General features: G+C 55.4%; 1 protein-coding gene across 5 annotated transcripts; it reads right to left on the bottom strand.

Annotated features, from left to right (window-relative positions):
• Positions 1 to 7616: 7616 nt before the first annotated feature.
• PRKCD (protein kinase C delta) lies at positions 7617 to 21642 on the bottom strand. 5 transcript variants are annotated; one of them, XM_049097809.1, is made up of 19 exons: positions 21515 to 21642; positions 20199 to 20398; positions 18890 to 18950; positions 18556 to 18718; positions 18435 to 18466; positions 17038 to 17123; positions 16655 to 16784; positions 15880 to 15980; positions 15144 to 15231; positions 14826 to 14923; positions 14492 to 14665; positions 14231 to 14322; positions 13616 to 13678; positions 12443 to 12581; positions 12094 to 12282; positions 11366 to 11494; positions 11158 to 11254; positions 8752 to 8877; positions 7617 to 8346 (listed from the first exon to the last, which is right to left on the bottom strand). In XM_049097809.1, exons 1-19 carry the CDS (start codon positions 21627 to 21629, stop codon positions 8324 to 8326), a joined length of 2106 nt encoding a protein of 701 aa, XP_048953766.1. In that variant the 5' UTR covers positions 21630 to 21642; the 3' UTR covers positions 7617 to 8323. The 5 variants fall into 5 exon arrangements, with proteins under 5 accessions (XP_048953766.1, XP_048953765.1, XP_025311957.1 ...); XM_049097808.1 differs by having other exon boundaries at positions 15138 to 15231; XM_025456172.3 differs by lacking the exon at positions 8752 to 8877 and having other exon boundaries at positions 15138 to 15231.
• Positions 21643 to 57491: the final 35849 nt, after the last annotated feature.

The raw sequence follows: 57491 nt of genomic DNA on the forward strand, positions 1-57491 counted from the left end.
TCCATCCACAGACCCTCCACTGAGTTCTAGGAACCTCTAAAGGTTTTCCCTACATGCTTCAGATTGTTTTAAGAGGCAGAACATTACAGCCCTTCAGGTACCCTCCAGCCCTTCCTCCCCCTCCCCCGCCCCCGGGGCAGCCAGCGTCCTGGCCCAACGACCCACCACTGGTCTGTGCACTTGCACTCCACGCAGAACCGCAGCCTGAGCCCCGGCTGCACCGTTCATCACTCCAGGCACCTGTCCTTCCTGCCCCGTTGTGCTTTGCCCTCCATGTGGGTTAAGATCGTACCAGTGTTGAAGCAGGTCGTGTTCTCCCACAGAGAAAGCGGATGAGCCCGTAGGACGCTGCCCGAATTCACCAGCGGCTCTTGATCTCGTGAGGACACTCAGGACACTCAGCCAGTGTTCAACTTAGTATTTCACAAACTACGAGCCAGCGAACATTCTTGCACCTATGGCTCTCAACGTCAGCCCCAAGACTCTCCAGCAGTGGAAACTCTGGGGCTCTAGTAATCCCAAAGGGTGCCAAATTGCCTTCCAGAGGAAGGGGGCCAATTTACAACCCTGCCCTTGCTCACAGGGATCCACTGCTTCTTCGTGCTTCATCAGGTATTGGACTGTAGGTGTTGCAGGGACCTACTCATTTTTTTTAAAGGTTTTATTTATTCATGAGACACACAAGAGAGAGAGAGAGAGAGAGAGAGAGAGAGAAGCAGGCTTCATGCAGGGAGCCCGATACAGGACTCGATCCCGGATCCCGGGATCACGACCTGAGCCGAAGGCAGGCACACAACCGCGGAGCCACCAGGCGTCCCGGGACCTACCCATTTTATAGATCTCCACGTTAGATGTCTCATCTCTTCTTCCGGAAGGCCTTTGCCAGTTCCTGCTGCTCTTCCAGGAAGAGCCAGCACATCCTCTGTGTACCCACAGCCCGGTGGGCGCCCCACAAGCCCTGGTCATTGTCTCCTTACACACCTGCCTCCCCCAGGAGACCACGAGGCCGGTTCCTTGTTTGTGCCAGCTCCCCAGCATCCTGCAGAGGCCCCCACATGTAGTCAGCGCCTTCTGAATGCTCACAGAATGAATTGAGTCCAGCCTGCATCGCAGAGTCAGGACCACAAATGTATCAGAAAAGCCACCAGCGCAGGAGCTGACCTTAAAAGCTATGCAAGAAACATCAGCGTGGGGATCCCTGGGTGGCGCAGTGGTTTAGCGCCGCCTGCAGCCCAGGCGTGATCCTGGAGACCCGGGATCAAGTCCCACGTTGGGCTCCCTGCATGGGGCCTGCTTCTCCCTCTGCCTCTCTCTCTCTCTCTCATGAGTAAATAAATAAAAATCTTTAAAAAAATAAATAAAAAGAATAAATAAATCCACCCGAGAGCCACTCGCCATTCATATCACTCTTAGACACTTCTTTTCCTGCTGTCGAGCTGGCTCATGGCCCAGAGCCCACGGCTGAGGGCAGAGGTGGAGGAAGGACCCTGCTGCCGGGTCTGGAACCCGCTCCCGACTCGAGGTCCCAGCTCTTTGTTCCCAGCTGGAAGGCTCTGTCCCCTCCCTGGACACTGTTCGCCTGGGCCCAGCCGTGCCTTGTACTTCAGAGCATTGTTACGAGACAAACAGGCCTGAAGTAAAATGTTCACAAGCTCAGAATAAGAACAATAGGCTTAGGTTTCCTGAGTGCTCACCGCGTGCCGAGCCGCACGGAGAGTTTTCCACGCCGCAGCTTCACACCCGTGTAAAGCAGGTCACAGCCACAGGTGAGGCTCAGAGAGGCCGAGTATCAGCTGGGGGTGGGGCAGGCCACGTAGACGCATGTCCCCCTCCACACCTGCGTCCTAGGTGTGGCCATCAGCACTGCCACCCGCTGGCGCCGCCAGGCTGCGTATGATTACGGTCCCACAAAAACAGGCCCATTTGACGTACAGCTATTGACAAACCGAAACCAGGATTTTTTTTTTTTTTTTCCGAAACCAGGATTTAAAGACAATCTTTTCTTTTTTTTTTAAACATAACATTGTTTCCAAAGGGAGCATTCGAGAACTTTTAAGCTTAACAAGATCCATTTTTAATTCAATGCAAGCCTTTTGTGAACTGCGTTATTTTTAACTTGTTATTGACGCAAAGTGTGCCTAATTCACTTAATTGTTTCTGAATCCATGATTTAAAACCCAGGAAGTTGCTTGGAGAGGCCTTGCCAGTATTAGTGATGGCAGGTTTGTGCTGGACGGTGGCCAGCCGCAGCTGCCTCGCTCTTGAACGGGGTCCCAGCCCTCAGCTGAGGCTTTGGGCCTCTGCCACCCACCAGCTGGTGGACATTGTCTTCTGAGGTCCCTGGACTTCGGTCACTGCCGCTGCTAAGGCCACAAAGCAGGACTGGCCGCCTCTCTTGCTTGTACCTACTTGTCACCCTCTGCCCCTCCCCACACCAGAGCAGGGCAGGGGGGCAGAGAGGAAGGTGCAGGGTGGTGCTGGGGGTCTAGCAAGTGCTCAGTGGATGCCTCGCGCTCACTCATGTTCATCCACGTTTACTGACTGCCCACTGTGTGCCAGGCTTGGGGTGGGCCTGCAGTAGGCAGGAAGGAGGAGCCACACGGCAGCCTTACAGGAGGGGGATGTTTGGGGACACACATGGCTCCTCCCTCTGAGAGTCTGTCTTTGTCCCAGCCTCTGCCTCCCTGTGGGACCCAGCCCAGCCCCTTCTCCAACATCAGGGCTTCATTGCAAACGCACGGGGATCCCCACTGAAGACCCTTGATCTCCAGGGTCCTTCCAGCATCAAGGCAGCCTGTCTGCGCCCCATCCTAGCTGTCCTCCACTGTCTCTGCCCTCTTCCTGGAGCCCTGAGGACCAGGACAGGGGAACCGAGTGCTCTCAGCTCCTGGGCAAGCCTGGAAGACTGCTTGTGTCTGCAGAAAGCGGCGCAGCAGAGCCTCCAGTCCAGAGCCACTGGGCAAATGGTCCTTAATCTCTCAGAGCCTCAGTTTGCTGATGTGTAAAATGGGGAGACTAACAGTTATTTCTTCATGGGGCTGTTGTGAGGATTTGCTACCTTCGATGATGCAGGGAAAGCATCAAGCGTGCTGCTGGGCCAGAGCGTCACCTTGACAAGCTCTTAAGACATGCACAGTGCGTGTTAGGTCAGCCCTGTTGAATGACAGCTCCAAATGATGCCTGTTGAGGTCCTGGCACAGAGCAGACACCTATTCTGTGATGGAATGCATGAATTTCGGAACAGGGCCCAAACCGCCACCCCACCCAGAGTGCGTGCATCTACCATCACAGGTGCAATTGATAGAAAGCTAAACCTGCCTCTCAGAAGATGAGAAAGGAAAATCTCTTCCCCAGAAGGCTTTGAGCTTTGCATGCTGCTTAATGTGGGCTAAGCCACAAATGTCAGGGCTTTAGAGTATTTCTCAGTAGAGAAAGAAAAGAAATTGAGGGTCTTCTAAGGCCATCGATAAAGCCTGGTTTGAAGACCAGTATTAAAGTTCCAAAGGTTTAAATTACCAAGGCTACAGCTGGCAAGGGTTGAATTCAATCATATGAGAGACCCGGGGAGTGGCCCAGTGCCCCCCAAACCTCATAGGTCTGGCCTCATCTGGGCTCTACTGACTCAGGCCTGGCTCCCACTTTTGGAGTCTGCCTTTGTCCCCTTCCCCTTCTTTGCTACCAGGTTCCATTTTTCAGTTGCATGCATCTCTCCTTTGCCAGCACTGAGGAGATAACAAGGTGTGTGTGGGAGGGTAGGCAGGACTCAGAGGAACCCAAACCGACTTTCTAGTGTCTAGCCTCACACAGGGCAGCCTGAGGTCACCTGCTGGACACATTCAGGGCGCAGGAGGGAGCCAGAAGGCCCATCCAGCTTAGAGGGGCCAAGGAGAAGGCAGGTGCACAGTGGGCTGCAGAGGTGCAAACCCGTCGCCAGCCTGCTGGTCAGGAGCATCGGGTGCATGTCCTGGAGCCCCCAGCCCCTCCCACTTTGGCAAATGCAGCACACCTCATTTCCTGCTATTAAAACCTGCAGAGAACAAGCACTCCTAGCTCATATCAGCTATGCACACCTTAATAAGGAATAAACTGAGGAAATGGGACTATAATGTTGGGATGAATGCCAGAGACTGGATTGGAGATATGGACGAGCCCCCGGACTCTCTTAAAGGTCAAGGTGGACGCCTAGATGTGTAACCTCTGCGCCCCTTAGTCTCTGCAAAATGGTCCTCCAGCACCTACTTGCTGGAACATTTTCGCAGGGACTAATGACACAGAGGCGGGCACCTGGGTGGCTCAGTTGGTTAAGCGTCTGCCTTTGGCTCAGATCACGATCCCAGAGTCCTGGGACCAAGCCCCCACATCTGCTCTTCAGGGGACCTGCTTCTCCCTCTCCCTCCCTGCTTGTGCGTGCGCTTGCTCTCTCGTCAACTACATTTTTTTAATCTTAAAAAAAAAGGATTGAACACTGGTGCAAAGCATGACCTCCCCAGCCTGAGCCAGCAGCAGTGCCCACCAGCCAGACGGCCACCAGAGGGCACCGTAGCCCAGCCAGTCGGGGCCTTCCGGGCCCGGGGATCTCTGGGACCAGGGGTCCAGGGGCTAAGAGCTGGTGACCTCGCCTTCCAGGGTGTGGCCTGTTCAGAGCAGCATTTCTTAACTTCGTTTGGATGACGGGGCAAAACACAGATTCCTGGCTGTCACCCAGCTGGCACCCGATCCCGATGCGGGTTGGACCCTCCAGGGATCTTTAAACATACTGATACCTGGTCCTCCTCCAGAGATCACCATTTTGCTAGACTAGAGGCAGCCGGGCATGGGGTTCCAAGGTGCTGCCAGCACTGAGGCCTGCTGCCTGGAACTCGGCATAGTGGCCATGTCTCGTCAGTACCCGCTGTACCCGAATCTGAGAGCCACTGCCTTGAAGGGACTTGTGTGGTCATTCACTCACTCATTCACCCGTCCCTGTGCTCCCAGACCTTTGGGTGCCTTCATAAGCTAGCACACGGAGCTACAGGGTGCAATCACTCTGAACCTTTCTAACTTGCTCATTTTGGCCTCTTGGCATTGTACCACTTCTTACATTGGGAAAGTACTCAACCCAACAGAAAGCCCAGCTCCCCAACTGCTGGGCTTTCTGTTTACTTCCCAGTTAATCCATGCAATGGCACGCATCCTGGGCCGGCCTCCTGGGGCCTGTGGGCGAGGTTCCTCTGCATAGCTCTGCCTAAGAAGGGGGATGGCTGGGACACAGGGCAGGTACCTCTGGGGTTTTCATTGAAACTGCCCAGTTGCCCCCCTGTAGTCCAGTGAGAAGCCCGGCTGGCAGGCCCTCAGTCTCGAGCACGTTTTATCCCGTTGAGGGGATGGAGTCCCAGTGGCTGCTATTTACGAAGCATATTTTTCTATTGTGAGTCCGTGGAGCACACTTAGAGACCTCATCCTCACCCGCACGCAGCAGCATGGTTATCCCCATTTGGCAGAAAAGGAAGCTGAAGCTCTGGGGGGTTGTCACTCACTGAGGTCACCAACTAGGGATACACAGGAGTTGAATCCAGAGGCATCTGATAGGCAGAGCCCAAGCTCTTGCCCCCTCACCCCCCCACCCCAGGCCCTCCTGCATCGATGCTACCCTGCCCAGCACTGAGTGCCAGGCCTGGCATGCAGTGGGGGCACAGTGTTCCATCTGGCCCTTGCAGCGTGGACCGACTTCTCTGCTGTTTGCACACCTACTTGGTAGGTGGAGGGGGGGGGGGAACCTGCCTGCTTCTAAGGACCCCCAGATTCCACTGAGAATGTGGCTCTGGGCCCAGCCATGAGAGGCATTTCCTGAGGCCGCCAGGTCAGGCTTGGCATGTACCCAGCTCTGAGAACAGGCCTGGAGGCACACAGCCTCCCAGGCAGTTTGGCAACATCCCACCAGCTGCTTCTCTGTCCCGGGCTGCTGTCCCCCTGCCTTCTCTTGGGCTTTGCCTGGCACCGTGGGGTACCAGCATCAGCCCTTAAGGGGCTCCCCAGAGCCACAAGCTCTTCAAAGCAGCAGGACTGTTCCATTTTTTAGATAGGGGATCTGAGTCCCAATGAAAAAATTTGTGGATGGCAGAGTGGAACTCAAAGTCCAGGCTCCTGACCCTCAGCACCATGTTCTTCCCACCACCCTCCACTGCCTCTGGCTGATAAACCACTCATCCCCCTTCCACATAGGAAGAAGCTGGGGCTCTCAGTGCAAGGCTGTGCCTTGGAGCTGGAGGACAATTGGGAGAGCCTTGGAATTCAAACACCAACCATATTTTTGTTCTAAAGCCACTCTGGACAGCCCCAGGGGAGCTCTTGGGGCCTGTGTGTACTGCAGCAGAGGTAGGGGTCACGGGTGCCCCAGCACAACCCATGCCACGCTGGCTCCCCCACTTGACATAAGCCCAAGGGACCAAGCTCACTTCTGGGGTTTTCACTTCACAGACAGCAGAGCAAGGATTCGAAAAGTATTTCCTGGAGGGGATGGCTGGTGGATGGAGAGGGGAGGGGGGACTTTAGTCTCTCTAGGGAGGCTGCTCCCCCCTCCCGCCCCCGCCCCGTCTCCACAGCCCCCTTCCCTGGCCAGCACCAGCCCCACCTCATCCCACCTCTCTCCAGCCTTGGAAACTTGTACCTCAGCCCAGAAAAACGAACTTGCTGGAAGTCAGCTGCCTGGCTGTCAGAGCCAGCCAATGAGGCACTGGGGCATTTTGCCCACCTCTGGGGAAGGAGGGCCAGGGGCTGGAGCAGAGGGGCAGCCTGTGCCCCCGGGAGCAGAGGAACAGAGAAAGGGAGGAGTAGGGAGGGAGGCTGAGGGGAAGACATGGGAAGCCAGAGAGTAGGAAACACTGAAGTGGTGGGAAAGGACAGCTGCCCATGCTGCAGGGACATTGGCCGCCACCTGTCCCTTGGAGCCACTGTCCTCACTGTGGGCACACTGGAGCATGTCGCTCAACCTCAACATAGCCACTCAGCATCTTCTCATCCTTCTCCCATCCTGCTCGCCTCCCCTTTCCTAGGTAGGTAAGGACTCTTGAGAAGCAGATCCTAGAACTCTAACACTTCTGTGGCAGGGACAGGGATAAAAAGCAAGGAGATATGGAGCTCCATCTAGCATCCCCTTTGCCTTGTCCCCATCTTACAGATGAGGAAACTGAGGCTTAAAATGACTGGCATACCCACGTCTCGTTTGGCTGCTCTGGGATTTGAATGCAGATGGGCCTGAGGCCTGCTGAGCTCTATTTCCTTCCTCCTCTCTGGCCTCCTCCCCAGTCTGGGCCAGCCTCCAAGCCTCTGCTCATGCCTCTCTGCTCTTCCAGAATGGCCTTAGCTCTCCTGACATGCTGTCAGCACCTGGTCCCACCTCCTCCCCTAGCATTGCTCTGCAGACACATTCAGGGATCCGTTCAGCCACCCAAAAAAGCCTTCTGCTTTAGGCCCAGGGCCTCAGAGCCACAGGAAATCCATAAATACAAACACATTTACATGAAAACCCAGGGGTCTGTGTCTGTAGCTAACAGCTCACCGAGCTTCCAGGACGGAGCTGCCAAAAGTGGGAGCAGCAGCCACCAGCTTCCTGGGACAAACGTGTCCCAACAGCCAAGTCAGTACCATTTGGTGTTTATTTAGACACACAGATAAAAGAACCTGGTGGTTCAAACAATTTGTGCTCCTTTTTTGTTTTTCTGGTCATATATATATATATATATCCTATATATATGTGTGTATGTATGTATACATATATTTAAAAAAATTAACACGTATATGTATACTCATACATTTCTTCTCTACTGAGCAATATATACAGCCTATTATATATATATATGTGTGTGTGTATATATATATAATATTTTTTCAATAGATAACTACATTCAAGTAATGAAACACAGGATTTACAATTTCCCTCTGATGGTAGAGGAAAAGCAAATTCACACACAGTTCACAGAAGTACCATGAGAGCCCAGCCAGACAGGAGCTGAGGCCCCTCTTGGGGACCAGGGAGCAGCAGCAGCAGAAATCAGACAATCACACTGTTGCTTATCATGGAGTGGGGGCAGGCAGGTGCCGATGATGGGGGATGTTGCCCAGCCTGCTCTGCCCAGGCTCGGTGGGCAGGCCATGCTGGCTGACCCAGGCTCCCCAGCTGGGGTGGATTGGGGGGGATGTCTGGAAACCTCACTTTTCCAGGAATCTCTCAAATTTGGGGTTCACAAAGGAGAAGCCAGCGAATGCTGTTTGGTCCATGGAGTCGATGAGGTTCTTATCGGTGTAGGAGAGGCGTGCCTTCTCGTTCAGGAACTCCTGGTCAAAGTTACTGTAGTCTCCAGGGGACTTCTGTGGGCAGAGAGCAGGGGCGAGTGAGTGGGACCTAAGGAGTGGCCCTCCAAAGTTCTCCGAGTTCCCGAGACTGCCTCCCAAACACCTCAGAATCCCTGTGGTGCTGGGCCAGGCCAGAGATGGTCTTAATAAGAAGAGAAAGAGAGGCAATCTATAAGAGACTTTTAACTCTAGAGAACAAACAGAGTTGCTGGAGGGAGGTGGTGAAGGGATGGGGTAGCTGGGTGATGGGCATTAAGGAGGGTACATGATGTAATGAGCACTGAGTGTTACATGCACCTGATAAATCACTAAACTCTACCCTGAAACTGATAATACACTATATGTTAACTAACTTGAAATAATAATAATAAAAAAAAAAGAACAGGGGATCCCTGGGTGGCTCAGCAGTTTAACACCTGCCTTTGGCCCAGGGTGCGATCCTGGAGTCCTGGGATCGAGTCCTACGTTGGGCTCCTGGCATGGAGCCTGCTTCTCCCTCTGTCTGTGTCTCTGCCTCTCTCTCTCTCTCTCTCTCTCTCTCTATGTCTATCATAAATAAATAAAATAAATAAATAAATAAGTAAATAAATAAATAAATCTTTTTAAAAAATAAAAAATAAAAATAAAATAAAATAAAAGAACAGAAAAGGGAGTCTCTCCCAACAGCCTGAGAGAAGCCCAGGTAGACAGACGGTGGATACTGTCTCCCCAGAGGGATGAAGGAAGCCAAGATAAGGAGAGGTGGGTATCATCCTGAAGAGGACTCTAGCAAATGAGAGCCAGGAGCAAACCCTGCTTACCACCTTGGTTTTATAGGTCCCAAGAGCTATAAGAATGGCTTTCACATTTTAAAGCTCAGGGAAAAATCAAAAGGAAATTAATATTTCATGACATGTAAAAAGTAAATGAAACCCAGATTCCAGTGTCTGTAAATAAAGTTTTATTTGTACAAAACTATACCCATTCATCGACATATTTTCTACGGCTGCTTTCAGGTCGCCTGGCCTGCAAAGCCTAAAATATTTACCATCAGACTTTCTAGGAAAAGTTTGCCAACTCTCTGTTTCTGAAGATACAAGGAAATGGTAACAGGAGTGATCTCAGTTTCTGTGGCCTTCAGGCCAAACAAGCAGGCAGGTACAGTCATTTAGACTGCCCCTGGGTATTAATGGGATTTGAGCCAATTATTTTTAAATTGGGCAATTTGACATAAAAATCCAGATTTCTGGTTTCTCCTGGAAACTGGCACAGCAAGCAGCCTTGGGCCTGTTTCCCGATGTGTCCATTCACAGTGCTGAAGCCCCCTTGGATAGCCTGCTATCGGCCCCTGACCATTTCCCACTGACAGGGGCTGCTGACCCACACTCTTGTCCTGTGTTTTTAATTTTTTTTTTAATTTTTTTTTAATTTTTTTATGATAGTCACAGAGAGAGAGAGAGAGAGGCAGAGACACAGGCAGAGGGAGAAGCAGGCTCCAAGCACCGGAAGTCCGACGTGGGATTCGATCCCGGGTCTACCAGGATCACGCCCTGGGCCAAAGGCAGGCGCCAAACCGCTGCGCCACCCAGGGATCCCTTGTCCTGTGTTTTTAATGCAGAGTAATAAATCTACCCTTTTTTTTTTTTTAAATCAAAAGCAAGAGACTGAAATCAGGCTGTGTGGTTTCCCTACATGCAGCCTGGCCTGGTAATAAGGTGCCCAGGAGGCCCCTGAGTTTGAGATCCCTGGAGCAGGGGAAGTATTCTCCAGCCTCTAGGCACAAACGTGGGGCACATGACATGAGCTGTCAGTGTGTCCTGACAGAGAGAAAGGGAGCAAGAGGGGAGAGCTGTGGTCAGAGAAGAGCCACAGAATCTAACTTCTTATCTAAGAATTCTGGCCCCGACCTGCCTCTGCTTCCCTGCTGTCTCCTGGGTGGCCTCTGCAGATCCCAGACCTTGGTGTGAACACCTCTCCTCTGTCTGGAACGCCTCCCAGCTGCCCTGAGCCTGGCCTAGTCCCCCAGCCCTGCCCATATCCCACTTCTTCTCAGACCCACTCTGTTCTCTGCATCCAGCTCCTGCTGACAGACTCGCCCAGTGACCACAGATCATGTGTGGTCTTGTGACAGCTCTCGTACTGTTGTCTCATATCATAAACGATCATCAGTGTGCAAGCTTCTTATCTCTCTGAGGAGCTAGAACTTCTCTGGCTCTGGGCCTCACACTTCACAGTGTAGCTAGCACAGTGCTCTGCACTCAACAGGCACTCAGCATTTCCAATATTTATTGGAAGATGGATGGATGGATGGATGGATGGGGAGAGGCCTTAACTCTGATTCCCAAAGAATAGTCCCCTGCGTACAGGGCTGTTAAAGCAGGTCTATTTTTTTTTAATTTTTTTTTTAAATTTTTATTTATTTATGATAGTCACAGAGAGAGAGAGAGAGGCGCAGAGACACAGGCAGAGGGAGAAGCAGGCTCCATGCACCGGGAGCCCGATGTGGGATTCAATCCCGGGTCTCCAGGATCGCGCCCTGGGCCAAAGGCAGGCGCCAAACCACTGCGCCACCCAGGGATCCCAAAGCAGGTCTATTGAAGGGTGGCTGGATGGGGCCACCTGGGTGGCTCAGTGGTTGAGCATCTGCCTTTGGCTCAGGTCATGATCTCAGGGTCCTGGGATCGAGTCCTGCATTGGGCTCCCTGGAGGGAGCCTGCTTATCCTTCTGCCTATGTCTCTCTCTCTTTCTCATGAATAAATGAATGAAATCTTAAAAAATAAAAATAAAAATGAGGGGTGGCTAGATCCACAGTTCCCACTGTTTGTTGACTGACTGACTTGACTCACTGCGGGGGTGGGTGAGAACACAAAGGCAGAGGCAGTGACAGAATGTGCTGGGGAGGCCGGGAAGCAGGTTTGCTGGAAGAATGGAGAGGAGGAAAGCCTGCAAATGAAGCGAGAGAGAGAGGCTGGGAAAGGAGATCCCCCACCCCACCTGGAAGGCAGTGGAGAGCAAGATCAAGTGGGTGGCCCCCACGGGTGTCAGATCACGTACCACTTTGGGCTTGAAGGGCGGCTCCACAGCCCGTTTCTCCAGCAGGGTCCAGTTAATGGTCTTGAAGAACGGGTGGATTTTGATGTTGCCCGTCACTCCCAGCCTCTTGGTTGTATCTCTTTCAAGCAGCTGCAAGCCAGCAGGGGCCCTAGTTAGCACCCAAGGACTTTGGGAAATCCAGGGCTTCAGCGAACCCAGGGGTGCCCAGGCAGGTCTAGCCCAGCCCAAGGGTGCAGCCCAGGGCCTCTGGAGCTGAGAGGGTCCTCTCTGGGCTGCTGCGCTCCTGGTCCCCCAGAGACAACAGGCCACGCAGTAGGGCCGCCAGGACTCTCTGCTGGTGGGACTGTGAGGACAAGCAATGGGGTTTACTGGGAATATACTACCTGCCTGGTGTAGACCTGAGCACCACACATTTATGATTTGTCTCCAAAACCGTGAGGCAAGTTCTCCCACAGCCTCCATTTTGCAGACAAGGAGACAGACTCAGAGTTTAGCTTCAGGTCTGTCTGTCTCCTCACCCTGAGCTGATAATCACGGTACCAGGCTGATTCAGTGTGATGGACTCAGGAGCTCCCAGGAACGTGGCGTGTGAGCAGTACCCACAGTGTGTTAGGACCAGAGCATCAGTGAGGCTGCCATTCCAGAGACGAGGGGCTTCTGGCCTTCCCATGACCCACATGTCTGTCTGCTGGCCCCTGCCCCAGCCAGCCTGGCCCAGAGCCTCCCACCTTCTCCAGGATGTCCTTGGACTCCTTGGTGATCCAGCGGGGATAATGTGGCGTGTCCACACGGATGGACTCGAAGAGTTCGTCCTCATCGTCACCGTGGAAGGGGGACTGACCAATGAGCATCTCGTAGAGAAGGACTCCAAAGGACCACCAGTCCACAGAGAAGGAGTACTTTAGGCCCTGCAGGATCTGGGGCAGGAGAAGGGGTACCAGAGCTGAGGGGGACTCCCAAGCATGAAGCCCAGCTAGGTTTCCTCATCCTCCTGGCTGTGGTTCGGACAGCACTGCCTCTCACCCTGCTGAGACAAGGTGTCTAATCGGGCCAGTTGCCGGGAGGGTACCCACTCACCTCGGGGGCAATATAGTCAGGGGTGCCACAGAAGGTGCTAGCCTGTTTCTCCCCAAATATGTTCTCCTTGCACATCCCAAAGTCAGCAATCTTGATGTGGCCATCCTGGTCCAGCATCACATTGTCCAGCTTGAGGTCCCTGAGTGTGGACAGAAAAGGGAGTCATGGGGGGGTGAGCAATCTTCCTCCTCTCTTTCCAGTACCCATGGCTCCACTGCCAACCCTGATCCTAGGACCTCCCCAAGGGGACAAAGGAATGAGGAAGAGAAAAGGAAGCAGGAGGAGAAAGCTGTGCTAAAAGCAGGTGTTTCCTGCAAAACACCTACTGGTGAGCCACATGCTGGATACACACCATCTGACTTCCTAAAGCTCACATGGAGGCTCAGAGAGGTAATGCCACCTGCCCAGGGTCACCTCACTGGGTCAGCAGTGCAGGTGGCCCCAGGCTCGGGTGTGTCTGACTGCACAAGAGCAGGGACCATGTCTTATATAATGAGGAGATATTTGAGGAGATAATTGATGCACATGGGATACCAAACAGCAGAGTCCATCTTCACTAACCTCATAACCAGGCCCGCCCCAGAATGATCCTAGGCATGGATGAGCACCCTACAATGCATGGCTCCCCCGCCTCCTTCTCAACCCCAGACTCTAATATTAGATACACACTGGTTGAGCAGTGGTTGAGCATCTGGAAATTTCCACCTGACAACATCATCTTCGCATTGTCTCACATCGGTGCAGAGAACTCAGCATCAGCCTTATCAATGGGCCCATACTATTCCACTACAGGGTAGGACTGTCATTTATTGGGCAAGAATTGATGGAGCCAGTTCCTACTGGTTGCTCAGATGGGGGTTCGGAGCATGACAGTAAGACTGATCACTCGCAGGAAGGGAGACACTGTCCCGGGCAAGGCTGTACTCCTGCTATTGGCGCCAAATATGGGCAACCAGCTCCCAAACCCTGGAGCTAGGCTGGCCTCAGTAGAGGGGCCATGGGAATCCTCACAATGGAGAAGGAAGCTTAGTTAGGGAGAGGCCCAACCAAAGCCTGACTTCAAGCGGGGATGGGGCCGTGGCTGGGCGGGGCCTCACTCAGGATTTGGGGAGATATGATGGGGTTTGAGCTTTCTTCCTAAAAGCCCCCCAACACACCACCCACCCCTTGTACCTGTAAATGATCCCTTTGTTGTGCAGAAACTGCAATCCACAGACTATCTCAGCTGCATAAAACCTGGATGACAGAGAGAGAAAAGTGTTCTGGGATTTCTATGATCAGCTCCTGCATCTCCCTGGGCCCCCCTCCTTGCCCCCAGGGTCGGGAAATGCTGTGCATAGCTCCGTGGACACCCTGAGCGTGATTAAGCACACGCTGTATCAGGCAAGAGGGGGCTGGCCACCAAGACTAAAAAAGAAATTTATGAAGGAAAAGCTCCAGATGAAACAATTCTCTGTCAGAAGAGTGTATATATTTATATAGATATACATATGTGTGTACACACACACACACACACACACACATGCACTTTGAGGGGGGTACATGCTAGTCTGAGGGCCATACACCAGGGTCCTGTGTTGTGCAGCATCACCATCTGCAAGGCTGCCCAGGCTGAGGCTCAGGGAGGGGACAGGACCCTGGCACATCTGTGCTGGGCTGCCAGCCAGGGCTCACTCACCATCCACAGCTTTCCATATGGTGGGGACAGCCCCAGCTCCCCCAGATTTCCCTCACAAGCCCAGCTCCAGACCAGCCGTGGGCTCCTCCCCCAACAGGGCCCTCACGTACGTGGCCCGATAGAGCTCGAAGCGGCCTTTGTCCTGGATGTGGTACATGAGGTCCCCACCATTGAGGAACTCCATCACGAAGAACAGGTGGTCCTAGGGTGGGGAGAGGGGTGAGCAGGGGCACAGTGAAGGGCAGAAACAGCCGGTGGGGGCAAGCCCCACAGGAGGTAGGGGACAACTCTGCCCTAGGGACATGGTCCTGTGGTGGGGGGGGGGGCATGCTGTGGCTTCAGACGCAAGAACGAGGCGGGGGGGCGGGCACCTTGGTCTGAAATGTGCAGAACAGGTGGGTGAGAAAGGGATTCTCCCAGGCGAGCGCCAGCACCCGCTTCTCCACCATGGTGCACTCCACGTCATCGTCGATCAGAACCACGTCCTTCTTAAGAGCCTTGATAGCAAAGAACTCCTTCTTGCCCTTCAGCTCTACAAGCAGCACCTGACGGGGAGGCAGGATGCTGAGAGAGGGAAGTCCAGGCCACCACGGTCCCCACCCCATCGGGAAGAAGCCAGGGAGGGGGGATACAGGTGCCCTTGGGCCCCTGGGCCCAAGTCCCTCGAGCTGCCCCCCCACCCCCCAGGGCCAAACAGCCACTTACCTTCCCAAAGCTGCCTTTGCCCAGGACCTTGTGGAAGATGAAGTTGTCAATGTTGCACCTGGTGCTGCCCTCCCAGATCTTGCCGTACGTCCCGTTGTCTGCCCAAGACATGGTGCTTTAGACTTAGGTCTTTATCTGCCGAGTCCCCTCCCTTGGGGCCTGGGGGTGGGAGGTGGGTGAGGGGCCTCAGAGAGGAAGGGGCTCCTTCTGTAGGGGTGGGGCCTCAGCTCAGGTCCTGGCAGTGGTGGGAGGCTGGGCCCCATCTCGGGTCCTAGTGGGGAGTGGGGACTTTCCTGGGGGAAATGAGCCCACCTTCACCTGGGGCAATGTCTCCAGAGACTCCTGGCTTTCTCTCAAAATTCTGGTAGATTCCAACAGACTCTGTTTCTGACTTCCGGGAGGATCTCTGGAGCAGCGGGAAGAGGATGGAGAGCCAGATAGTCATACCATGATCAGAGCTCCCAGCCCAGAGGATGGGACCATCCAGATGGTTGATCATCCAACCATCCAGAACTCCACTCTCAAAACCAATGGGGGAATAGCAGGGACAGAGCCCAAGACTTCTAGGTGGTGTACGCACACATGCACACACTTCCTGGGGTGCAGGGGTACCTTGATGGTCTAGAAGGCGCTGATTACAAGCAAGTTTTAGACACTGAGCCCCACTCTCTCCAACACTTACTCAATAGATTGTGTTGCCTTCACTTGTAATTGATCCTAGAATTTTACCTTGAAGTTTTATGGCATTCCTCAAGCCCCACCCAAACACACACACACACACACACACACACACAGGCTTTTAGTTCCAAGCATTCCAAACTTGTGGTCTTCTAGGTTCATCAAGTAAAGAACTGCTCACATAATTTCTTATAAGAACAAGCCCATCTCTCCCTGCTGTCTAATTCTTGGACTGGATCTTCCAGAAGTGGGGTCTTGGGTATAAATGCTGCCCCCCTCCTCACCCTGCCAGGGTCTCCCAGTGGCGGGCATGAGCCTTGACTGCTCCCCCCAGCCCTGCCATCCTCTGTCAAGGGTTCCCGTGGTACCTGCCCACCTGGGTCACTTGGTTCAATGCCTCAGCCAAGAGCTTCTGGTTAATGCCACAGAGGTTGGCCACTTTCTTCTGGCACTTATGGTGTACATTCATGCCACAGTCTGGGGTGAAGGAGACAGCGCCATCAGGGCTCCTGCCCAGACAGGACTGGACAGGCCACCAGCAGTCTCCAGGAGAACTCGCCCCCATCCCCCAAGCTCACCCAAGGGCAGGGAGGCAGGGAGGAGAGAGTAGAAGAAAGCAGGGCCTTGGTGGGGTCTGCTGGGTTTCCTGTCTTTAGAGAAAATACTCTGAAACCATCATGAGCACTTCAAATTTTTCATTATTTAGAGATGAAAAAGCAAAAGCAGGAGATATCAGACCTAATTCTAAACCCTTCAAAGAATGTCTAAGACAACTTAGACAAGTCATGTTTTCTTGGGGGGGGCGGGTGTCTCCTGTTCCTGCCTCACTAAAGCCTAGGGAGAGGGAGGGGGTCTGTGAAGCATGTTTGCTGAGCACCTGCTACTGCGTGTCAGGCCTTGGCTGAACACCTTCTGCTCTAACCCCTATCTTACACTTGAGGACACAGAGCTCAGAGGCATGAGGTCTCCTGGTCACACAGCAGGTAAATGGGAGAGTTAGTCGGGCCAGTGTGGAGGGGCCACCAAGGCCTCCCCCAGCAACAGGGAAAGGTGGTATCAGTTAGTTGGAGTTTATGAGGTCTGGGTGGGGAGGCACCAGCTGGGCGTGCCCTCCTGCCCTGCCCTAGCCCCCAGAGGTGGGTGGCACGCACCTTCACATTTTAATCCCTGCTTCACCAGCCCCCAGAGCAGACTGCCACAGTGGTCACAGAAGGTGGGGCTCATGTAGTTGTAAACCTTGAATCGGTGCGGCATGTCGATGTTGAAACGTTCTTTCTGGAACTGAGAAGGGGAGGTCACAGGTTGAGGGTCACAGGCCAGCTCGAGCTCCTTCCTCAACCCCTAGCTCTCCCCCAACCCCATGCATGGCAAGATGCCCCAAAGGGCCCCACTGGGGACTGGGCAATCTGGAAGTCTGAGGAGGGACCAGGATAAGTAGGGAGAAGGGTGAGCTCCATGGGGAAAGGCTGGGGAGAACCCGAATCCCTCCCAGCTGGCCAAGCCCCCCGGGTCCCCGCCCTGGGCCCGGCCTCACTATGGTGTCCCGGCTGTTGGCTGCGGTGCCCGTGCACCGGCCGATGATCTTGTCGATGCATTTCTTGTGGATGGCAGCGTTGCATTCTTGAGGAGGCACAGGCCGGGAGGGGGAAGGGGAGGCAGCAGGAGGGGCAGAGCTGTGAGCTGGCGCCGCCGGCCCAGTCCAGCCCTCTGTACAAAGCCACTGTTTTCCCCGATCGCCCACACCCTCACCCCACAGACGCCTGGGGCCCGCAGCTGGCTTTTTCTCTCCTCCTGCACGCCCTGGCAGGAGGGGCCTGGAAAGGATAGGGGTGGGGAGGACAGGCCAATCTGGAGGATCTCAGAGATTAGGGAAGGCCGGAGGGGTCCTAGTGGCCAGTGGGGGGGCAGCACGAGGGGCACGGAGTCTCACAGGGAGAGGAGTGCAAGCAGGGAGGCTCCCCCCACCCACTCCCGGCTATGCTCAAGACAACAAACAGCTCCTAAGCATTCTCTCATACACATGCACGTGCACGCACACACGCACGCACACACACACACCCCCCAACACAAAGACACTGGGACATACATACTGCTGTGTAATAATGACAATGGGCTCCCTATATAGAATGCTTACTTTGTACCAGTCACTCAAAATGCAGCTTTATATATTTTATCCCATTTTATCTTCAGAATGGTTATTATCCCTATTTTACTGAGGCACAGAGAGGTTAAGTCACTCTGCCTAAGGCCCTACAGGTAGGAAGTGGCAGAGGTGGGATTCGAACCCAGGCCATCTGGCTCCGGAGCCTGTGTTCAGAACCACCACCATGGGGGCACCTGGGTGGCTCAGTAGCTGAGCGCCTGCCTTTGGCTCAGGGCATAATCCTGGAGTCTCGGGATCGAGTCCCACATTGGGCTCCCTGCATGGAGCCTGCTTCTCCCTCTCCCTGCGTCTCTGCCTCTCTCTCTGTGTGTCTCATGAATAAATGAACAAAATCTTTTAAAAAGAAAAAAGAACCACTGCTACAGTGGAGGTGTCTCATATGTGTGTACCAAGACACACACATGCCCAAACAGAGTGCAGTGAGGGTATACTAGAAAAGATCTAATAGCCTCTCCGGGGGAAAAGAGCCATGATGTGTAGCATTGGTTGATTTCTGTATAAATACTACACCGAAGTGTGATGCTTCCAAACGTGAGGAGCTGGGAACTGGCTTTCATAAGCCAAAGCAAGCCTGCTTGTGCGTCCACTGAATGTGGCTCTCATACACGTACGCTCTGACATGGAAAATCTCACATGTACACACACAAGCACACAGAACCCCCCTGTCTAGGCACACAGTCCTCACACGGGGACACCGGCTTTCCTGAGCATGCATGTGGGCACTGGCAGACACGTGTGCACAGAAACCGGGTTAAAGAGACACTTACGCCTGCATTTGTAGCCTTGCTTGTTGAGACCCCTGAAAGACAAATCCCCAGGCGTTGTCAGTGCCAGCTATGAGGCCCTCCCTACCCCCGCCCCCTCTCAGCAGGCACAGCCAGCCCTCACCAAACAAAGTCTTTGCACACAGAACAGAAAGTAGGCTGTCCGAAGAAGGTGGCAATAAACTCGTGGTTCTTGATGTAGTGGATTTTGGCCTGTTTGATGGCTCCACGGCGGTTCATTGTTGGTAACTTGGCCTCGTCTTCACCATGCATAGACTGTCTGCAATCTGGGGACCATGGAGTCGCAAGGTCAGTCCCAGCCCCAAGAAGGAAAACATTCCTGTAGTCCCTCCCAGGGTGACCCTGGGTAGCCTGTTGATAGGGACTGCTTCCCTAAGCTTCCATCATGACTCTAGCTTCTGAACCTAAATCCCCAGCCCAGGGAAGGAGGAGCTTACCTATGTCTTCCAGAAAATACTGCACAGACATCAACACCTTGGCCTGGGGTTGCAGGTCCAGCTGCAGGGGGGAGGGTGGGGGGCGGGGGGGCGGTCAATGAGGGCGGGCTCCAGCCAAGCTGGACTTAGAACCCGCCCCCATGGTTGGTCCCCTAAGGCCCAGGGAGTCCTGGCAGCCTAGCCAGACACCTGTCTGTCCAGTTGTGGGCATGGCCCCGCCCTTGAGCCCCGCCCCCACCCCCAACCCAGGGGTATTATTACATTTGGGGAAGTGAAAGGATCCAGCCCACACCCAGCCCAGCCACATGGCCCAGGAACAGAGTGGGAAGGGAAACTCCCCACCCCCACCCCTGGCTGCCCCCTTAACAAGGATCTTAAAATGGAGGCCCTCCCCACCCCCAGCCTTTGCACATGCAGAGACACAGACACATGTGTGCTGACACACCCACGCTGGTTCTCTCTGCAGCAGGGACTCTGCATGCCTGGTCTCCTTACACATTTCTGAGGGTAGGACCTTCACCTCTCCCAGGACCCATGCCTGGTGACTGGCACTGTCCCTTGGTGGAGTGGACAGAGAGCACGGCAAGTACTCCACCTGACTGGCCAAGGGTTGGTACAGCGCTGGGTCAACTTCTCTCCTGGCCTGGCCCCTTCATGCCTCACTGGAGGCTGATCAGAGTCCCTGATGGTCAAAGGGTTTTTTCCCACGGGGACATCTTGGCTGCAGGAGCTCCCCTGTGACCCCAGAAGGCAAGGGATGCTCTGCCCGCCCTGACACCCTGTGGCCATGAGGGACATGTGACCACATGCACGTGTGGAGTTCAGGTTCTAGCAGGTGAGTGGTGGCCACCGGCCTTCCCCTTCCCCCACCTCCTCACTGCTGAGGAGACATAACTGTGCTCCCTCATGCCTGCCTGCACCTGTGAAGGTTCCAAGCAGAACTTGGAACAATGGGTGCCTCTGAGAAGGGGCCGGGTGCCTGGTGGTGGAGCCAGGACATACCCTTACATACATTTTGAAAAGTTTTGCCATGTGCCTATCCTGCTTTTACAAAATTAAAAGGGAAAAAAGTAGTCGCAGTGGTGAGGACGGCTCTCTTTAGCACCTACTACGTGCCCAGGGCTACAATAAGCCCTTGGCATCCAGTGGCTCACTTCCCCTGAACAGCTGACCCTGAGGTAGGGTCTTGTGCTAGCTTTTCCTTTTATGGATTCAGAAACAGGCTCAGAGGGGCTGGGATCTGCTCAGTCTCAGGGCCGGAATCAGGAGGCCAGACAGGGCCCACGTGCTGCAGCCCATGTGCCCTCACCCAGAACTCGGCCTTCCCGTTGTTCTTCTTGCAGCGCTCGGCCAGCACCGACACGCCCACCGTCACCTCGGACATCGGCTCTTCAGCTGCCCGCATCAGCACGATCTGGATGACTCGGCCCTCGTAGATGTGGGCGTCGAATGTGGACTTCCACTCAGGGTACATGGTGGGCTTCTTCTGCACCAGCGTCTTCCCGCGCTCTGCGACATGGCCAGGCAGGCAAGGTCTGGCTGGGGCCCGTCTGCCCGACCCTCCCCAGACTCCCCACAGCCTTCAGCCTGGCGAGAGTCTGTCTGGTTCTCCTTCTCTCCACCACCAGGCCCTCCCGAGGATATTTCCACTCCTCGGACTTCACAACTATGCTCTGCTCCCCTCTCCAGCCTCGTGTCATTTATAACACACTCCATAACACAGAACTCCCCACAGCTCTTCTAGGATGCCCTGCTTGGTCCCACCTCCAGGCCTCTGCTCTGGCCGCTGCCTCGTCCTGTGACCTCTTCTGTCAGCCCCACTTAGCTGTCACCCCCCTCACGCACTCACTCAGTGAACACACACCGAGGCCCCTCGTGCCAGCCATGACACTGAAGGTGAGGAACACGGAAGAAAGAGAAGTTAAAACCAGTGTCGGCCTGTCCCCCTAGATCCCAGTCCAGGACAGAGATACGAACCCATTAATCCCTCAAATAAATGTTAAATCACAGCTGTGATGAGACTGAAGAGGGCAGGGCCAGGGTTCTAGACCTGGTCTGGATCATGGACAGGTGGTATGTCCCAGGCTAAGGGTCAGGGAATGCTTCCTGGAAGAAGAGACAGCTCCGCTAAGACCTAAGGGATGAGCCAGGGATTCAGCAGGTGAGGGCAATAGCAAGAAGGAATGGTGTGAGATATTTGCCTCTTGCAGGAAGACCTCCCAGACCTCAGCCTGGGACAGTGCCTCCTATGGGCTTCCCTATCACAGGACTCATTGTCTGGCTCCCACATCTCACCGTGAGCCCCATGAGGACAGGGCCAAGTCAGCCCTGGAGCATGGCAGTGTCCTCAATGCCCAGCACAGGGTCTGACATGAGGAAATTGTTGGGAGAAACCACCAATGGGGGAGGAGCCAGAAACCCATTCCCCCACCCCCACCCCTGGTGATGGCTCCATGTAGTAAGTGCTAGAGGCCCTATGCGCACTCGGTGGCCTCTACGGTCCTGCATCCACAGCTGGGCTGGGCAGGGAGATGAGCGTGAGGAAGAGAAAGATCCCTCAGAAGTTCTAGGGGAACAAGGCACAGGTCCTCCAGGCCTCCCCCTGGGCCCTGATCCCAGTCCTACCTGTGCTGAGTGCCTCCTTCATCTTCACGGCACAGAAGGGCTGGCTGGCCTCATCGGCGGCCTGCAGGGAGCCCAGCTCATAGGAGGTGAAGGCGATGCGCAGGAACGGGGCCATGTCAGGGCCTGCAGTGGGGCTGTACAGACAGCAGAGGGGAAGCTGGGCAGTGAGGGACAGCCCTGGGAGGTGCTCGGGTGCCCCCGGGGGCTCTCACCACATTGAATTTGGCCCACATGATGTGCTGACGAGACACTAGTTCTAGCTGCCACTGTTAAACCTGAGAAATTCTACGAACGTCTGGATTTGTGGCATCTCTGGTGAAACTGCTGAATGTGACATCAAGCCCACTGGGTAGTAGCTGGCTGGTACTACCTCCTTTGTTGAGTACCTGCCAGTCTACGCCAGGCCAGGGGCCCCCTCTTCACTCCTCTCCAAAACCTACCTGGGCCCTGGAGGCATGTAACTCACTTATTTGGGGATTCTTTAAGGCCTCCTTTAACACCCCACGCTGGGTGCTTCCTACGGGCTGAGTACCTAGTCCGTGCTGGCCAAGAGAGGCAGGACAGTACCCCCGCCTCCCTGCACCCTGCTCCTTGCAGCTCTTCTTGGTTTGCAAAGTATGCTTTTTGCTTATAACTCCCCAAGCAAACAGGGCCAAGATGACCACCTCCACTTTTCTGACTGAGAAACAGAAACCCTGAGGCTGAGCCAGAACCTAAAGCTGAGATTGCACTAACTAAGCATCCACTCCATTCAGGGACCACCCACCTGCATCCCTGACCTTCTGAATCCAAGCGCCTTGGGTTCAGGTGCCTCTCACCTACAGAGGTTGCCTGCACCTTCAAACTAACTTTTTCCAAACATAAAACTATTTTAATGTTGACCATACACTGACTTTGTTTTTTAAACCACACAGGTCGGCCCTATATTCCCCTGTTCCTTGCTGTTCCTCGGGTCAAATCTCACTAGAGGATGTGACCCTGAGAGTCTTTCAGGTTGTCATTCCTTGCGCTCAACGCACGTGCACAGGGGTATGTACTCACTCCTTCCTGAACATAAGCCAGCACGGCGGCGGTGTCAGACATGCGTCTCACAGCCCCCCACACATATATGTGTACATGTAGCAGCCCCCCTCCCCGCCCCACCCCTGGGATGGGTCCCCAGGCAGCCAGAGTAACAGCCGGCTCTGTCGAGAGAGTTCCTAGCCCAGATGAGCTCACAGGAAACACTGACCTCAGCCTGCAGCCCAGCCCAGGGGCCCCACCAGTCCTTTGTGGCCTGAAGCCAGAGGAGAGGGGAGGAGCCAGGCCAAGCAGAACCCACCATGTCTCCTGCCCAGGCTTGGCTCCTCCTCAGAGGGAGTGAGAATGGGTATGTATGCTCACATCTGAGCCCAGGTCCCAAAGCCTTCAGCCAGAGACTAGCCAAGCCAGCCACCATGACCTCGTGGTAGACAGGGAGGAGAAGCCAGCTGTGGGTGGCAGCTGGCTCCTCCCTGAGCCAGAGCATGTGTAAGTGTGTGCGTTGGTGTGTATGAAGGTGTGTGAGTAGGTGGCACAGGGTGGGTGCTGAGCTAATGTGGGAGAGAAGAGCAAGCTATGGGGGTCTGGCTGGCTGGCTGCATGTGGGAGTCTGGGTGAGTGTCCCAAACTCTCATCGTGTCCCTCCTACCACCCTGCTGGGCCTGGGAGCCTAAGGTGGGGAGTACACACATGAGTTCTCCCTGGCGCATCCAGAAGGATCAGCAGGGCCCCCGCATAGCACACACTTGCCACAAGTCTGCATCCACAATCTCAGGACCTGACCCCAGTAGACATGGCTGGGCCTCATGCTTCCCAACAGGATAACCTTGAGACCCGGGACGGGAGGCACTGATGGGCTTTCTGAGGATCTCAGAGGATGAGGGCTGTGTGGGCAGGAAGGCAGGGGAGAAGGAGCGATAGTCTGTGCTGCAGGGGCCCGGGTTCCTGGGAGAGAGGACGTCAGGGGAGCCCAGGTGCCAAAACAACCTGGTCATTTTGGGCAAGTGGGCAAGCCACCTCCCCTCAGCCTCCCCCTGGGGCCCAGTACAGATGGCCCGTAGGCTCCATGACCCCTCCCACTTCTAGGGTGCCCAGCAAGAGCCATCTATGAGGACCACCCCAGGGCTACATGGAGGACACAGAACCTGATAAGCCCAGGGACTGTGAGGCAGAGCCCAGCCTTGCAGGCTGCCGATCAGACCAGCCCTCCAGCTTTCGGGGATCAGAGCCGCTGCTGCTCAGTTAGAAGCCACTGGAGGGAAACCACAACCACAGCAAGCCCCAGCTCTGGCCCCAAACCTGTACAGCCAGGCCGCAGTGCCATGAGGAGGGGGACCATGGGTTCCGTGGGCTGCCTTGGGGCTCCTCGGCAGTCACCCTAGGGTTAGGGCACCCAGCCCCAACTTTCTAGACCAAAACTAGAGCGTGGGCCCCTCCACCCCAACCACACTGCCCAGACCCTGGAGGGAGACAGACACTATTCTTCCGTCACCACGTGACCCTGAGACAGTCATGAGCCCGGCGCACCAAATCCCCCCTGCACAGTGGAGCCAGCATTGCCCATCTACCTCGCAGTCTCAACACTGGTGGGGAAACCAGGGAGTGAAGTAACTGGCACAAAAGCAAGGTGTGCCAATTATTTATAGCCCCCATGCAAATAGGCCCAGGCCCACAGGCCCCAAAGGAAGGCATGGCTCAGCCTCATACTGCTCTGCAGGGCCACAGAGGTGGCAAGGGCAGACTTTATGCAGGCCTCCCTGGGGACCAGCTTCTGGGTGCCCTCTGAGGCCAGCCCCATCCCAGCCAGCATTAGGCTCTTAATCTCTCCTCTCCTGATCCTTAAGCCCACCGCAGAGGCAGCCCTATGAAGCAGGGAGCACCAGAGTCAGAGGATCAGGCCGGGGAGGTGGGTGAGGAGTCTCAGCACCCCCACTTATAAGAAGGATCATCCTTCCCTGAAACCACCACATACCAGATTAACCTTGTAAATGGCATTAGCTCACTTCATCCCTGTGCTTGTTCTGGAAGTGGGTATTTGCAGGTTCAGAGAAGATAAGTGACTTGCCCAAGGTCACACAGCAAGGATTTGAATCCAGGCCTGCCTGATGCTGCAGCCGATGTTCTTTCTAGTATATTCCAGTATGCCACGTCAGGAAGAATTGATGAAGGGAAAGAGGGAGCAAAAGTGGAGGCAGATCAATATGCCAGGAGCAACACACACAAACACACTGAGGACAAAGGAACCAAGGAGAAGGGTATAGGGACCAGGAGACTGGTGCCCTGTGTTCAATCACAGTCTATTCACCCAACCCCTTTGGGATGATCCTAGGCCTGACCTTGCAGACCTCCTCCTCTGTATAAGAGTGGTACAGACCCTGAATGGCTACCTTCCAAACTGTCCCAACCCCTTGGGCCAGCCTCTGCTGCTCAAACCTGGGGAAGTCTTGGCCATACCTAGATTCCAGTCTCAGGGCATGAGGGCCCACTGCCTCTGCTCCCCATGCTGCCCTGGATCAGCCACCCAGAGATAAGGAAAGGTAGTGCTGGGCCAGACCAGAGTAAGCAGGTCACCTCTTCCAGGGCAATGGAAACCTGTTCCCAGCCAGCCTAGGGCAGGTTGGACATGGCCAACCTTGAGGTGACCAGAGTAACCGCCCTGGTTGGAGCTCCTGGGGCGCAGAGGACAAGTATGCACATTGTGTATCCACATATATGCATGTGAATGTGTTCCCGTAAAGGGGGTGGGGTGGGAGACATAGCCGGAGGGGTGCCATCAGGAACAGAAATGCATTTTCTAATTTTTCTACAGCAATCACATGTAACTTGTTTGATAGCAGTTTTGTTAACAGTGAAAAACAAAACCCATCGAGCCAAAATGTATCCAAGAGATGGTCCTTTAGAGACTAACATGTCCATCTCCCCTTTGTGTGTGGGGGAAACCGAGAGCAAGATCCTGCAGTGAGAGTCCCCAGCCCCCAGATCCGACCTGGTCCCCTCTACCCCAGCCCTTCCCTGGCTTTGGATTCTGTGCCACAGGGTGGGACAGAGGAGCAACATGGGGCCCTGAGAGACTTGGCCAGGCTCTGGGGGAATGTGTGCAAATATGGAGGGAGGCTCCCTCAGAAAGTCAGCCAGAGAAATAAGAGGGGACGGGCTGAGGTCAAGCGAAGCTGAGGCACCTGCTGGGTCTGCTCCTCCATGAATAGCCCCCCTGGGGGCGGGGGGAGAAAATGCGTCTGTCTTGTGCAACCCCTTCTCACACATACCTGCCCAAGGAAGGCACCGCCTGCTGGCAGTCAACGCTGGGTGGTAGTGGCAGCAAAGTGGAGGCAGTGTCAGCCCAGGCTCTCCTAGGGATACAGACCCTGCCTGGGGCGGTGGGCGGTGTGTGTGTGGGGGGAGGTTAGTTCAAGGTCCAGCCCACATGGACTTTGAAGGATGAATGAAGGAGGGAAGACACAAGAGGCCCAGAGAGGGGGAGGGAAGGAGAGTGAAAGGCAGTAGGAGGGAGCAGGGCTGCAATAGGGCAGGCTGGGCTTGGCAGGGAGGCTGGCCTCCCCAAAAGGTCTTCCCAGACGGAAGCAAGTGGAGGAGGCCACAGGGCTTTCACAACCCAGGAAATGGGCTCAGCAAGAAGAGTGGGGCGGGGGATGAGGGTGGGGGTGGGGGCTAGCAAGGTCCTTCTAATGCTCTTCCACCAGGGCCCCAGCCTCCCTATATCCAGCCCCATCCTAGGGGGGAGGACCAACTACGGTCTCGGGGCCACAGCCAAGTCCCAGAGCATGGGATGCTCCTGACACCTGCTCCTCCCCAGGATTAGCACCTCATCCTCTAGCTGTGCTCCTTCTTGCCCCCTCCCTCACATCACACCAACCTGCAGTAGACTCTCCTCCTTTTTCCCAGTGACACCTCCCAGTTACTATCAATCCTGGTCCCTCCCCAACCTATGGAACCTCCTGGGTTCCCACTGCCCTGGGAGAAAGTCCAGACCTCAGTCTAGCCCTGGCCTGCTCTCCACCTTGGACCTCACTTTTGGCTACTGTGAACTCCTATCTCACTGTTAGGCCCCCTCTTTTTGCATACACTGTTCCCTCAGCCAGACTGTCCTCCATAATTCCTAGATTTCCTTCCAGACAGTTCTAAAGGCCCACCCTAGAGAATTGCTCCTCCTTCCCCCAGGAAGCCAGCTGCTCCCCTACCTCATGTACTCCCACAGAAACCCTGTGCAGCTGTCTGGAACGCTCATGTTGAGGACCCAGGTCTGTTCTCTGGGCACTGTCTCTGTTCCTGGCTCAGGCTTTTCAACCCTGGCCACATATCTGAATTCAAAAATCCTACTACTGGGCTGACCCTGCCCACTGGGATTCAGTGGAATCACAGGTGAGGCCTGGGCAGCATGAATGAAGCCTTTGCAATTATAAAAAGGGCGGCGACACCCTGAAAACCAATGAAGGATGTGGGCCCTCTTCCCAAGAAAACATGCACTGGCAGGTGACCTAACTCTATACATGATGGCATGGGGAGCCGTAAGTTGCAAAGGCACACACAGCTCAGTTCTCCTGAGGCCCAGCCGGTAGGCACCACAGTGGCAAGATACATGGGGCCTCAGAACTCACAGCTTGTTGGGGACAGTCACATAAATATGTAAATATGCTGCTTAGGCAGTGAGAAGAGCTGGGGTACAGTGGGTATCAGGATGGGCTTCAATCTGAGAGATGTGCAGGGGTACAGCTGGCCCACCCGGCCAGAGGGGCTGGAGGGAGAGTCTGAAGGGCAGGACTTGGGACCCTAGCTGTCACTGGCTCACACCCACTCCTGCCAGCACACGGTAGGGGAGGGGTGAGGATAGGCCATCTTAGGGGCATAGGCCACACCAGGCACAGGCCTTGAGTCACTCAGCTAGTCCTAGGACTGGGGAAGCCAGAAGGAGAGCTCCAGGTACCCCCTAGGGAGGAACAAAGGCCCCTTCATGGCAGGACCGTAGACAAGGGGGCCTCAGTGAGGAGCCGGGGTGAGGGGTCCATCAGGGCCTCTCACAGAATAACCACACATGTATGCACATGCGGGCACACCCACCGACCCAAACACACAGTTCCACATGGGGAACCCTGCTTGCAGTTGGACATGCACGCAGACGGTTGTAACCACAGGCACACACACGCTCCTAGGATGACTCAGTGACACTAGGAACCCCCCACCCCAACTCACCGCTCTCATGTGTTGACACATGTCCACGCCCATGCGGACCACACAGGACATTGACACCCTGATGCATTTACCAGCACAGAGAGATTCAGGTGCACACAGGGTGCCACAAGCACAATGTGCACATGGGCAGAGCTACTCCAAACCGACACAGGGATAAACAGCCTAGAAGGACCCACACCTGTCTGACTAGGGTCTGGCGCCAGAAAGGTCCAAGTGTAGCTTTTTCTACCCCAGCCCCGGGGATAATGGCTAAGGAGGGAAGGGCAGCTGGGGGTCAGGCAGGCTGGGCCTCCCCAGTGAGGAAGGCAGAGAAAGTCCCTCCTGGCCCAGAGCAAAGTCCAAAGTGCACAAGGGAAGGAGTGGACCAGTCAGGCACACGGCTGGGCAGGCCACCCCGCCCCCCTGTCTGAGGGCACAGCAGAGGCTGAGGGCAAGGCTAGGGGTCACAGGAGGAGGGGAGGGCTCACACCTGTGCCCTGCCAGACACCCCACACACAACCTCCATTGAGCTCCAGACTCACTGGGCAGAACCCAACAGATAGAGATGGAGCAATTCACCCAAAACCACAAAGCTGGTGGGGCAGCCCCAGGGGGAGGCAGAGAGGGACCCTCCAGCTCTAACCCTGGAACGGCCACCTGGCCGCCTCTGGGGTGAGGACACGGGCAGGTGCTCAGGCGTGGGAACGGCTGCTCCGCCAGCCTCCACAGAGGTGGGCCCCAGGTCCACTCCTCTGCCTGTCCCTCTGTACACACAAAGGCCTCCTTCCAGATTCCCATGGTTCTCCCCTTTATGGACATTAACCTTTGCTTGGGGAAAGGTCTGCCCCGACATGGTGAGCAGGGCCCAGATCACCCCTCCCCACCCTAAGGGTGGGGAGAAGCTGGGAGAGAGGCAGGGCCATGATGTGCCATCTCAGGGCTCATGAGCATAGGAACCTAGGAGTGGGGGCCTGGGTGGGGCTGGACAGGTCCAGTTCAGACCTGGTCTGGCCCGAGTGCCCTGTGAGCTTGGCCAAGGTGCTCTGGTATCATCCATAAAAGCGAATGAGCTTGCCCTGCCTAGGAGGTTGTGTTGAGTGCAAGACCTGGCATCGTCATCCTTATCAGCACCGCCATCCTCACACCTGGCCCTCTCTCCATCTGCCCACTGCCCATTTCCAGCTGTCCTGTAACCGTAGGTACCCCCCGAAACTTCCTGGATCAGTGGGTAAAGGGGCTCTCTCAAGGCTCGCAGCCCTGCAGTGCCTGGCTCTGGACCACTGCTCTGGGAAGAGACTGGGCTGGGCCAAGGCAGCCTGAGACCCCCAGCAGACCCTAGGCTGGCTGCTGTCTCTCCTCAGGGCCTCCACCTCCGTCTTGACAATTGAGACCTCTAAGCTTTCTCCAGCCCTGATACTAGAAGCCCCCGTAATCCTCCTACCTCCCCCACCCCCGCCTGGCCCCCACAGCCCACACCATGCAGACATCTGACCCAACCGCTCCACTGTGCCTGTTTACCCAACAAGCCAGTGACATGATCCAAAGCTTCCGAGGCTGTTGTGAAAACAGTGGCTCAGCCACAACAAGCCTGCCCTCCTGAGCACCTTGCCAGGGACCTTCGAGGGACAGCCATCCCAGCCCCGTACCCAGGACCTCTTGAACTTCCCCACCAGAGGCCCGCCGAACCCCGTCCTCCCCCACCCAGGCTTGCCAGCTACCTCTCTCCTCTCAGGTCTTTCCTTTGGGCCCAGGACCCCTGAACTCCAGGCCTGCCTTCGGGCCCTCCGCCTCATCATGCTCTGGAGGCACTCAAACACATCCGAAGCAGGCCTCCTGGCGTTCTCCAAGCAGGCGCCCCCTCATCTCTTAGCAAGGCCAGCGCTTGGCCACACACCATGGAGGTAGGAGAGGGTGGAGCCCTCCCTCCCCACAGGGCATCGCTATCAGTTCTGTCCTGCAGTTCACACTGAAGTCGTCTCTTCTCTCCACCATCGTCCCCCGTCCTGCCCCATCACCTTCCCCAGGCTCCGCACCTGCCTGATGTCCATCCTCTGCTCTGGCCCCACAGTCCCTCTGCCCCAGGGACTAACACAGATCTCGTCACTCTGTGCCCAAGTCCCCACTGGTCGCCGTTTCCTTTCCTATAAGCCCAGATGCCTCTCCTGGGCCCAACCCACCCAACCTGCTCCCATCACCTCCCTGACTCCTCAGCTGCTGCCCTCCCCTCTCTCCTCTGCCCCCGCCACAGTGACCCCTTTCAGTTCCCTGAGCGGCCAAGTTCCTTCCTGCTTAGGAGCCTCTGCACTTGTTCCGTCTTCCTGCCTTGTCCCCTGAAACACATGCTGGCTCTTTATCATTCAGGTCTCAGATGGAAACTCCCTGATTCGTCCATTGCACAGGTGAGGCCACAGAGGCTCAAAGCAGTCCAGTTGCTGGTTCAGGAGTACACAGCCAGTAAATATCATGTGAGAATTTGAACCCAGGTCTGTCTAATGCCTGCTGAGGTCTTGCTCCTAAACCTCCAGGATGCCCTCACTCACACTCCCAGCCCAGGCCTCGCCAGTCTCCCGCCCTCCAGCCTCCTGGCCCTTGCCCACTATACCACTGTCATCACCACACCAATACCCAAGGCCCCCAGCCTCTTGGCCCTGGAGAGCAAAGGGTTTCCTTCTCCCTGGTCTTACCTTCTGCGTGTCCCTAGGACAGGCATGCCCCTGCTACCAGCTGCCAGGTGTCAAGGATGTATGTATAGATACATGTGTAGGGGAAACTTCTAGCTCCAGATATCCACCCCCGTTCCCAGTGCACAGGCTGACTCCAGGGGTCCGATGGGTAGGCAGGCTGGCAGCAGGGCTCATCATCCCCCCACCCCATCATCACCAGCCTCAGCATATCCAAGCTCAGCGGCCTGTGGGGGACCATCATGGGAGAAGGGGCCCAGGGGAGGCCTGAGGGGGCAGCAGGCAGCTGCCTTTCTCTTCCCTGCATCCATTTGTCATGAGATCTATTTTTCTCCCTTTGAAAGGGAATGAGGGGGCTGGGCTGCTGAGTGGGCACAGCTGCTCCACCCCAGAGCTCCTCTCCTCAGAGGACATGGCGAACGCTCCCTGCCCTGCAGGACTGCCACCAGGAGGGGGAATGAGGAGCCAGAGACCTGGCTTCTCAGGGGCCGGCTGTGTGGCCACCCGGTCCTGTGACACTGGCCAGGTGTTCAGGCCTTCAGACAACAACAACCCCATCGTCAGGACCATTTGCTGTTTTTTGAGATAGTTACCACAAACTGAGCGCTAAGTGCTTTACATAACTACAGTTTCCACTCCTTAAACACTAATAAAGTGCTAGGCACATGCTAGCTGCTTTGCATACATTATCTGTAGTTTCCGGCACCAGCCCATGAAGATGGATGCTACCATTGTCTCATTTGTCAGAGAAGAAAAACGAGGCACCAGGCACCAAAGCCACTTGCTCAGGTTCATTCATACAGCTGCTCGGAGCTGCCTAATCCCAGAGGCATGACCCAGCAGACGCCAATTCACACAAGGCAACTGTGCCTGCCAGAGTCAGTGCTCTGAGCCTCAGGATACAGCTCAGAGGGAAGGAGGAGCTGGGGTCCTGGGGGCTGCAGGGGACTTCGTGGCCTCAGCCCGACCCCTCTGCCTGGGCCTCTGTCAAGCCCTAGTCAGCTCTGGCAGTGGGAAGCCTGGTCAGTCAGCCTAACCCCACTGGCCAGGCCTGCTCCCCTCACAGGCAAGGCCAGGGCGGGGCAGCCCACAGACGGAGCGCTGGTCAGTCCCACTCTGAAACCACTTCCTGGGCAGCCCAGGGGAAGTGAGCCTCCGGAAACACCTCGGATGGATAGGCCTCTCCCTGGGCCCAAGCCTTGGAAAGTGCACAGACTGCCCTGGGAGAAGTACCATGCTTGCCTTGTAGCTGCCAGAGCCCAGCAACTCCACTTCCACCAGGCATGGATGCTACAGGGGGACAAACTGGACCCCCCCACCCACCCACACCTTGGCCCCGTGACCACAGGCACCCCACTTCCTCCCCTGTGGCAGCAGCCACAAACGGTGCCGGCCCACAGCTGACACGGTGCCTCCTCTCATCCCCAACTCCCCCACAGGGAGTCCTGGTCAGCCTGAGGCCTGGTCCAGGTGAGCTGGCCGGCTGGTGAATGCCTGGGCAGAGCCCACCTCCCAGTGTGGTTCGGCCCCCCGGAGCCCCTGTGGTCACAGCCACACCTCAAACCTCACCCTCAGTGCCAGACGCAGGCTGGGTTGTGACCCTGACCAAAGACCCCCCCCCTTCTGACCCGGAAAGTCAGTGGGCAGTGTGGTGTGTGTGGGCAGGCTTCTGTGTGCAAAATGACTGGGTGAGCATCTGTGTGCGTGTTTGAGCGTGCCTGTGGGTGAGTGCCTGTGAAAATCTGTGGACGTGTGTGTGCATGTGCGATGCGTGTGTGGGCACTCGAGGATTTGCGGGCACGGGCGCTGGGTACAGCTCAGTTTCTGTCATTCGAGCATGCACCGGCTGGGTGGATGATGTTTGAGCTTTGAGAGTGGGCAGGCTCCAAGACCAACTGGTCAGACTTCTTAGGGAATGAGGCTCAGTGCTGGGAGAGGGTGGCCCCTGACCTCGGGTAGCAGAGGCCCCCCGCCAGCCAAGGACACGGCACCTCCTTCCCCTCTAGGCTTAGTGGTAAGTTAAATAAACAGCAGACCCAGTGATGACCCTGCTCTTGTTCAGCCCCACTCCTATCCCAGGAGCTGGGACCCTGGCCTCCTGCTTCCCCTCCCACCCCGGAGTTAAGCTCTCAGAGCCCAGCCCCCACTGGTCCATTCACCCCCCCAAACTTGTTGGTGCCTGCCAGCTGAGTGCCAGTAGGGAGGGGAGTGGGGGTTGATCAGGGAGGCCTCCCAGAAGAAAGGCCACCTTTGCCGCCTCTCCCCACTGTCACTCCCTAGGTTCCAGGTGCCCTCAGCAATGCCCCCATCGCACCCCCAGAATCTTGTCCACTGGACTTTGGAGACTCAATGGGTTAACTCACAGGGCTATTTTCACTGCAATGGGGGCTGAAGGAGGCAAGTCTGGCCCCAAAGGAAGAAATCTAGTTTTATAAGGGGCCCCAGAGAGTACAGCCTTCCCCAGGATTCCACATCCTCCAGGATCTGGGAGCTGGGCAGGGAGATTTTGAGTCTCTCCTCCACCCCAGAGAGGCTGGGGAGATGAGGGAACCTGGGGTGTGGAAGAGAGTTCAGGGGAGCTCTTTCCATTCTCAGTTTGATACCCAGTCCACTGTGGGGCCCAGGGCAGACCTCAGTTCCCCTATATGATGATGAGGAGGACAGCCTGAGGCCAAGACAAAGGGCCACAGAAAGCTGATACATTCACCCTCAACCCTTGGCACCTTCACCATCTTCCTTCTAACTGACCAGCAAATATCACCACTCTTCACCCCAAACTGTGGGGGGGCGAGGCAGGGGCAGGCCTCTGAGCTCCAAGGCCATAGTCATCCTCAGGCCAGAAGCCCGTTCCAGGCAGGGCGTCCTCATAGGCAAGGTAAACTGCTGCCCCCTCGGCACACCCAGGCAGGCCCCATACCCAGCCCGAAGACTTTGTGGGACCCTCCCCCCTACCCGGCCCAGTTGCTGCTTCCAGCAGAAGGGGAGAAGGCCACCCCATGCACACTGTCCAGATGTCCATCTGTCTAGGCGGATCCAGTCTTACCTGGGGATCCTGGCTCCCCCTTCCCCTCAGTCCTGGCTCCTGCGGCGGCCACCACCAGAAGCAGGCCCGCCGCCCTCACCTGGGCCCGGTTCCAGGCAGACCTGCAGGAACAAAAGGAAACAGCTGAGGTGGGAGGCGCTGCCAAACAGGCTCTCCCCATCGGTCAGCCCGGTCTGGCCAGAGACCTTGGCCTCTTTGGACTTGGCTTTCTCTTTTGTGAAATGGGGTATTGGGCCCAACTTGTCCAAGGCATTGGCTATGTGTCCTCTCCATGCTAGGAATTGGATCACTATGTCTCAGCCCTCGGAGCATTTCCAGACTACAGACATAGCAAGAAAGTGATTCCTAATCTTCCTGTCTGCAAGAGAGTGTCCTGTGCCTTAGCAGACCTAGTGGCAGTGGGGGCCACTGCTTTGTGGTCTGGGGCAACTTGTCTGAGCCTCTGTTTGTTTTATCTTTAAAATGAGGAGACTACATCTCCCCAGGTCATTCTGGGGCCCCAGTGTTGTGGCATGACAGCTCCTGTGCTCGACTCACATTCGGAGTACCAAATGAATAGTGATACTTTCGTATCCTTGTTTTGCACCTTCTAGTCCAGGTGATTCTCATCTTAATGTTGCACCCATTATACAGCTGAAAAAAACTGAGACCCAGAGAGGTCCTAGAAGGAAGGAATGACAAAGGCAGCAAGGTGTCTCAGTTCTCCTGGCCAAAAGATGAGCACTTTTCCTGCAGGCCAAGCCTCCACAAAAGATTCCCCTCCCCAGATGGGAGCTCCTCCTCCAGCTGAAGACCCCCGTTACCATCCCTGGGGAATGAGGCACCCTCAGGCTTGTCTGTACTTTATTCCCAATTTTAAACTCCAATTAGCTGAGGCTCCTAAACCGTGTCACCGCCCTATAGCCAAGCTCCAAATCACCCCCAGCCCAATCTCCTAAGTCGGTGCTGCTGAGACCGGACAGGTGTCAAGTGGGCTGAACACGGTTGATGGGGTCTCTGCCAGGCATCTGCCCTCCTGCAAGCAGTCCGGCCAAGGGCATGGGAGGGGGCAACAGACACATCACAGATAGAAAACTGGGTTGGGGACTCTCTGGGCTTTTAATAGCCCAGCTCCCAGGAGAATGGGGACCATACTGTTTGGGGCGGGAGTAAGTGGTCACCAAATAAGACTTAGCATGTGCTGAGCTCTGCCTATGGGCCAAGCCTGTGCTAGAGGCCCACTGACACAGGACCCTGAGTCCTCACAGCGACTTTTTCTGTTCAGCAGATAAGGGGACTCAGCCTTAGAGAAGTCTAGCTTGTCTCTTGTCCATAAGAGGCACATCAAGTATTTGAGTCCATGTCTTCCCTGGGTCCAGAGCTCTAGGTCTTGGTCACAACACTATAAACCCAAAGACCTGCCCCCAGGTATCCCTCACCTCGGGGGAGCAGAGGCAGGTGAGAGACAGAGGCCTTCCCCAGCCTCCCCAGGAACCAGGGCTGGGCATGAGGTGCTCACAGCCTCCCACATGCTCACACACACTGGGGCTCCCACCTTTCCTCCCAGCACTGTCACCCTGGCGTGCAGGCACCATACTCAGTTCCCCACAATCACAGCGATTCCCTAGCACACAGACTGGCAGTTTCATAGTCAGACTATGAGTCTCCCACCAGTCACACACTCACCCCCGCCAGTCTCATCCCAGCCACAGTTCTGAACGCACCAGATCCCTTACACCACCCTATAGCCAGGTACAGCTGTCCAAACAGCTCTATATCGTAGCACACGCGCACACACGCAGACACACACACACACACACACACACAGAGCTGCCCTCTACCGGCCTGTCCACCACACCCCAACTCAAAGGAACGAGGAAACTCAAAGGACCAGCCCTCTCCCTCAGTGACCAGGTCAGCCTGGTCACAGCGGCTCAGTGGCAGCGAGAGAGGAAGCACAAGTGAGTGTACGTACATACCCACACTCATACAGACACCCATGTGAATGTGGTGGGCTGACACTAACACCACTGGCTCCCAAAATCAACAGCTCAAATGTATATGGCCAGTGGGTCACCATGACACAAAGCAGTGTGCAATACAGGACCCTCCGGACACACAAGGGACACACAGGCACACAAAGACACACACATACCAACACAGGGGGGAGTCTAGTGACAAAGAACACACCAAGACATAAAGACATAGTGCACGCATAGTTGCAAAGGGCACATGGAGCCTCAGGACACCCAGACATACACACGCACACACAGGTAAGTCACATCATGTAGAAAGGGACCACAGAGGTAAGTCCCAGGCACAGGGACAAAGAACACAAATAGAGACACAGACAGACAACATACCTACATGCCCAGATACAGGCGACTCAGCACAAGGAGTCAAGTCCAACCAGACAGGGCAGGACCAGAAAGGGGTGCCCCCACTCCACCAAATCCTGACCAGGTGTAAGTTGTGGCGGAGGGCTCAGGGGTTCTCCCGTCCCAGAGAGGACCAACGGGAGAGTCGGAGAAGTGGAACAGCGCGGACGGTGCCCACCTCCTGCCTCTTGACCCCGGCCCTCTTCCACCCCCTGCCCTCACCTGGCTGGGCCCCCACGGGGAGGCGGGAGGTGGCGTCCGGACTGGGGCTGCGGAGCGGCCGGGACAGATGGGACGTGGAAGGGGCCACCAGGGGAGGGGGCTCAGAGGGGAGTACGGGCGGGGCGGTAGGGGGGGGTGGAGACTAGAGCCACGCCCAGCCGGGAGACAGATGGAGAGAAATGCGGAGAGAGGCACCCGGACAGAAGGAAGGGAGAGCAAGGAGGAGGCGCCGGGCGGGCTGGGCCGGGCAGGGACCCAGGGGCGGGCGGCGAGGCCGGGCAGGCGGCCTGGCCCCCCCTCCGCCTAGGACAGGAGAGACGGCGGCACCGGCAGGGGGCGACGGGCGTGGGCGGGGGGCGCGGCTCCGGGAGGATGGGATCCAGCGGCGGCGGGAGGTGCGGTGGGGGTGGGGGTGGGGGTGGGGGTGGGGGTGGGGGTGCGGCCCGCGGAGGGCTACGGACCGACCCAGGGGGACTCGGAAGAGGAGGACGCGCGGACACAGAGGGGGTGGGGACGGATGCACCGACCGGGGCCCCGGGGACCCGAGACGGACGGGCGAACGCGCGGAGGGTCGAGGGACCGGCCGACGAGGGGGCCTCGGCTGCTGCCGCTGGGCGCAGGGACAGACCGACGGACGGCGGACGGCGGCACCGGCGGGCTCGGGGCGCCACGGGACTGGCGCTGGCCACCGCTCAGTTTCTCAGTTTCAGAAACGGGAACCGGATCGGGGGCGGGGGGCAGGGGGGGCGCCCCAGGGGTAGCCCGATCCCACCTCGGGGCCGGGCCCTCACTCACCTCCCGCGCACCGCCAGGCGCCAGGGGTCGCGGCGGCTGGGGTCCAGTCCCGGCGCCGTTCCCGGGAGCGCAAGGACGGTGGTCGGGGCGGGCCCGACCGGGACGGGCCCGTAGGCCGGTGAGTCCCGTCCGGGCCTCCGCGCGGCGGGCGGATGCCGGGGGTCGCTCCGGGGATCCCGGGGCCGCCGCCTCCCTCGCTCGCGCCGCTGCACACGGAAGTGCGAGGGGGCGGGGCGGCGCGACCTCACCCAGGTGCCGGCCCCGGCCCCGGCCCCGCCCCCGCCCCGGCCCGGCCCCGCCCCGGCCCGGCCCCGCCCCCGCCGCGAGGAGGGGTCCCGGCCCCGCCTCCCGGGCGCGCGCTCCCGGCCCTCCCCGGCACGCTGCGGCTCCCGCCCACCCTCGCAGCGCGCCCCGGCCGCAGGAGGCGCCCGGCTCCGCGGAGCAGGACGCAGAGGCCCGCGGGAGGGGGCTCCCTCCCCACCCCTAGCACACCGAGGCCCGGGGGCGCCGGCGGGGCTTCCCCAGCTCGCAGCGCCCACGCCCGGGACTCCCCGCCGGCCCGCTGGCCCGCCGCGCCGGGCCTCGCTCTGTCTTCCTGTTGGCTGGAGTGCGGACGCGGCCGGGCCGGGTGCCCACCGCCGGGCGGGCTGGGCCGGGCCCTGCCCCTGAGACGACGAGCCGGGCAGACTCCGGGATGGGAGGCTCTCGCTGGTGGAGCGCCTCTAGGAGCAGCCCCTACCTGGATCCTCCGGTCTTCTGCTCTCACTTTCCAGAGGTCCCCACCGCCCCTAGTAGGCGCCTGAGCTTCCTTTCCACACTTGAAACTTGGTTGTCAGGCATAACTAACTCATTCATTCATTTACCCATTCATTCACTGGGTACCCTCTGGGCCTAAAGTCTGGGGAAGGAGAGAGACCCTGGGATCCCATTAGCTTGCCCCAAAACCTCAAAAAAAAAAAAAAAAGGGCAAAGCCAATGGTGCCATACTCCAAAGAAATTTCATTTTCCAGGCCTTCTGGGAGAACACCAAGAAGGGATGGAGAGACAGCTCTTCCCAGCTGAAGCCTAATGGTTGGAAACGGGACAATTCCTGAGGAGGCCTGAGTTGATCACAGGGGCTGGCTCATGGTACAGACCATCTAGGACTTTGGTCTCAAACAGCAGGTGGTGGCAGCTGTTACAATGGAGTCAGCTCCTGGGAGAATGGAGGTGGGCAGAGGGGCTGCAGCAAGTTGCTGGTGGGAGGACCCTGGGTTGTGGGAGATGGAGAGGAGACTGGGCCAGACCAAGTGGGTCATAGGACTGTGAGTGGATTGGGAGGAGGAGGAGTCTAGTGAGACCTCCAGGAATAGAGAGCCCTGGCAGAGATGTGGATCCCAAAACTCTGTTTTAAGAGGTGGAAGGGCTGGACTGGAAAGAGTAAATAATAATGATTCTTAAGTAAGTAAATATAGTGATTCTTTACACCGCAGAGAAAAAGAGGGCCCTGGCACCCTATACCTGGGAGGGAAGACCTGTTTGGAAAATGGACTTATATCCAGCTTCCCAGTCCTGATACCCTACTGGGGTAGGCTCTTTCCACCAAGCTGGACCCCTCTGGCCACATGGAATATCGCTTGGGAAATAAGCCTTATGCCTTACCCTTTGCACATGCCATTCCCTGGGCCTGGATGCCATTTCCCACCCACCCCCATGTCTCTACCTGTCTTGGTTGTGTCCACTCACATGCCACTTCTCCGTGATGCCCAGCTGTGAATCCATGGCACTTCCCCGAGCTAAGGGACCTGTATTCATTACTGTGTTTTGTGTGCTGGTCATCTCACCCCCACCCCATGGCTTCCCTTGGGTTGGGCTGGAGAGAAGGGTGATGGAGGTGAGCTTCATGTGACTTTTGCCCCCCTGGGATCAAGTTTCCTTTCTGGCTCCTCCATCCAGGTTCACAAAGGTCAACTCATTCTCTCCCTCAGCATCAACAGTAGGCCCACGCTGTGCTAGGCTGGACCCTTGGGGTTCTCCAGGTCTGGCCACCAGGCCTTTGCTCCCACACCCTGAGGTTCACCTTAGAACATGGAAAGGAAGGATAATGGCTATCATTGATGAAGCCTCCCCAGTACCAGGACCTGTGCCCAGTTTTGGGTGTGTTCCGTCCACTCAGTCCTCAAGATCCCATGAGGTAAGGGCCACTATTAGTGCCACATTGGGTGAAGAGCAGAGTCTCAGAGAGGTGAGGCCACTTGTCCAGGGGTACACAGCTAGTGAATGGTGGAGGCAGGATTCAAACCAAAGGCTGCCCTGCTCCAAAAGCCATGTTTTATATCAAGGATTCTCAGTCTCAACAGTATTGCCCTTTGGGACAGCTAATTCCTTGTTGTGAGGACTGTCCTGTGCTTTGCAGGATGTTAGCAGCACGCCTGCTCTCTACCCACTAGATGCCAATAGCACTCCTCTCCCTCAAGTTGTGACAGATAAAAATGTCTCCAGATACTGCCAAATGTCCTTGGGAGGGGGGGAGGATCAGGGGAGCAAAATCCCACCTTGTTGAGAACCATGGCTTTAGAGTAGGGCTGGTGCTATGGCAGCAAGAAAAATTTAAATTAGATGCCAAGATGTACTCTCTGGGCCCTCAGGATCATGCAGACACATGAGCTTGGAGCCTGCAAGCACACACTGGCCCCTCAATCTTTCTCTCCTGGAAACCTCAAGGCAAAGTGCGATGCACCCAAAGAGGGGAGGGGTAGAGAGGCTGTGTAGGCCATACTATGACCATGGCAGAGGATGAATACAGGTGGGCTTCCCTCTAGAGACAAGCTGTGTGACCAGGGGCCCCAGGAAGAACAAGCTTGTGGGGTCCAGGGAGTCCAGACCAAGCTCAGTTGGAGCCACTGTACATGGTGGAACTGTTCCTGAGGTCCACACCGGGCCGACTATGGCAGGGTCCACACGAGCTTCCTCTGTGCCCCCATAACCTGCCTGCTCCCCATCTACTGAGGCCTGGGAGAAGCCCTGACTGTATCATCTGCTAACTGTATGACCATAGGGAGGTGACCACACCTCTCTGCTCTTGAGTCCTGACCTGAGAATGGGGCTGATGACAGACCCATATCAGGGGCTGAGTCAGGGTTAGGTGAGATGAGGTGTGGGAAACCTCAGCCAGGGTGGACACCTGGTGAGCCCTCAGCTCGCATTGGCCAGGGCACAAGTACCGTCACTTTGCTGAGTCACAGGCTGTCAGCCTTGGAAGAGCCCTTGATGGCCTCTTATGACATGGGGTGTAAATCCCCAAGTGGGGCTGGGCCCCTGGCAACTACCCAGAAGTGATACTTTCTCTTCTTCTTCCTCTGGGTTTGCAGCCAAGGAAGTAGGCCCATCCCGGAGAGTGGTGCGCAGTGTCCAGACTCCTACCCCTGGGACACACCCAGGGCTATTCCTCTGTGTGCTCCTTGATGGGTTTGTCCAGAGGAAGGCTGGCTTGGCCAGTGCAGCCCCTACCCCACCCAAAGGCCATGAACCGTGGGGGCCCCCAGGCTCCTACACAGGAATTCCAGGACTCAGCCAAGCAACCTGGAAAAGGCCTGAACCTTCCTCTGTCCCTGGGACCCACCTAGCTGGATCCCCGCCCCTTGATCCCTGCCAAAAGTTGGTCCTTGTCCTGGCATCTCTGCCCCTCACTTTCTGCTTCTCTGTATCATCATCCCTCTCCCTAAAGCTTGGCTCCCGGCACCATCCTCATCACACCAGAGTGCTGACCTGGCCGTGGTAGAGTCACTCATGTTTCTGGAGCAGGAGGCCCAGGCCAGCAGGGATATTAAGCCTGGGCAGTTGCTGGGGATGGCAGAGCCAAGAGGGTTCTGCTGGGCATAGTACAGGTTGCAAGGGCACTTGGGACATGGTCAAACCTGTTGCCATACCTCAGGCCACTAATATGGTCATGAACAAGGATTTCAGCCTCAGGCACTGGGTAGGGGGCAAGTAAGTGCAGTGGCCTTGGGAGCAGTGCCACATGGTAGGAGAGTGCCAGGCCAAGGGCTAGAGGGGTCAAGTTCATATCCTGGCTCTGTCCTGGACCTGTGACTTAACTGTGCCTCAGCTTCCTCATCTGTGGAATGGAGATGATCAAGGAAATACTGGCCTGGTGGGTGGTGGGAAGGGTGGGAGAGGCCAAGCTCATGTGGGTACTAGGCATGAGACTCAATCTATGTTGGTATTAACTGCCAAAGAGTTGGTGAGGTCCAGCCAATAGTCCTCGGGTTGTGTCCTCACTATATCTGTGTTTAGGTGAAAGGAGAAATACTTGGGGTAGGCAAGGGGAAGGTGCTCTCTGAGAGCCTGGGGCACAGGGCTTTGCTGGGACTCCCACAGATAACGCCCTCCTGGCCTGCCTCAGTCCTATATTGACCATGGCACAGCTCCTGCTGCCTGAGCACCACCCCCCTTCTGGCTCCTCTGCCCCCAAAGGGGTCTGGAGGGGGGGTGAATGGACATCAGGGCTGTCAGAGGCAGAAACCGAACCTCGGTTTTTGCCTGGCACAGAGATCTAAGGAAGCCCCCAGCTCTTCCCCATCACCACCGCCACCGCTCCCATCACCCCCACCCCCCCACCCCGCGACAGCACCGTCTGCTCTGATCTGCTAGGTCTCACACTAGGCTCTGATACCCGGGCCTGCTCGCCTGCTCCTGCCTCGGTTTCCCCCCGCGGCGGGCAGCTCGGCCCATGGGGAATGCGGGACAGGCCCTGTGCGGGAGGACGGCCCCGGCGGTGGGAGGGTCGGGAGGACTCGGGCACACACCCCATCCCCACCCAGGCCGCCGCGCGCGCCCCCGCAGGCACGTCTGGGTGCTCTGGTACCGCCTGGCCCCGGGCGCCCCGCCCCGCCGCGCCGCGCCCCAGGGAAGCCTTTCCGAGCCCGGCCGCAGGCCCGCCCGCCGCGTGACGCCAGCCCGGCTATAAAAGAGACGGCTCTATTCCCGGTCGGCAGCCACCTGGAGGCCGCGCGGGCCCCGCCACCTGGCGCCTCCGCCCCCTCCCCCTTCTCGGTGGCTCCGTCCAGGAAAGGGAGACCTGAGGGCGCCTATTTATTTGATGGACGGCGCAACCGACGTCCGGGAGTAAGGGTCGTCCAGGGCACCGCGGCCTGCCCCCCTGGCCGGGAGCTTGTGAGAAGACCCGTGAGGACAGGGGGCTGGATGGGGGATGGGGGATGGGGGTGGGGAGGGAGAGTCACAGAAACCTAGAAAAGGAATGACACACATTGGCTGTTCTGATGAAAAACAGAGCAAAAAAGGAAAATAAAGACACGTTCATAGAGGAAAGTAAAAATCTCCCATAATTGCTCGGATAATTTAATCTCCCCAGACAGATCTCCCCTCCCCACTGTGATTATATCTTAGAAATTGTTCTGTTGAAAAAAAAAAAAAGAAAAAGAAAAATAAAGAAAAATAAATTGTTCTGTTGGAGGCCACAATTGGGGCAGGCTTTCTAGAGGAGACGACAGCACTCTGGGGCCCAGGACCCCTTAATAATTTTGCCCTGGGACCAGGATGGGGGCGGTGGGATCCTAGGCTCCTGATCCAGACTTCACCCAGGGTTTGCCAATACCTTTTAGCAGGACTCAGAGCAGGGGCAGTGAGCACTGCCTGAAGAGAAGTGGTTGGGCCAGTTGGACAAGCAGAGCTTGAGCAAGTGCCTGCATACTCACATTCTCGCATAGCCAGCACCCTCCATCCCAGGTCCTCCAGGGATAAGAAGCCCTGGGGCACCAGGACACCCCTGCCAACCCACTCATGTCCTCCCTTCACACTGCTCCTCAAAATCTCTGCATTTGATCAAGTCATGCTTTGCCCCTGGAGTGCCACTCCATCAAACTCTTGACCATCTAACAAGGCCCTCTACAAAAAGTTCTCCTCCAGGGAGCCTCCCAGATGCCTGCCCCTAACTAGGGAGGTCCCTTGCTTACTATGAGCCCTCCCCTCAAATCTACTCACCCCACCTGCACTTTCCGGGGGCCTCTCCTGAGGCACCAACCGTGTGGAGCAGAGGCTCCAGAGTAGAAAAAACTAGCATGCAGCCTCCACACTAACTTGCTTTGTGACCTTGAGCAGCTCCCTTGGAGCTCTGAGAGTGGATTGAGATGTTGGGAGCAGAGGGCCCATCCTGTCCCTAGGGCTAGAAACCGGCGGCTGGGCTATCCATGTCTACCTTCCCGAGACTGGGAGCTACCTTGGCTGGGACATGACCCCACCCCAATGCCTAGGAGCCTGCAATGGGCAGAGACAGAGGTTAGCCTCCCCAGGGAGCTGAGTCTCACCCTTAGACTACTGCCCACCCCACCACCTTCACATGCCTGAGCCCTGCTTCTGCCCGCAGGCTACTGTGGGCAGAGGCTGTGGCCACCTTGGCCACAGCAGCTAGGCAGGCAGCCAGGCTGCTGGGCAGCAGGAATGGTGAGCCCTTGTGGAGAGAAACACAGCCAGTTCCCAGGCCAGCCCCTTGGGACCTGTGAGCACCAGGCACTCATCCCAGGGCAATGGAAGAAGAGGGGGAAGAAGGCTGGAATTTCTGGATAGTGGATGGCGTTTGGGTCAAGGACTGGGGTACACAATCTAAGCCCTCAGGTGGGTTTCATGTGAGGCCCTTTATACCCTGATCTCGGCCAGTGGGAGGAGGATTCAGGCCAGCTGAGTACCGCTACACCAGACTTCCCCAGGGTGGGCACTGAAACTGAGGTCTTAGTTTCAGCTACCAAGTGCAGAATCACAGGAGCTGCCAGGTGTGGGGGAGATCTGGGATCATGCTTGGGGGCCTTGCAAAGAAGATGAACTAGACTTTCAACTCGGCCTCAGGTTTCACAACCTGGAAGCCTGAGAAGTTCATGCTGTTGTCTGCTCTAGTTCTATCATGTTGCAAAGCAACCATGCTGCTGTGTCCTCTGGGGTGGGAAGGTAGCTCCCCTGTGCGCATGCCCACACCACTCCTAGCCTTGGGGGTATCTCGAGGTAAGCCGGGAGGGTGGTTGAAACGGGAACCCAAGGAAACTGTGAGTGGACCTGAATGCTGGGCCTCAGGGGCTACGGTGGGAGTGTTCTATGGAATCTGACTTTGGATATGTGTGCACCTAAAGGCCAGATGGTGTCAGGAGGTGCAGGGGCGGAGGGGGGGGGGGTGGTAATTGGAAGGAAGGTGGTAGCAGAGATGCCCAGCCTTCCCTCCTTCCACACCACCCTCGTGAAGCATCCTGTGCCTTGTCTGATGGGAGGTAGGCACAAGGTAAAGCTTCTGGAGAAGGCCTAACCAACCACTGAGCTGGAGTGAGCCTAAGCATGCACAAGTTAGTGAGTTTATGTCAGGGGTCAGGTTATGGCAGAGCTGAGGCTGCTAACATGGGCCCCAAGTGGACGTGCTTGAGGAGATGCCTGGACAAGGAACACAGGCTAGGCGCTTGCCCTGCCGTGCCTCCGATTCCGACTAGCTGCAGGATCCTGGCAGGCCCTCCAACCCTTCAGGCCTTGATGGCTCCAGCTGTACAAGGGAGGCTACAGAATGGTACATATTACTTTGCCACTAGGATGATACTGGCTCCTGCCAGGGACAAGCTGAGCAGTTCAAAGCAGCCTCTTGTTTAATGCTTAGGTAACCTGCGAAGTAAGGTAGCGCCAGCTTACAAGTGAGGCCACTGCCCAAGGCCACTTGGCAGGTCAGGTGGCAGGGCTAGGCCCCCAGGTCTATGTAAAGCTACAGCTTCCAGGCTTTATAGGAGGAAGATCTGATGGCTTTAGAGACAGGGGTCCAGGCTTAATGCTTTGCTTGGAACACCACCAGGGTTTCCCTCCCAACTCAGCCTTCAGCAGCTACATGACCTCAGGCAGGTAGTTTGGCTTCTCTGAAACATGATGGAACGATCATGAGAGACCTAACTCTTTGTGGTCACAAGGATTAACTGACTAAGTGAGGAAGGAGGAGGAGGATTTCTGACTTCCCTGTCCTATCTCTCCCTCCTTCCCACCTATGCATAAGGGTCTGCCGGGGGCGAGATGGGAGTGCAGTAAGAGGGGTGCAGGAATCACGTCCTGCCATTCCAACCAGCCACACTCTACTCTTTACCCACTGGCTCAGAGGTTCCCCCAGCCTCCTCAGAGAGTCCCCTAATTGCTGTCTAATTGCCTGCACCTGGGTAGATCAGGCATTCCAGCCCCATCCCATAGATGAGGAAACTGAGTTTCAGGGGAATCCTTACCCTAGGCCATACAAATTGCTGGAGGAGACTGAGGCAGGAGCTCAGGGCCTGGGTTGTCCACCAGTCCTGCACAGGGTCCCTAGCTCCTTCTCTAGACAAAGCATGGGTGCTGAGGTGGGGGCTGGTTCTGCTGCCCAACAGTTGGTCCTGACAGGCGCATAGCCAGGATAGCATCTCAGGAAACTGGAACAGGGGCAGAGGTTTACAAGACAGCTTGGGCCGGGCCCAGATGGCATCCTGGACTTTGGTCCAAGTCTCCACCAGAGAAGGGAATGGAGTCCAGTATGTTCTAGGACGCCGAGCACCTGTTTTCCTCTGGCTGGCAGGGATGCTCAGCTGGAGGCTCCCTATTGACGAATGCATGGATGACTGCCCTCTAGAAATCCCTCTTCCCTTCCACAGGCCTGTGGGGTTCCCAGCTCACAAAGCAGCCCAGGCCCCTGAGCCTGAACCTCTTGAGACCAGGAACAAGCATTAGTAAAACGACCTATCTTTACAGTTTATGTTGAAGAGCAGTGGCTAGGCAAAGGGGGCCCTGGCAGGAGGTCAGGAGTGCCCTGGGATGGGGGGGCTGGTCTTCTTGCAGGGAGCTCAGCCATTCAGCTGTGTGACCTTGGGAAAGGCACCTTCCCTCCTGGCTTCAACTCCCTTATCTATAAATGGGGTTCTTTGTGCCCCTCAAAGACTTGGGGAATGTGGACCAGAGGAGGGTCTAGATCAGTGCCTAGATCAGATGCGTCCTCCATAGATCACGGTGACTTCTGTTACATGATTTAAGTTTATTATTACCAGGGTGTACTGGGGGATAGGACAGGGAAGTTTCATAGCCTGAAGCCCCCTGCATAGAATCTAAGGTTTTTAGAAGCTTAATGCAAGCCATTTCATCCAACTCAGCTAACACTGTGTCATGGGTGACTAAGGTCCCAACAAGCAAAGCAACTTGCCCAGGTTACCAGCAATGGACTCCAACAGATCCCGGAAGAGAACATAATTCATTTTTCTTTCCTCCCTGTGATCATTTCACAAGCACCTACTGTGTGCTAGGCCTTGGACTGGTATCTTACAAAGGTGCCCCCGGCCCAGGCTGGGGAGAAGGAGGAGGAATTCCTTCTGGGGTTGGTAGTGAGAAGCAGAGAAGCCACTTCAGGCAGAAGGAACAGCCAGAGCAAAAACACCCAGCTAATGAACTCATTACATCCAAGGCCAATTCCAGGAAACAGTGAGGTAGGCCTGTGGGGCTTGTACATGGTACCCGAGAGGCAGTGGGGGGTTCACATTCTCAGTGCCTTGGGCACCATGCATGTAGGCTCGTGCTGAATGAAGACAGAGGGAAATGAAGCCTTGGGGAAGGGGTTTTCCAGGCAGGCATGAGGGAGCAGAGCAGGAGGCCAGAGTGTTCTAGGCAGAGGACACGACAAAGCAAAAGTCTAGAGGCAGGAGTAACAGCAATTAAGCACCTTTAAATGAATGGCTAAATGAAGGCATGGCCTTTATTGATCATATTCATGCTGCCTGACTTTCCTGGAGCCAACAGGGCAGGGACCAGAGTGCCCTGCCCCATGCGGGTAATGGCCCAGGCTGTGCAGAGGTGAAAGCACAGAGAGGACTCCACTTGCCCACAGGCCCAGCTTCCCTCCCCTGAGGCAGTGCCTGTGGCTGATGACAGTGTGCTCCTTGAGCACAAGGTCTGGCCACCTGAGCAGGCACGAGTGGGTGTGAGTCCAGGGAGCCTTCGCCAATCTTTGCCCTTCTGATCTTTGCTCTGGGAGCTGGGTGGCTCAGCCCTCAACAATGCGCTGCTGAAAATCTGACCAGTAGCTCATGGGGAAGGGTGTGGGTGTGTGTAGGGGGCTCCCAGGCCACCTCGAACACCCTTCCTTTCCTTCACTCTTGATTCTGGAACCTTTGTCCGTGGCCTCAGACTCCCTGGTGCCACCATTCTGGCATGTGACCTTCTTGGGTCTGGTAGGGGTTTTAGACCTAGATTGTGTGTGTCCTTGTTCCTTCCATAGCTGCAGGGTCACTCCCTTGATGGCCATGTCCTCTTCTCCTGGTCACTCCCTATGCCACCACACATGCGGCACCACTCTGTGAGGGCCACGTACACTGTAGGTATTTAGCAAAGACTAGCTTTCCTATGGTGGCATCCCTATACCCAGAGATAGTACTCAGAAGTGTTTGCCCACCACACGTTTTTCAGCTTCCCTAGCTCCAGCTCTGCCCTTAAGGCACCCTTACTCCTAGCTACACCAATGGGAGTCATGTCAGTCCCTTCCCGCATGAGACCAAGGCCTGGGTGGCCGAGGGCAGGAGGAAGGGGGGAGGACAAAGCCAGAGAGTCCCCTCTGGGTCTCTGGCTCCCCAGCCTGCTCCAAACTAAGGCTTCACACTGTGTCCAAGAGCACCCTCAGCGCTCCCCATCGGCTCTCCCAGCTGCCTGCGTTCCCCAGAGCAGAGGTGGGTCTGGGGAGACTGTGGACTCCGGAACCCCTTGTACCCTGTGCTCAAAGGTCAGCCATTTTGGAAAGACCTCTTCCCTAAAGAACTCAATCTTTAATCATTAGGCAATGGCCAGCTAGTATGGGGCTGCCCAAGAGCCCTGTGTGGGCTTTAAAATAAAATGTGACAATAGTTGCTCCTGCTCAGTGCCCCAGAGCTGTGTTGGAAGAGAATTATAAGTTGCCTGGGATAGCTGGCTCTGTCCACGGCACAGAGCTCAGCAGGCCCAGGGGCCACAGGGCTGCAGGGAGCCCCTGCTTGTCTCATCTTACAGGGCCCCAGGCTTTCAGTTTCAGAGCATCCCAAGGGCCTGGCTCCAGGGCCCACCACCAGCCTACATGTCTACTGGGCTTGGAAGTGGTCCCCTGGGAGTCTGGGGGGGAATCTGAACTCTGCAGAGGATGTGGAGCATGTGAACTTGGTCTCAGATTAGAATAATAATTCCAGCCCCCACATAGCAAGTGTCCACAACCTACCAGGCCCAGAGCTAACACTTGATGTTCTTTTTTTTTTTTTTCAAGATTTTATTTATTTATTCATAGAGACACACACACACACACACACACACACACAGAGAGAGAGAGAGAGAGAGAGAGAGGCAGAGACACAGGCAGAGGGAGAAGCAGGCTCCATGCAGGGAGCCCGATGTGGGACTTGATCCCTGGTCTCCAGGATCACACCTCAGGCTGCAGGCTGTGCTAAACCGCTGCACCACCGGGACTGCCCAACACTTGATGTTCTTTAAGTGACAGGCTTCCCACAAAGCCCTTATGACTGGTGGGCACCAGCAGTAGCCCATTTCACAGGAGGGGAAACTGAGGTCCAGGGAGGCTGAATGACATGCCCAGGATACAACCAAACTGAGCCTCACACCCCACACGGCTCTGAATTCCAGACCAGACTTCACAGCCGCCAGGACAGGAGCAAGGGTGGGACATTTGGGAACTGGCCTAGGTGAAGCCAGACCAATGATGGTGTTGAGGCACTGGCAGCTGGCCAGGGTAGGACAGAGCTCCCTCTCCAGAGGCTTCTTCCCCAGAGACAAAGACTTGTACGGACCTTGCCTGTGTGGCTCCATGGGCTGGGTCTTCAAGGGACAGCGGGAGCCTGGGAAAACACTGGTAGCACCCTGGTGGGCTGCCTCAAGGTTGACCTTCTGGGTCCTGCCACCTCCCTCAGAGCCCACCCAGAGGGGACATCCTGGCCCTCCCTGCCTGCTCTGATTTCGCAAGATGCTTCCTGCACGACTTCGAAGCTGTGTGAGGGCAGGTGCTCACATAGGAGCCCTGCCCGACCCCATGTGCCCTCACACCTCACCCCTCGGGCCCACAGGGGATGCCTGGGCCTGCCAGACCTACAAGGCTGGGCCTGCCCCCTGCAGCACAAGGCCCCGCTGCCTGGGCCCTTGCCTGAATCATCTCTGGAATTTGCCTTGGAAAACTCCTGGTTCCTGCTGACGGGTGAGGGCTGAGCCAGGCCTGCCCTTGTTCCTGGGCTCAGGGTCTCAGGCACACCGCTGGGAAAGCCTGATGGGCATCTGACTTGTCACTTGCTCTGTTACTCGTTCCCATTCTCTCCTCCCTGTTTCCTCTCTGGCTCATGCAGATATACTGGTAAAGAGGCCATGCGTTCATATTTCCATCTCCACAAACGGTAACTCCAAAGGACTTCTGCACTGACCTTGTTGTTGGTAATCAGCAAGGGACCCACACTTTTTTATCTAGTCCTACTCCGTGCAGAGAGTGGAGGAGAGGCAAAAAGGGGAGGGGAAATCCTGACGTGGGCTAGTGTGCCCCACTCTGTGCTGGTGGGGGGTATTGCTACCAGGTCACAGCACTTCCGGCTGAGCCTGGAAGGATACAGCTCAGAATCCTGCTTGACGTGCTTTCAGGGAGCCATCAGTCGAAACCCATTTATCTTTCTGCAGCCCACCTCCTGCGGAGGATTGAGGCCAGGGTCAGGCCAGGGCTTCTGTGCAAAGCTATCCTTGTCCTGTCCCACCTCACACTGCCTGTGCCCTGATTTCTTTGTCCTCGTTCTGACGCCTAACACAGGGTGGGGAGAGGGCAGACAGGATCGTCTGTCTTCGCATCTCAGGTTCCTGTGAGGCAATGATGGCCTGGTTAGGGACTTGGCCCCAAAGTGGTGCAGTGCCTTTAGCCCAGAGGCACCTGGGCTGCTACATCTGAGCACTCTCCACGGCTGCCTCTGTCTGGGAACCTGAGACCCACGCCTGATGCATGTCATCTCAGAGTTGCCCTGGGGCCCAGAGAACACAGGTCCACTTGCCTCCTGCTCCCTGGGCCCTCACTGTGCATACCCTCCCAGGCTGAGGCCAAGACCCTGACCACTGACTTGCCTTTTGTAGTCATTCAAACACATGAATTAGCACCTACTGAATGTCAGAGCCCCTGGCAGGGGTCAAGGGCCTCCCTGAGTGGAAGTAGTGTATCCCTGACTCAAGGAGCTGATGATCTACAGGGAAAAGAGGAGTGTTCCTAGATGGTTTTTTTTTTTTTTAATTTTTTAAAAGATTTTATTTATTTACTCATGAGACACACACACACACACACACACACACAGAGAAAAAGAGAGAGAGAGGCAGAGACACAGACAGAGGGAGAAGCAGGCTCCCTGCAGGGAGCCTGATGTGGGACTCGATCCTGGGTCTCTAGGATCACACCCTGGGCCAAAGGCAGGCGCCAAACTGCTGAGCCGCCCAGGGATCCCCCAGATGGGTTTTTGAGAAAGTATTATGATCAATCAGGTGGGAGGTCAGTCCCAGCACTGCCACTCAGGCCTCAGTTTTCTTGTCTGTAGCATGAGGATTACAGTAATAACATCGTAACACCTGCCTCAAAGACTTATGTAAGGATTAAACAAGATAATTTATTCCATCTTTCAACATTACTTGTTGAGCCCTTACTGTATGCCAAGGCTTGCATTCAACTCAAGGGATGTGATTGCTCTCTTAGAGCTGATGGTCAGAGGGAGAGCAAACAAATCACCAGGAAAAGACCAGACAGAGTGAGCAGAACCCAGAAGGGGGAAGCCTAGGTAGTGTGAGAACCAGAAGAACTCCTAACCCCACCTAGAAAATCAAAGAAGGCTTCCTGGAGGAGGTGACTCCTGAGGGAGGAGAGTGAATAGCCAGGCTTAGGGAGAAAGGTGCTCCAGGCAGAAGGAGCAGCCTGAACAAAGGCTAAGCAGTGACGATGGTGCACATGAAAGTGTCTAGCAGTGGGCTTCAGCGTTTGTTTAAAAAAATATAAGGCAGGAGAAGGGCCTAGACAGAGTGTCCTAGGTGCTGGATGTGGGACAGATGAACTGGGTCGGGTGTGTCCAGGGAGCTGCATTATTTACTGTCCCAGCTATAAAATATTTACACGGGCTTCCTGATGATTTATGGTGTTTGCTTTCCTACCTCCGGGCTCCTGGCAGGTAAACCACGTGCCCTAGAGCTCACCCTGGGAGGAGTCCTGAGCTGCTGGCGCCAAGCACCTAACTGGGCCAAAAGGAGGGCTCTGGTCCAGCAAGCCAAACTGTTCGGCAACTCTGAGTTCTAATGAAGTGTGGGACCCACAGGCCTGAAGCTCCTACCCAAGTCCCCAGGACAGAGCCAGGAATCCAGGGTGACAGAGGTCTAGGCTGCCAGGAGAGGCAGGCCTAAGAGTGGTCCAGTGCTCACAGGCTGTGTGGTCTTAGGCAAGGTGCTGGGCTTTTCTCACCCTGTTTTCTCCCCTGTAAAATGGGGTTAAGAGTAGTGCAGTGTTTTGAGGACATTGAGATCACATGGCACAGGCTGTGAGCTCAGTGACAGAAAGCTTGAAATTCCTACATGTTTCATTAAATGTCTGCAAAAGATAATATTAGGACAACTTGTCAACTGTAGCATACCTCAACTCTTATAAAGTGATTCAAAAAGTGTTTTATATGGGAAGCGGGTACATTGTAACCTGCTTGGCTTAAGAGCAGAGCCTGCAGAAACCTTAAAAGGGTCTGACCTTGGTTTTCATGGGAGGGAGACCAGCCTCCTTTGCTCAGCACCTTTCTTGGAATCTTTCTAGAAAGTGGCCCAGTAAAAAAAAAAAAAAAAAGAAAAGAAAGTGGCCCAGTTTCCTGTTCAATAGTCTGGGGTGGGGGGTGGGGGGACTCGGGTAGACCTCTGTCCAGGCCAGAAGGTACCTCCTATTCCTCTCAGCCAGAGAGCTGGAATCACTCCTGGCCCTGTGGGTGGGAGGTCTAAGCCATGGCTGATGGGCTCTCAGGCTCATGCAGATCAGGCTATGGGGAAGCGTGAGCACACGACCAGGTGGTCTCCAACCTGGGACAGCAGGGTGGACAGGACATTAGCTGAGCAGGGATGCTGAGGTCAGCAGATTCCTGAAAGAGGCTCCTGGAGAATCTTTGTCCAGTTGTGGATGTGGACCAGTGTCTTCTTCCAGGCTGACCTTCTTAGCCCAGCCTGACCATCCTCACAAATCAGAAGGCCACAGAGGATCAGAATTGGGACCAGAATTTGGAAATTATACCCTTGTTCTAAGAGTCATGGTCTCTCCTCAGAGACCATCTGATCTGACCCCCCATCATAGTGCACAAAAGAGGAATGTGCATATTCTGATCTGTTTGCCTTCCCCAGCTCTCAGGTTCCTGTGAGATCTTTGTCTATGGAAGGGGGCCAGTCTCTTCAGGCTGCATTCCCTGCCCTTCATTGTGGCTTGGTTTAGCCTATGGGGGTACTGCAGGGGCAGGGTGGGAAAGTGGACAGAGATAGGAAGAGAGACACTTTAGGCACATCTCCAGTGTGGTGTATCTTCTCCATGGCCTCGGATCCCCCTGGACACAGCCAATGAGGTTGTAGCTTCTTCTGTGTGACATAAGTATCAGTCAGTAATATTTTAGTGAGAATAAACTGGTTGGTTCCTTAAGTTCACTGCATTCCCAGACAGACCTCCATAAAGCAGAGAAGCTGGCACAGAGCTAGGGTGAGGAAAGCATATCACAAAGGGAAAAGGTGTAGAAAGTGAGTGGGCTGCCACAGGCAAGCTTTTTCATCCTAGATAAATGACCTCACCTTTCTGGACTTCAGGGTCCAGCAGGAAAAGATAAGCTACTTTAGGTATTTCTTTTTTTTTTAAGATTATTTATTTATTTATTCATAAGAGACAGAGAGAGAGAGAGAGAGAGAGAGAGAGAGAGAGAAGCAGAGACATAGGCAAGAGGAAGAAGCAGGCTCCATGCAGGGAGCCCGATGTGGGACTCAATCCCGGGACTCCAGGATCAGGACCTGTGCCAAAGGCAGGCACCAAACCGCTGAGCCACCCAGGTATTTCAAATAGATGGAATTAAATGTAGGGAATCCATCACACAGGCAATGGAAAAGTGGAGATATTATACAGGAAATAGAAAGGCAGTCCAGAGAGTAGCAATGGTAGGAAGCCACCACCATCTCTAGGCTAAAGGGACAAAGGACGAAGGGGTGGTGTGCATGTGCTACCCTTGGAGATCCCCTCCCCAGAGCTCCACAGCCTGTTGGACCTTCCCCGTTATGTTTCTCAACCAGGGTGTTTGTGGCAGCAACTTCCCCATTTTGTACATACTTCCCTCCCACGGCTGCAGCTCTAGGGTACCCAGCTATCTGGAAAACTTTTGCTGCTCTGTCCAGCTTGTTTGGGACTGGAGATATTGGGACCTGTTCATCATCCCTACAGTGTCCAGAGAGAAAGCAGCAGGCCTGCTGGGCCAAAATGCTAGGCACTTGGGGCGAGGGCTGAAGACTGAGGCCCTCTGAGCAGGGCCCTGGAAACCCAGAAAGTTGAAATCTCCATCCCACCATCTAGACTCCAAACAGCACCAGCTCCTTGGGGTCTGGAGGCCAATGTTCAATCAACCAATGGATCCATAAGTATTTACTGAGCACCTACTGTGAGCCAGGCTTCATTATGCCACCTTGGTTTCACCTGACTCCAGGCCTGTGAGGTGGGCATTAAGATATAATCTCATTTTACACGTGGGAAATGGAGCCTCAGAAGGGTTAAGTCACTTGCCCAGGGTCCTGGGTCCCTACACTAAAGTGAGGCTGTGCTATTTTATATTTATTCCTTCACAGCCCTGAGGTATAGACATGGAGAACACTTGGCATGTAACATTTCAACATCAGGGGTTTCAAGTGTTTAGGAGTAAGCTCAAAAGTCAGGGATTTTCTGTCATTTATAGCATGGCTGAGACATGAATTGGAATCTTGCCTAGGTGAAGGCAGGTGGTGGGAGGCTGATTTTGAGGCTCAAGCAAAGCAAAGTAGGCTGAGCTCTTCACTAGCGCCCTGTGGGAAGGCAGGCTCCGGGGTCAGGTTATCCCCCCACCCCACTACAGTTGCCTGACCTGGAGCCAAGCCCTTTGTCTCTTCAGTTATGAGATTCATCATCCTGACCTTGGTGGGTTCTTGCAAAGACTACGATCACATACATAAAGGTCCTAATGCTCTTGGTACATAGTAGGGGCTGTGAGAACAGTGATGTTGATTGTGGCCTTGCAAATGGTGGCATAATTCATGGCTACATGGCAGGCCATGAGGCCTGAGTCAGAGGGAGCTCCAAGGGCAGGAAGGGTGATTCTTTTTTTTTAATTTTTTAATTTTTTTTCTTTATTTATTTATGATAGTCACACACACAGAGAGAGAGAGAGAGGCAGAGACACAGGCAGAGGGAGAAGCAGGCTCCATGCACCGGGAGCTCGACGTGGGATTCGATCCCGGGTCTCCAGGATCACACCCTGGGCCAAAGGCAGGCGCAAAACCACTGCGCCACCCAGGGATCCCTCCATAGTCACTGTTATCCAACATCCGTGTTTACTAGCACATTCACGGCGGCTGGACAGGATCTTCAGGGTATAAGTAGAGGGTGACAGCCCTCCATGGCTCCAGCAGTGTTTCCTGGGGTCCGAGGCCCACTTGCTTCTCAGCTTTGGCCTCCTCTGCGGGAACATTCTTCTGGTTTCCCATCACTTCCCATCAGGCTTGGGTAGGTGAGTGGCCAAGACCTCCTGAACTGTGGTACTTCTGACAATTTCACACACCCCTACAAGGTCGAGTAGGAAATGGGTCTGGATACCCCACTGTGAGTAGCTGGCTCCCCTGCCCTGGCCTCAGCACTAATGTCACTCTGCAGACACCCTCCCTGACCACCCCACTGAAATAGGCCTCCGACTGAATCAGCCTGCCTTCCTGATTCCAAGGCACTTATTGGGATCTAGAGTTGTCAACTTGGTTATCCATTTGTGGTCCACCTCTCCACGTGAGGAGGAATGCAGCTTGAGGCAGAGTCTTGCCTGTACTTTAGCTCCCAGTTTGGCATGTAGCACTTTATGGGCACTTGGCAAACATTTGCTGAACTCATGAATGAGGGATGACCAGAGGTGGAAGGTGTATCTTGGTGGGAGCCACAAGAAGAACCCTAGACAGAGACGGGAAGGCCTGAGTTCCCAGCCTTGCTCCTCCCCAGCTGTGTGACTCTGGGCCTCAGTCTCCCCATGTATACCATGGATGAAGCTCTGGGGAGAAGAGATCAGAGATCCTTTCATTTTATGCTCCCAAGGGGTCCCTGCCAACCTGCAACTCAGAGAAGCCTCCTCTGCCACAGGGTGACAGGAAGTCCTTGTGACAAATGCAGCCAGGTCTATTTTGAAATATGTTCTCGAATTGGCCATGTCTGAGCCATGAATGACTAAGCCTAAAGAATTCTCCCTTTCCTCAGGGCTGGCTTCCATAGCACGTGACTTGGGGCACCACCACCCCCAACAGGAGCACATGCATACATACATGTACACATGCATACAAGTTCATACACACTCACACATCCAATCACCCAATCTGAAGGCACAACTCTAACAACTGCATATACATGCTCATGTTCACCTGTTCACATACATACACCACATAGCACAAGTGAACACTCGCCCACATGCGTACTCAGTACATTCTTACTCAGACACATTCATACTCGCACATATACATGCATAGATGCTTACTCACACACTCACACATACCTACTCACACCTGCACACTCACACACGCTCACATTTACTGTCACACATGCTTACTCATGCAGTCGTGTACAAACTCATGCAGTCACACACACATACACACACTCATACATAATCACACACACCCTCTGTTGGACAACCCAACCCCCACCTGTCTGGCAGCTTGTCTTTCTAGATCCACACAGGCCTGACCTCATCTGGTGGCTGCTCCCTCCTCTTTTCCCTCTTGGTTCTATTATTTTCTTAGTCATGATGAGCATATTTGGAGAAGGATCTATTTTCACCCTATCTGGAAGCATATTTCCCCTTGGCCATGAGCTCTGCAGATCAGTGAGAAGGCTCCAGCTGCCATGGTATGGGCCAGGAGGGTTGAAGCCAAGCCAGGATGGAGACCAGAGACACAGAGGCCAGATGGCTTTCTGGGGTGGTCTTACTGCCCAAGGTGGGACCCCCCCCCTCTGAAATTCTTTTTGGATAACTCTGAATTCAGGGCAGCTGCTCCCCACAGAACACAGGGCAACTGTGGTTGGGAGGGTCTAGCACTCCTCTTTGCTTCTTCCATCTGACCTAGGGGTATCCTTCACTCTTTACCAACCTCTCCTTTCTTCTTCTTCTTTTTTTTTAAGATTTTATTTATTTATTTATTTATTTATTTATTTATTTATTTATTTATTTATTTATTTGAGAGAGCTCACATGAGTGGGGAGAGGGGCAGAAGGGGAGGGACAAGCAGACTCTCTGCTCAGGGCAGAGCCCAATTCGGCCCTTGATCCCAGGACCTTGAGATTATGACCTGAACCAAAGTCAGATGCTTAACAAACTGAGCAACCCAGGCGCCCTGTCAACCTCTCCTTTCTATAAGGGAGTCAAGCCTATAAAGATCATCTTTTCCCTCACAGTTCTCAGATAATAAAAGAACATGAGTTATATTTAGTGAACATTTCCTCTGCCCCAGCCTGTGTAAAGCCTTTTACATGCATCATTTCATTTCAGCCTTATAACCACCTTGAGAGATCATGCTAGTATTCCCCTGTTTCACAGATAAGAAAACTGAGGCTTGGGGCACCTGGGTTGCTCAGTTGGCTGAGCGTCGGACTCTTGATTTTGGGCTCAGGTCATGATCTCATGGTTGTGAGATTGAGCCCCACATTGGGCTCAGTGCTCAGCAGGGAGGCTGCTTGAGCTTCTTTCCCTCTCCCTCTGTCTGTTCCCCCTGCTCATGCACTTTCTCTCTCAAATAAATAAATAAAATCTTAAAAAAAAAAAGAGAAAGAAAACTGAGGCTCAGGGAGGTCAAAGAACATGCAGAAGGCACACAGCGGTGGGTGCAGAGCAGGGTCCTTCTGCCTTCCTATTGCTCAGGCCTCAGCAGAGCTTCACTGCCACCAGCACTCATCCTGCAGTGCTGCCCACAGGGGCTATGTGGCTGGCTCTGGTTGGGTAGTAGGTTTAAATTGAGAATCCCTGAGGGAGCATACTCAGGAGACCTGTCACTCACAGTTAGCTTCTGGCTGCACAGTATTGATCACACTGGTTTCAGGTGTGGCAGGGCAGCCAATGGGCAGGTTGGCCTTTGGGAGGCTGCATCACAGAGACAGAGCCTCTGAAACCTGAGGCCCTTGTCCAATCTCTGCCTCCTCCCGTCTTTGGAGCATTGTCCCTTCCTTCATACACATGCTCCAATGTGATAGCCCTGGGAGGCAGAGCAGGACAAGCTTTCATGCCCCAAGCAGAGTCCCTAAGTATGTCAGCACATGACAGGTGCTCAGTAACTGTTGGCTAAAATAAATAGAATTTTAAAATGGGCAAAGGAGGAACGCCTGGGTGGCTCAGTGGTTGAGTGTCTGCCTTCAGCTCAGGGTGTGATCCTCAGGTCTGGGGATCCCATCCCACATCGGGCTC

This window comes from Canis lupus, chromosome 20, assembly GCF_003254725.2.
Source record: "Canis lupus dingo isolate Sandy chromosome 20, ASM325472v2, whole genome shotgun sequence".
NCBI classification, from domain to species: domain Eukaryota; kingdom Metazoa; phylum Chordata; class Mammalia; order Carnivora; family Canidae; genus Canis; species Canis lupus.

What these genes read in the sequence shown, in the direction of transcription:
- PRKCD (XM_049097808.1), bottom strand. Translation starts at nt 21,629, where the DNA reads ATGGCCCCGTTCCTGCGCATCGCCTTCACCTCCTATGAGCTGGGCTCC. An exon ending in GCAAAGGCAGCTTTGGGAAG is followed by an intron (nt 14,666 to 14,825) that starts GTAAGTGGCTGT and finishes CCTCCCCGTCAG; the next exon opens with GTGCTGCTTGTAGAGCTGAA. An exon ending in CTGACTATATTGCCCCCGAG is followed by an intron (nt 12,283 to 12,442) that starts GTGAGTGGGTAC and finishes CTCCTGCCCCAG; the next exon opens with ATCCTGCAGGGCCTAAAGTA.